This window comes from Gossypium hirsutum, chromosome A11, assembly GCF_007990345.1.
Source record: "Gossypium hirsutum isolate 1008001.06 chromosome A11, Gossypium_hirsutum_v2.1, whole genome shotgun sequence".
In the NCBI taxonomy this organism is placed as follows: domain Eukaryota; kingdom Viridiplantae; phylum Streptophyta; class Magnoliopsida; order Malvales; family Malvaceae; genus Gossypium; species Gossypium hirsutum.
In genome coordinates, this window is record NC_053434.1 from 24,435,727 (window position 1) to 24,507,815 (window position 72,089).

Consider the following 72,089-nt stretch of genomic DNA (forward strand, 5'->3'; position numbering starts at 1 on the left):
TCCGCAAGGTTTCTTTAGCCTCCCCAATTCTACCTTGCTTCATCAAACAAATACCTAGGTTACACATTTTGTTATTATCGGCAGCAATCGAAAGTGCCCGCCGATAAGCATCTTCTGCTTCGATATAGTTGTTTTGCTGCATCAATGCCCACCCCAAGTTTCCCTGAAAATGGAAAGTTTCTTAAATTCATGTATCCGTTTTAAGGTTTACCAGCAAAGATGAAAAAATTGAAGGCTTACCAGCAACCGTGTGGCTTCTTGCTCGACAGAGACCTGAAATTTCTTTCCTTGAGATCGGGCTGTCTTGGTGCGCTTCCCATTGAAAGCCAGCCCTTGTTGAATCAAATACAACTTGTGCTTCAACAAAGCTATTTGGTCATCCAACCTTCCACATCTCTGTAGAATTATAATAACCATCTATTTGTTAAAGACCAAAACAACTTGATATAATATTTAATGTTTACATTGGTGTAACAAGACCTTGTAGAGATCCAATAGAATGTTATCAAGAGACTCCTGCGCTTGATCTGAGCATCTACTACGCAGAGACTTGATAGCTTCAATGGCTTCCTCTGCTCTATTTTGCTGCTTCATTACAATGGCCATGTCTTTCAAAGCACTATCAACTCTATCCCCTGCATTTATGGCTGCCCAAAACATAGGAATCGCCCTCTCCGGATCTTTTTCCACCAACTGAAAACAAAAGTAAAATTAATAAAGAAGAAGATTTCAAGTCTTGTACAATCACTGGAAGACACCCAGAAACTTACTTGAACGTTCTTGGCTCTAACATAAGGAGTGTCACCGACTGGGACTTTGTGGATGGCATGGAAGGACTCGGAGCGAGTTCTCAGAACCCCGAGGGGCTTAGCCGGAGAAGTGGGGGCCGATTTAGAAGGCCTGAATCCAGGAGGAGCGTTCCACAAATCTTGCAACATCTTCGAAAAACCACTTTTCTATTTCTAGTTTCCTTTTTGTATTTTTGAAATTTGATATCGAAGATAAGAAGGATTTGTGGACAGCCAAAAGAATAAAATACTGGAAAAAAGTGCAGAGGGCAGAGGGGGGAGTTTTGGAGAGAAGTGAAGAGAGCGTGATAAAGAATGGATGCGATTTAGAGAGAGAGGTTTTAGGATAAAAAGAGGATTTGAAATTTTCGACCGTTGAGGTTACCGTTTTACGTAACTAGCCGTTGGCTAAGGCGTGGGCCGGACAGGATTTTTTCAATAATTTATTTAGAAATACCCACGTAACATTATATCTGTCCATAGCTCCGGTTAACATTTTAGATATTTGCTAGGTCAGGGCTAGAAAATATTATTTTTTATATAAAAATTTAAAAATATAATATATCAAACATATTGAAAATATTAAATTAAGTGTTTTTTAATAAATTAAAAATAAATTAAAAAATATTTATACTTAAATAACATTAAAATAAGTGTAACTTAACAAGTAAATTCCTCTAAAATAGTAACAAAATTAACATTAAAGTAAAAGTTATACAATACTTAAATAATAATAACAAAATAGTAGTAACATATAGTGAAATGGTAACAAAAAAGTGAGAAAATAACAAGAAAATAGTAGCAAAACAACAAAAAAAATAGAATTTTATTATCTTTTTGCTAATTCGGGTCGGGCTGAGCTAAGCTTGGACAAAAAAACTTACTCGAGGCCCAACTCGTTTTTTAAACAGGTTTTTTTTTTGCCCAAACTCATTTTTCAAATTTATATTTATGCTTAAACTCTCCCACTTTTCTGGTGAGCCTTCGCCATAAGATGAAGAGAAAATATTTCATATTATTATATTTAAAGTTATCACATGTTATTTAAAGGTTAAATTCTACTATTAATTTCTTTATTTTGTAAGAGTTGTAGGTTCAATTTTTGTATTTTAATTTAGTTATTTTTAATATTTATACTTTTTAAATTTTTAAATTTCATTCTTCACCAAATGATGACTATTAAATTTATTAAATTATGTTATTCCTAAAATCTAATAGAGTAAACATATTGCCATATTTGTAATGTCATGTTAGCTTATTATTTTCACATATTCCTCACTAAAATTCTAGTTAATGGATAAACGACTGTCACTTGAACTGGAATTAGAATTTTAAAATTTAAAAAGTATAGAGACTTAAAATGATCCAATATGAAATAAAGAATGTGGATTAAATCTACAATTGTATGTATAGTATAGAACTAGTTATTAAATTCAACCAAACAAATTTAATTGACTATTTTTTGGGTCAAGATTAAAATTTCAAAATTCAAAAAGTATAAGGACTAAAATTGATCAATTTAAAAAATATAAAAACTAAAATTGATGAAATTAAAATAAATTACTAAATCCATTTCTCTCCTGAATACAGGGACTAAATCATTTCTTTCACAAACGCATGCCCTCTTAATATAGTGCCCAAACTAGAGGTGTGCATGGGTCGGGCCGGGGTGGGCCGGGTTCGAGCCTAGCTTAACTAAAAAATTAAGCCCGTTTTTTAGGCCCGGCCCAAAAAATGGGCCTAAAATTTTGCCCAAGCTTGACCCGAATAAAAATATTGAAATCCGGGCCTAGCCCGCCCATATTAATTTTTATATTACTTTTTATATAATTTTAAAATATATAAACTATCAAAAATACTAAAAACATCAAAATAAATATTTCTCAACATATTGAAAATAAATTTTAAAAAATATATATACTTAAATAACACTAAAATAGATGCAACTTAACAAGCAAATGCTTCTAAAATAATAACAAAATTAACAAATGTGTTTAAAATAAAAAAAATTAACAATAAAATAAATTTTATACAATATCCAAACAATAACAACAAAATAGTTGTAACATAATAGTAAAATAGTAGCAAAATAATGAGAAAACAATAAGGAAACAACAATAAGGAAACAATATTAAAAAAATAATTTTTTTTGTCATGTAGTGAATTCGGGCCGGGCCAGGCTCGGGCTAAAAATACCTTACTTGAGGCCTGGCCCGTTTTTTAAACGGGCCTAATTTTTAACGGGCCTAATTTTTTTATCCAAACTCATTTTTCGGGACTATATTTTTGTCCAAACCCTCCTAAATTTCGAGCGGGCCTTCGGGCTAGGCCGGGTGGCCCGGCCCATGCACACCTCTAACCCAAACCCTGGCTGGCTGCTGCTTCTTTTCACCTGAAAATCTCATTTTAAGAAAAATAAAATAGCACAATTTATTTAAAAATATTGTATTTTTTAAAATTATTTAAATATGGTGGTTTTTAAATTATCTACGTCTATAAAGTATAATATATATAAGTATTGGTTTGGAAAATTTTTTTAACTGAGGAAAATATTATTTATTTTTCATCATATTATTAAATTTATATTTAAAAATAATTATAAAATTTAATTTAAAATTATTAATTAAAAATTAAAATGAAATAGAAACTGTGATGATTATAATTTAATATAAATTGTAATAATTTTACAATTAAAAATAATTAGAACTTAAATTATAATTATTAATTAAAAAATTATGCTATATTATTACTGGAATAAAAATCCAACCATGAAATATATAGATTAAAAGTTATGATAATTATAATTATAATTTACCATTGTTAATAATTTTTTTTACCACAATTAAATTTGCATTAAAGAAAAAAAATACATAGTGGCAAAACACACCAATTTCACAAGACATCTCGGGTACCTCAATATCTCTACCCAAACCAAAGAAGAAGAATGAAGACAGAAAACAAATCGTTTCTAACAGAAACCCCAAACAAATCAAATAAAAAAAACAAAAATCAAACAGCCATTAGCCATCTGAATCCCTAAAAATCACAAAGAGGAAAACGATAGAAAAGAACTCGAGTAGTCACTACTCACCCTTGTTCATTTTCAAAATCAATGCCAGGACAATATTCTCCCCCAGTAATACTGAAAATGGCACCCTGTTAAGCTCAGAGAGATAAATGCATTGGAACTCAGTTGGAGAAAAATAAAGATCAGAAATCCAACACTAATGCATACAGATACGCCTAACTCTGTGGAGGCCAATCGACAGTGCTTCCTCTATCCAATACCTTGGATTCGAAAATCGACGACTCTCTCTGGCCAGTGCATGTGCAACAACTTTGGCTTGTCGTCCCACCAAAAGAAAGGTAATGCTCTCAAAACTCCCAATTTTAGTCTTGGTGTCTTGGATTGTCGAACTTAGTATAGATTTATCTAATGTATAGGACTTCAACTTTTTTATAATCGTTAGAGAGTCTCTCTCAATAGGGGTGAAGCCAGAAAAATTTTTTAGGGAGGCCGGATGAAATTTGAATTTTTTATAATTTATATTTTTATAATTTGTAAATGATTAAATTGAATTTTTATAATTTTAGGGGGTCAAAGTATAATTTTACCTTTACAAATTTAAAATTTTTAATAAATTTCAAGGGTCTAAAATATAATTTTACATTTTAGGGGGGGTCGGGGCCCATGCCAACCCCCCTAGCTTCGCCCCTGTCCCTCAACCTGAATCAACCGAACCCTAGCTCCTCTGCAAAAATGATGGCCTGCTCACACACCTTTGTCTCTGCAACGAAGGAATCAATAATCTCATAGTGTAGATAAGTGCATACAACCATAATTAGCCCCATAGAATTTCAAGCTAGTACTCTTTAGACTGATATTTTTGTATTAAAATTGAACAAGACATCAAAATTAATTTTTATATTGTCTGGATTTGGTGGTTTCCATCTCCTCTGTTTAGGAAAAATTCTTCTAGTTTTAGGACATCCAGAGCCTCAAACTCTACTAGATAAGCCTTGGTGAACACTACTATGTCTTTCTAAGTAGTCTCAATTGCTTCAGTAGTCAAGGCTAGTTATCTCCCCAATTGAAATTGTAAACCCTATAATAATCTTTCTAAGTATTTGAATCAAATGCTCACTTTAATTTTTTTTTACAGGATTACAAATTCGATTAGATTATCTACTAAAGTAAGTTGTCTTTTTTGCAATGTAAACATTCTTACAGTGCCACTTATCATTAGTTTTAACTTAGAAAATCAATGAGCTAATATTTGCTCGTCAAAATTTCGTTTTGTATGCAAAACATAAAAAATCAAAACGCAAAAGACATAATAGTAAAATGTGAAATTAACTTTCTTTATTTATTCATTGTTCAAATATATAGAAAACAATTACATGATTACTATAATATAGGCACATTTCTCATACAATCTCCCAATTGCTCTAGTGAAGTAAATATGTCATGTTTTGCATTTTCATATCCTCGACGTATTTGCTAAAACTCCTAGTTACAAGAGTCTTAGCAAACGAATCCGCAAGGTTATATTCAGAAGCTATTTTCACCATATCTACTATTCTTTCGGCTAAATAGATAACTAGACGTGTGCAAATCATAACATACATAAGGCTTACAACTGCCGAACATATGGAACCTTACTCATATGTTCTCTTTCTTCCGTTGTTTTAGGACAGTCATCTAAAGAAAAATGAAATCTAATGCAGTCGGCTGAGTGCTTGACTTCGCATCAGTCATTGCAAACCATTCCAATACCTTATCGATGTATGAAGCTTGTAATAAAGCTATTGTTTTATTTTTTTTATCCCTAATGATTTGAATTCCAAAAATATAACTAGCTTCACCTAGGTTCTTCATACTAAATTATTGAGCTAACCATAGTTTAATCGACGACAATTCTCATACATCATTTTCGATAAGTAGAATATAATTGATATACAAAACGAAAAGGACTACTTTTTTGTCTTTTTTATGCTTATAGATAAAAAGTTCATCAGCGTTTTGCATTTTTCTCAAACCCAAAAGTCTTAATCGTTTGATCAAATCTTTTATTTCATTAGCAGGATGTCTATTTAAGTCCATAAATGGATCTTAGCAGTTTGCAAACTTTCTACTCATTTCCTTTGACAATATAGTCAGAAGGTTGAGCCATGTAAATGGTCTCATCAAGATAGTCATTCAAGAATGTTGTCTTGACATCCATTTTCCAGATCTCGTAATTGAGAGTAGCGGTAATGGATAAAAGTATGCGGATAGACTTAAGCATGGCTACTAGAGAGAAGGTCTCATCATAATCGATGCCCTTCTTCTGTGTGTAGTCATTCCCTACAAGTCTAGCGTTATGTGTTTCCATTTTCCCTTCAGCATTTCTCTTCTTGTAAGTCCGCTTACACCCTATGGGTTTAATCCCAACCGGTAATTCTACAAGTTCTCACACCAATTTTGATTCCATAGAATCCATCTTGGCATCCAGAACTTGTTTCTAGAGTTTGTAATGAACATCCTACATAGTCTCCTTGTAAGTGAGTAGATCATCATCCTCATGATTGACTTCCGTATTAGAAATACTATCATCACAGATAAAGAATTATGGTTTCTTAGAAAATTTCTCACTATGACGGATTCTCCTATATTGTTGATCATTTGCAGGTCTTTTCACAACTTTCTTGAGAATTGAACTTGGTGATTGTTCTACAACTCTCGAAAGTATGCCACTTTATTTTGAGACTTAAAGTTATCCATGTAACTTTCCTCAAGGAAAGTAGTATGAGTAGAAACTTTAATTTTATTATCTTTCAAATTTTAGAAAAATTCACTCTTTTTTCCTTTCGGATATCCTACAAACATCCACAATTTCATCCATGCATCCAACTTTTTTGCATCCTTATCCAAAATGTTGGTCAAACAATTTCATACTATGAAGTCATTTAGAACAAGTTTCTTTCCATGACACAATTAATAATGTGTCTTACAAGTATACTTAGTTGACACATCATTTAGAATATAGCAAGTCGTTTGTATCACATATCCCCAGAAGGAAGTAGGGAGTTGTGAATAGCTTAACATTGAATGAACCGTGTCAATTCCTTCTCTCAGCTACGTCATTCTATTGGGAAGTGCTAGCCCAGTCAACTGGGATAAAATCTCATTTTCTATGAGGTATTTTAAGAACTCGCCAGAAAAATATTCCCCACCTCAGTTAAACCGAAGATTCTTTATAAATAAACCAAATTACTTTTTCACTTTTACACAAAACTCTCGAAATTTATCAAATATTTCACTTTGTGATGCATTAGATACAAATATCCACATCGAGAATAGTAACCAATGAAATTTACATAATAATCGTAACCTTCTCAGGGACTGATGCTCATAGGACCACATACATCAGTGTACACAAGTTTTAAATGTTGGTCGACCCTTATATCTTTCACATTAAAAGACCTCTTAGTCATTTTACCTTCTAAGCAATATTCACATTATGGAAGACTAACTTCCTTAAGCATACTTAAGGAATCATCTTTCACAAGTCTAGTGATTCTTTCTTGGTTAATATGACCAAGTCTTAAGTACCATAGGTACCCCTCATTAGAGTGAGAAATTTTAAGCTTATTCACCATTTCAGTTTGAAACATCGAGTAGTTTTTTGGTTTGATAAAATAGAGATTGTTTCTCATTCATCAATTACAGATTAAAGAATGATTTCTATGAATAGCAATTCCTTTATTAAATGTCACAGAATAACCGTCATTAAATAAATATGCTACGAAAATTAAATTCCTCTTAAAAAGAGGTACATAAAATACGTTCTTTAAAAAAAATTTCTAAAATTATCAAAATGTAAAATAATTTCTCCCACTACTTCGGCTAAAACATTGCTCCTATCTTCGGTTCGCAACAAGAGTCTCTATCACGCAAATTTCTCATTTCTCTGAACCCCTGTAAAGAAATACACACATGGTTAGTGGCTCCAAAATCAATAACCTAGTTGTCAATTGATTTTCCACTAAGCAAGCTTCAATCACAAAGAGTTTTATACCTTTTCCCTTTTCAGCTAGATAATCCAAATACTCCTTGCAGTTTGATCTAAAGTGCCCTTTTTAAAAAAAAATCCAGTTTGAAAATGGTTTTCTTGCATAGCTAAAAATAAAAATTTTAAAAACCTGTCTGGTTTGTGATATTAATGGCAATAAACCTTAGATTGAAATCGTATCTGTGTTTTTGGATAAGCGGATTTTTGATGTTTTCTGACTTTTAACCAAATGATCTTCTCCGTTATTCTCGTACCACAAACTACTTCGAGTGTAGACTCAGACCTATTGAATCAAAATACAGAATTATAAAAATCCTTTTAGGGTGAAAACAAAAATTATCTATTCTATAATAGGAACTGGTAAAATTGTTATTCTAAAAAATATATTTATAAGTTGAAAATAAATTCTCTTTATTTTTCAGTAGAATAATGATCTCTCAAAAGTTGTGTCAATAGCTCTGTCAATGCCATCTATTTATAGGAAGAGAAAGTAGAACCCTTATAGAGTTATAGAAGTTTATTTCTACTAGGAAAACAATATCTTAGATTATTAGGATATAAGGGGTGGCAAACCTAGTTAATGATACTAGGGCTTTGCAGTCCCACCTCCTTACATTAGGGGTTTTAGGCCTCTCTCATATTAAGTCTAATTATGAGTACTTCATGGCCCTTTTTAACCCAATACATTGTAATATGACCCAACCCAATTTAGTTTTTCTATTTCCCAAAATAGATTTTAATATCTACACATTAAATGATTTTCTCACCCCAATTTTACCCCAGTAAAATTTTGAAAATTTTACCTTTGGTAAAATTTCGTGAAAATTCATTCAATATATCACAACTCAATATGTTCACTATTACCGAATGATATATTTTCATTTTTGGGCTTCAAAATAGTCCAAAAATATAATCTCATTCTTCCATCATTTTTTAAGTAAGTAATCCTATATAAAATTATAAGTTTCTATTTTCATTTCCATTTCCATTTCCATTTTTAGAACCTTACATTTATTTCGAAATGATTTTGAGAAAACTATAATTATTCTTGAATGTTTCTCATTTTTCTTTTTCTATTCAAACACGTAATTCATTTCTTATTTTAATGAGCTAGCAGAGGAACTGATTTGACATATGTGGTTGAGGCTCAAATGATTTATAATTAAGTTCTGACTTTTTGCCTGTTAATTATAAACTCATTTAGTCACGAAGTCATTCCACTATAGTATCGTAATTGAACTCTCATCAACAACATACCATTAAAAAAGCAACTACTTAGTGCTCGTCCAGCGACCTTGTCATAAGTGTGTTACCCACATAGGGTATCCTTGATCTCTTTTTGATAATATATGTTCTCATAATATAATCCTACTTTATCTTATGGTAACCATTACATCTTCTTGTAAAACCCCTAACCCGTATCCGTCGCCGAACTAGGGTTACGAGGCATTACAGTACAAAAACATCATCCTAAACTTTCATAAATTTAAACATAGAGTATTATCATGAATCATTTATTCATTAGCAAATATATATATTTACATACACAAATACTTTCTTTATATATATTCAAATCATCATTCGAATTCACAAAAATACACATATATATATATATGTGTGTGTGTACACATAATTATCATTTTAGCAAAAATGCATATAGTTTCCATGGTGAACTATTACATAAAATCACTATTCAAATGGTCATTTATCAATGTTTCATTTACAAGCCTTATTAAACAAAACAATCTTAATAATTAATCATTATTTAACCTCATAACCAAATATAAAACTCATACATTTTCCATGCAAACCGAACTAAAATAACCTATGCATATTCGAATATATGCGTGTCTTATACTATGCATTATCAAATTTACATTAAACATGCTTAACATTATAATCAAAACAAAATCATTACCAAACATATTATTATACAAAACACTATTCATTTGGTAAATTTTCATCTCACTAACTGAATAGGCAAATCCTTATCATCATATTCCTTTCAACTTTATTACTTCACAAACAAATATACATTCTCACATGAAATCATGTATAAACCTCTTATAAGTTACATATTCTAAACTCATCATTCAAATATATTTTATACAAACCAAAAACCTAAACCGAAACAAATAATTATATCATGAAATTTATATATATATGATCTTTACATCAATCCACTTTCAAATCTAACATCAATAAATCATTTTCAAACATACCACATATATCACATATTTCATTCACATATAATATATAACATATTAACTAAAAGTAAGCTTAAACCATATCCAAGTATGAACGAATCAATCATGGAAATTAAGCCACTTTCGCATGGCTAAAGTTATACATATTCAAGGTCGAACAAAATACGAATTAGCCTATACATGCCAAAAGTTCGAAGATAAACTTTTAAAAATACCGAAAGTTGACGATAGTGTGGATGACTTCGATCACGATCCCCGAGCTCGTAACTTACAACCAAAATCTATAAAACGGAATAACAAAACATACAAAGTAAGCTAACTTAGCTTAGTAAGCTTTAAGTAAATTAAATAGCTTAAATGAATGATCAAAACATTTTATACAAGCCGAAATGTACCATCAAAGATATACTTTAACCCAAATAATTTACCTTGGCCGAATATTCAAGATCAAATATAATACCACATAAATACTTACCTATATATATCCAAATTCGAAAGATACGTTATATTATCTCATAAGGCCGAATATATAAGTTCAAGATATATTGTCACAATAACCTAATATTCAAACTCAATAAATCAACACATATGACTGAATTTACGAATTCAATATAACCTCACATGTATCGAATGTATATATATAAGCTCAATATAAACTCACATGTAACCAAATACACATGTTCAATATAAATTCACATGTAACCGAATACTCAAGTTTGATATAAGCTTACTTGTACTTACCTGTTTGGCCGAATATATACAATGTTTTATAGCTTAATTTCATTTGTTCAATATCCAAAATATCTTAAACTCTTGTAGTCATAAACTTGAGAACAATTCACCGGTATAAAACCTGCTAGGCATAAGCCTGATTCAACACTGGCACAAAGCCTGCTAGACCCAAGGTCTGAAATTCAATCACTGGCACTAAGCCTGCTAGGCACGAAGCCCGAACAAAGTCACCAGCATAAGGCTTGCTAGGCTCAAAGCCCAAACATCACAAACATATAATCATTCCACAACATTTCACATATATCGTATTGTATAATATTTCGTACATCATATACACATTTTCTAAAGCTTTGATATCATTCAAATACAACTTAATCACATTAATTCATTGACATATCTCATTCGGCTATCAAACTAATACATTATAAAATTCTAATCATCATATTAAATCATTCTATGTTCAAAATAAACCATGCTTAATTACTTAAAGACTTACCTCGGATATCGACGGACGTTACGAATCGACTATTCAACTATTTTTGTTTTTCCCCGATCCAAGTCCGATTTCCTTTATTCTTGATCTATATAATTTAAAATTAACCTCATTTAAACAAAATTTCATTCAATTTAATCCAAAAACACATAAATGAGAAAATTACCATTTTACCCCTGATATTTCATATTTTTACTATTTAGTCCAAATTGCACAAAACACAAAATACACCAAAACTCACAAAAACATAATTGAGCCGAATTTTCAACATACTCATACTAGTCCATATATTTCATTTATTTCATATTTTAGTCCCTAAATTTATTATTTTTGCAATTTAATCCTAATAACTCAAAATCATCAAAAACTTCAATACAAAATATGTTAATCTAAAATATATTTTTAATATTTCATCATCAAACATCACAAAACACAAATATTCATCAATGTCATAACACAAAATATTCACCAAAATCAAAAATTCAACCATGGGTCGGGTAGTATTCGAAGCAACAATCTCCAAAACGTAAAAATCATTAAAAACCTAACAGAAACTAACCTTGAATTAAGCTTCCAAAGTGCCGAATACCCTAAGCTATATTTTCTTTCTTTCTTTCTCAAGTTTCGACAAGAACAAAGTAATATGCATGGCTTTCTTTTTTTTATTTATTATGTTATAATATATTATATGTTAACATTTAACATATTTTACTTATTTAACCTTAATAAAATAATATCATAAACACATACATTATGGGTATATTCGACCATAACTAAAATAAAGGATTATTTGCAACATAAACACTCCATATTAAAAAGCCACTATCAATTCAACCTTTATAATTTAGACTGTCAAATTTTCAACTTACACAATTAAGTCCTTTTATCAAATTAAGCACACAAACAATCAAATTTTTGTATGAAATTTTTACACATGTAAATTCATATATAATAAACACGGAAAATAATATTTAAATATTTTTCTGACTCGAATTCGTGGTCCCAAAACCACCATTCCGATTAGGGTCTAGATCGGACTGTTACAACTCTCCCCCTTAGAAATTTTACCAGTGAATAGGTTCGGATAACGCTCCTTCATTGTATCCTGTGGCTCCCATGCTGCTTCCTCAACTCCGTGTTTATGCCAGAATACTTTAACCAATGGAATTTTCTTATTTCGCAACTTTTTAATCTCGCGAGCTAGAATACGAATCGGTTCTTCCTCGTACGACATATCGGACTTAATCTCAACTTCAGTCGGACTAATCACATGTGAAGAATCGGATCGATATCTACGAAGCATCAAGACATGAAATATATTGTGGATCTTTTCTAGCTCAGCTGACAATAGCAGTCTATACGCAACCAGCCCAATTCACTTAATAATCTCATACGGCCCAATGAATCTCGGACTCAATTTGCCTTTACGACCAAATTTGAGTATTTTCTTCCACGGTGAGACTTTCAAAAATACTTTATCCCCTATCTGAAACTTTATATCTTTTCATTTCAAATCTGCGTATGATTTCTGACGGTCTAATGCTGCTTTCAAACTTTCACGGATTACTTTCACTTTCTGTTCAGTTTCTCTGATCAAATCAACCCCGTGTATCTTATTTTCACTGAGCTCAGTCCAGTATACAGGTGTACGACATTTACAACCATACAAAGCTTCATAAGGTGCCATTTTGATACTTGATTGAAAGCTATTATTGTACGCAAATTCAATCAGAGGTAAGTATCGTTCCCACGTACCTTCGAACTCGAGAATACAACATCTCAACATATCCTCAAGTATCTGAATAACTCATTCAGACTGACCGTCTGTTTGAGGGTGAAAAGCAGTGCTAAAATGCAATTTAGTACCTAATGCATCTTGTAGTTTCTTCTAAAATCTCGATGTAAATCTCGGATCTCTATCTGAAACAATAGATATAGGCACACCATGTAACCTCATGATTTGAGAAAAATACAATTCAGCCAGTTTATCAAGTGAATAATCTGTACGAACCGGAACAAAGTGAGTAGATTTGGTCAATCTATCAACAATAACCCAGATTGCATCTTTCTTACTCAGTGTCATCGGTAAACCGGATACAAAATCCATCGTAATTCTGTCTCATTTCCATTTAGGTATCATGACCGGCTGTAGCAATCCAGAAGATACCTGATGTTCGGCTTTTACTTGCTAACATACTAAACATTTCGATACAAAGTCAGAAATGTATTGTTTCATACTTGGCCACCAATAATGCTGTTTCAGATCATTATACATCTTTGTACTACCTGGATGAACAGATAACCGACTGTTGTGAGCTTCATTCAAGATTATCTAAATCAACTCTATATTTCTCGGAACACATATTCGGTTTCTGAATCTTATACAATCATTAACATCAACTCGAAACTCTGAGTCAGCACTTGAATCACATTGAACCCTTTTTGCTATCAATTCATTATCAACCTTCTGGGCATCACGAATTTGCTGAATAAATAACGGTCTTGCTTTTAATTCAGCTATCATCGTACCATCATCTGACATTGCTATATGTGCATGCATTGTACGCAAAGCAAACAGTGATTTTCGACTTAAAGCATCAGTAACAATATTGCCTTTCCCGGGTGACAGTCAATCACTAGTTCATAGTCTTTCAGCAATTCTAACCATCGACATTGTCTCAAATTCAGATCTTTCTGAGTCATTAAATATTTCAAACTTTTATGACCGGAATAAACATGACATTTCTCCCTGAACAAATAATTGCGCCATATCTTCAATGCAAACACAATAGCTGCCAATTCTAGATCATGTGTCAGATAATTCTTTTCATGTAGCTTTAACTGTCTCGAGGCATAAGCTATAACTCTGCCTTCTTGCATCAAAACACAGCCCAAACCATGTAAAGTTGCATCACTATAAACTACAAATTATTTACCCGATTCTGGCTGAACTAGTACCAGAGCTTTGGTCAAAAGGGCTTTCAACTGATCAAAACTTTTTTTGCACTTTTCTGACCATTCGAACTTAACATTTTTCTGCAGCAACTTCGTCATCGGGGTTGCAATCATAGAGAAACCTTTCACAAACCGTCTATAGTAACTAGTAAGTCCCAGAAAACTTCTAACTTCAGAAACGTTTCTCGGAGGTTTCCAATCAAGTATTGCTGAAATTTTACTTGGATCAACCCGAATACCTGATGCTGAAACAATATGTCCCAGAAAGCTAACTTCGTGTAACCAAAACTCACATTTACTAAACTTTGCTTACAACTATTTTTCTCGCAAAGTTTGTAACACAAGTCTCAAATGCTCAGTATGTTCGGTTTCATTAAGGGAGTAGACCAGTTATCATCAATAAACACAACCACAAATCGATCTAAATACTGTCTAAAAATATGATTCATCAAATCCATAAAAATAGAAGGTGCATTAGTAAGTCCGAACGGTATAACTAGAAACTCATAATGTCCGTACCTCGTTCGAAAATCATTTTTTGGCACATCGAAATCTCTGACTCGCAACTGATAATAACGCGATCTCAAATCTATCTTCGAAAACACTGAAGCCCCTTTTAACTGATCGAACAAGTCGTCAATCTGTGGCAACGGATATTTATTCTTTATAGTTACTTTATTTAGCTGACGATAATCAATACACATTCTCATAGTTCCGTCTTTCTTTTTCACAAATAGTACTGGCGCACCCCAGGAAGAGAAACTTGGTCTTGCAAAACCTCTGTCTGTTAACTCTTGCAACTGTGCTTTCAACTCTTTTAATTCAGTAGGTGCCATCCGATACGGAGCTATTGAAATCGGAGTCGTTCCCGGTACTAACTCAATACCAAATTCTACCTCTCGAATAGGTGGCAAACCTGGTAATTCTTCAGGAGACACATCCGGATACTCACACACAACTGGTACAGATTCAATCTTCTTTTCAGGTACTTTACTATCAAGCACATAAGCAAGGTAAGCTTCAGAACCTTTTCTCACATATTTTCAAGCTAACATCGAAGATATTACTGCTGGTAAACCATTCAGATCATTAGATTCAATCCGAATAATCTTGTTGTTCTGACATCTCAAATCAATAGTCTTTCTTTTGCAATCAACAACAGTATCGTGCAAAGTCAGCCAATCCATACCCAAGATTATATCGAACTCATCGAAAGGTAACAACATCAAATCAGCCGAGAAGCATGAATCTTGAATCATCAACGGGTAATTCTTACACACTCTGTCAACCAGAACACATCGACCCAAGGGGTTTGATACTCGAATTACAAACTCAGTAGACTCAACAGGCAAAGTCTTATTGGATTCTAATATTTCACACACATACGAATGAGTCGAACCAGGAACAATCAATGCAATAACACTAGTATCATAAAGAGTGAAAGTACCAGTAATAACATCTGGGGAAGAAGCCTCTTCGCGAGCTCGTATAGCATATGCTCTGGCCGGTGCACGGGCCTCAGATCGAACCACTGTATTTTTATCCCTCTCTAACTACCACTCACATTGCCCGAATGTCTGGCTAGTCTGCCTCGTGCTGACATATTACTCGGTCTCGCATTCTGGACAGTGTTTTGCTCGGCTAACATCGGACAATCTCGGATGAAATGATCCATCGATCCACATTTAAAACATGACAGGTCATGCAAACTACAACTTCCAGAATGCCATTTGCCACAATGTTTACGCTCGAGTCTGTTCTGTCGATCATTGCCAACACTAGCAATCGAAGTAGCTCATGAACTCACAGGAGGTCGATCTCGATCTCGTCTAGAAAATTCCGAAGTAGCTTTAAGTTGACTAGAACTATCTCTAAACTTCTTCGATGTTGAATAAGAAGTCTTACTCGATGATCTTTTACAGAAATCTCTGGCTTCAAAATTAGCTTTTCTTTTCTCTTTCCCGAGCTCTTCAACTTTACAAGCTCGACCAACAAGTGTCACGAACTCCTTAATTTCAAGTATACCAACGAGCAATTTAATGACTTTATTTAAACCATCTTCAAATCTTTTACACATGATAGCTTCGATTGAAACAAATTCACGAGCATATCGACTAAGTCTTACAAATTTTCGCTCGTACTCGATTACGGTCATACAACCTTGTTTTAATTACAGGAATTCCTTACATTTCTGATCGATAAATCTCTGGCTAATGTATTTCTTACGAAACTCAGCTTAAAAGAATTCCCAGGTCACTATCTCTTTTGGGACCTCCGATACTAGTGTATTCCACCAGTGATATGCAGTGTCTCGTAATCAAAATATGGCACACTTTAGACATTCATCCGAGTACATGATAACTCGTCGAACACACGGATAGTATTATCGAGCTACAACTCAGCCCACTCAGCATCATCACTATCATTAGCTTTAAAATCTTCGGCCTCGTGTTTTCTAATTTTATCAACAAGAGGCCTATTAAATCTCATTGGATCAATCATCGGAGGTATCACAGGTATCGGAGATGGATTATTCGGGGGTGGAGTTTGTTGTACAGCTGGATTAGTCCGGATATACTGAGTAAACCAATCGTTCATCATTTGATAGAAGACTTGCTTAGCCTCCCCCTCATGGCTACTCGAGATAGGTCGAGATTCAACTGGCGTTGTCCCATGCGTGGAGGTAGGCGCTACGCTCTCGACATTATCAGCTACAGCTCCATTGGGATACATTTACTATATGAAAGCACATTTTCAAGTGTCAGAAGTCATCACACTATCGCAGTATTAATTTTGGCATGTATAGCTAAACTCACACACGCTACGTTAGTCCTAGAATCGACTAAACCGTAGCTCTGATACCAATAAAATGTAAACTCCTAACCCGTATCCTTCGTCGAACTAGGGTTACGAGGCATTATAGTACAAAAACAAAATCTTGAACTTTCACAAATTTAAACATAGAGTATTATCATGAATCATTTATTCATTAGCAAATATATATATTTACATACACAAATACTTTATTTATATATATTCAAATCATTATTCGAATTCACAATCATACATATATATATGTGTACACATAATTATCATTTTAGCAAAAATGCATATAGTTTCCGTGGTGAACTATTACATAAAATCACTATTCAAATGGTCATTTATCAATGTTTCATTTACAAGCCTTATTAAACAAAACAATCTTAATAATTAATCATTATTTAACCTCATAACCAAATATAAAACTCATACATTTTCTATGCAAACCGAACTAAAATAACCTATGCATATTCGAATATATGTGTGTCTTATACTATGCATTATCAAATTTATATTAAATATGCTTAACATTATAATCAAAACAAAATAAACCATTACCAAACATATTATTATACAAAACAGTATTCATTTGGTAAATTTTCATCTCATTAACCGAATAGGCAAATCCTTATCATCATATTCCTTTCAACTTTATTACATCACAAACAAATATACATTCTCACATGAAATCATGTATAAACCTCTTACAAGTTACATATTCTAAACTCATCATTCAAATATATTTTATCCAAACCAAAAACCTAAACTGAAACAAATAATTATATCATGAAATTTATATATATATGATCTTTACTTCAATCCACTTTCAAATCTAACATAAATAAACCATTTTCAAACATACCACATATATCACATATTTCATTCCCATATAATATATAACATATTAACTAAAAGTAAGCTCAAACCATATCCAAGTATGAACGAATCTATCATGGAAATTAAGCCATTTTCGCATGGCTAAAGTTATACATATTCAAGGTCGAACAAAATACGAATTAGCCTATAAATGCCAAAAGTTCGAAGATAAACTTTTAAAAATACCAAAAGTTGACGATAGTGTGGATGACTTCGATCAGGATCCCCGAGCTCGTAACTTACAACCAAAATCTATAAAACAGAATAACAAAACATACAGAGTAAGCTAACTTAGCTTAGTAAGCTTTAAGTAAATTAAATATCTTAAATGAATGATCAAAACATTTTATACAAGTCGAAATGTACCATCAAAGATATACTTTAACTCAAATAATTTACCTTGGCCGAATATTCAAGATCAAATATAATACCACATAAATACTTACCTATATATATATCCAAATTCGAAAGATACATTATATTATCTCATAAGGCCGAATATATAAGTTCAAGATATATTATCATAATAACCTAATATTCAAACTCAATAAATCAACACATATGACCAAATTTACGAATTCAATATAACCTCACATGTATCGAATGTATATATATAAGCTCAATATAAACTCACAGGTAACCAAATACACATGTTCAATATAAATTCACATGTAACCGAATACTCAAGTTTGATATAAGCTTACTTGTACTTACCTGTTTGGCCGAACATATAGAATGCTTTATAGCTTAATTTCACTTGTTCAATATCCACAATATCTTAAACTCCTGTAATCATAAACTTGAGAACAATTCACTGGTTTAAAACCTGCTAGGCATAAGCCTGATTCAACACTGGCACAAGGCCTGCTAGACCCAAGGTCTGAAATTCATTCACCGGCACTAAGCCTGCTAGGCACAAAGCCCGAACAAAGTCACCAGCACAAGGCTTGCTAGGCTCAAAGCTCGAACATTACAAACATATAATCATTCCACAACATTTCACATATATCGTATTGTATAATATTTCAGCATCACATATACATTTTCTAAAGCTTAGATATCATTCAAATATAACTTAATCACATTAATTCATTGGCATATCTCATTCGGCTATCAAAATAATATATTATAAAATTCTAATCATCATGGTAAATCATTCTATGTTCAAAATAAACCATGCTTCATTACTTAAAGACTTACCTCGGATATCAATGGATGTTACGAATCGACTATTCAACTATTTTTGTTTTTCCCGGATCCAACTCCGATTTCCTTTGTTCTTGATCTATATAATTTCAAATTATCCTCATTTAAACAAAATTTCATTCAATTTAATCCAACAACACATAAATGAGAAAATTATCATTTTACCCCTGATATTTCATATTTTTACTATTTAGTCCAAATTGCACAAAACACAAAATACACAAAAACATAATTGATCTGAATTTTCAAAATACTCATACTATTCCATATATTTCATTTATTTCACATTTTAGTCCCTAAATTTATTGTTTTTTCAATTTAATCCTAATAACTCAAAATCATCAAAAACTCCAATGCAAAATATGTTAATCTAAAACATATTTTTAATATTTCATCATCAAACATCACAAAACACAAATATTCATCAATTTCATAACACAAAATATTCACCAAAATCAAAAATTCAAACATGGGTCGGGTAGTATTCGAAGCAATGATCTCCAAAACGTAAAAATCATTAAAACCCTAACAAAAACTAACCTTGAATTAAGCTTCCAAAGTGTCGAATACCCTAAGCTATATTTTCTTTCTTTCTCAAGTTTCAGCAAGAACAAAGTAATATGCATGGCTTTCCTTTTTTTTATGTTATAATATATTATATGTTAACATTTAACATTTAACATATTTTACTTATTTAACCTTAATAAAATAATATCATAAACACATACATTATGGGTATATTCGGCCATAACTAAAATAAAAGATTATTTGCAACATAAACACTCTATATTAAAAAGCCACTATCAATTCAACCTTTATAATTTAGACTATCGAATTTTCAACTTACACAATTAAGTCCTTTTATCAAATTAAGCACACAAACAATCAAATTTTTGTACGAAATTTTCACACATGCAAATTCATATATAATAAACACGGAAAATAATATTTAAATATTTTTCTGACTCAGATTCATGGTCCCGAAACCACCGATCCGATTAGGGTCTAGATCGGACTATTACACTTCTTGTCATGGAAAGTCAATCACTATCAAATAGTGATCAAGTCATCCATTATAAAGACGGACGACCCATGGCAATATTTACTTTTCATAAACCATATAATGTCAATGAGAGGATATCATTTACCCATATTTTGGCCTATGAATTTCATTGTTGTGAATAACACTACATACTACATAAGTCATATATCCAATGCGCTAGTTTTTGGTTCCTTATTTATTTGAACTTAGACTTTTACTTACATCAACGTGTACGAGTCAAGCATACATAGTTCATCATCCACTCACGATTTAGGTATGTCACACTATGAACATCATAAGTGAATAAATCCATAAATAGATTCAAGATCTATTTTGCTTGGATCCTGTTTGATATACTGTCAGTCCAATCAATCACATTTATGTTTCTATTTTTTTAGAGTCATTTGCTCTGATGTCTCAAATAAGGCATTTAACACCTTAACCAGTCTCTATCACCGGATTAGGGTTACGGAGTATTACAATACAAATAGAAACATTTAACTTCAAATAGAAACAATTATTCAAAAATAATAGTAACAAATAAAAATACATTTTATATAAATTAAAAGTATACTTACGGGCCTTAAATCGAGCCTACGAGACCCTAAAAATAGTTTGGAAACTTTCAGGGATTATTTTGAAACAAAACAGTAAATTTTGGAAAAAGTGTAAATTTTAAGAATAGGAGTCACACGGCCGTGTGGCCAGGGCGAGTGACATAGCCTAGGTCGTGTGGCTTGAAAACATGGTCTTAGGGTTTAGGGCTTTTAATTTAAAGTATGAGACACATGACCGTGTCCTAGCCCGTGTGTCTGCCTGTGTTGTGACATACATTCGGGCCGATGACGTCGATAATTTTTTTGTTTTAAACTTTTCTCATGTAAATCATCATTTAGTTTGTTAACTTTTAATTTATATTGTATTAAATTTTCCATCCATAAGGTACTTATTCCAATTTTATCAAAAAAGTTTCTCTATTTTATTTTACATCAATAATACTTATTTACAATCAACGAAAAAAATTTAAAAATTGTTTATATTGTATTATATTTATTTTATTTCAATAACATATACTTATTTACAATCTAAAAAAAAGTTAAAAAAAAGGCTTGTATTGTATTCTATCGTATGTCTTTTTAATAATATACTTATTTACAATCTACGAAAAAAATGAAATTTTTTTTATATAATATTCTACCTTATTTTACATCAATAATATATACTTATTGACAATTTACCAAAAAAATGAGAAGCAATGAAAAAATGAACAAATTGTTTGTTTGTTTGTTTTTTGTATGTTTTCCTCCCCACTTATTTTCAATCCTAACCTTAACAAGAAATCCCGTGATAAAATTTTAGAACATGATATTCCCGAGATAATTTTTAAATATTTCATCTTGAGAATCCCGGATGGACATGGGCTCCCACATAATTTTTAAAATTTTTCCCCGGATTGCTTATATAAAAAGGGGTTTTGTTCCTCTTACTCTATCAATTCCTCATCCACCGTCCATTAGAAAAAAATATATTTTTGTTTTAATTATTTTAAGGAGAAATTGTGATAGTTTAATGTATGTTTGAGTTCATGGTGACATAGAAGAGCTCGAAGACCCATAAATTTCATTTCCCATGTAGGGAGTGCACCATGACCTTAGAAGATGTCGCATTGCAACTTGAGTTCCCAGTTCACGGTGGTTATACGGTCACGAGTTGAAGTATAACTAGGACTCCCAGTTGATGGTGGTTATGTGATTATGGGTTCAAGTTTCATTCCAACAGAAGAGTATGCTTTATAAACCCTATAAATAAGTTTAAGATCATAATCATAGAGAGAAAAAAAGAGAGCTCACCAATATAATCAACTTAATCTTTTCCTCCATCAAAGTAGTGTAATCAACCTCATTGCCCAAAACATATGTTAGAGGTGACCGCATAACCACCGTCAACTAGGAGTCGTAGTTATACTTGAACATGTGACTATATAACCACCGTGAATTGGGAGCCTAAGTTGTAATACGACATCTTCTAAGGTGATGGTACACTCCCCACACGGGAAATGAAATGTATAGATCTCCGAGCACTTCCGCATCACCGTGAACTCAAACATACATTAAAACTATCACAATTTCTCCTTAAAACACAAACATACCTTTCTCCCCAAATTTTCAACACCCAACAAAAAAAAAATTGGAAGGACAAAAATACGTCCTATTGAAAGAGTTTTCAGCCCTTTGGCTGCCATATCAGCTAAAAATGCCTTCTACAGGATGCGTTTTTTGTTTCTTTCTCCAAAATTGACTTATTTCCCTAAATTTGGGAAAAACGGCCTAATTCCCGTATTATCTTTTAAAATTGACATTTTTCTTTAATTTAACCTATTATTTGAGTAGAATTCTAAGCATATTAATTATCACTTAATTAATATTACACCATGTTTGGTTGGGGGGAATGGAACAACATTCCCCCCTTATTCATTGAATGGTAAACCATTCCTTTGTTTGGTTAAACGTAATACTCATTCAATGGAATGACCATTACTTCCCTATTACTTGTCTTCTCATAATAGCTATTCTTTAGTATCACCAAAAAATGGTTATTCCATACAACATTAAATAACAAAACAAAATAATTTCCAAATTAGTCCTTTAAAGCTTGGACTTAGAAAATATAAAATAAAATATTTGAAATATTTTAATAAAACTTAATATAAAATATTTTAATATAATTTGATATAAAACTAAAAAATATTTTAATATAATTTAATATAAAAATAATTATATTAAAAATGTTATTAAATTATATATTATTTTTATTAAATTATATTTAATAATAATTATATTGAAATATGATTAAAGTATTTATTTTTATTTTATTAAATTATTTTTAATAATAATCCTATTAAAATTTAATAACAATAACAATAATCATCTACCTAAAAAAATTTTTGCTAAGGTACTCTGGTCATTTCATTTTTTTTCCTTATGCTATTACAACATCTATTCTATTCAATCAAATACGATAATACTATTACAGTTCTATTTCATTCCATTCAATCAAACAATTGAATTACTAATTACAGCTCTTTTTCATTACAGCCCTATTCAATTCCAGTAAACCAAATGTGCCGTTAGAATTAATTACTTTACTTAGTTTTTTTTGAATAATGTTACTTTACATTAATTACCTAAAGTAAAACTATATTGTATGTTTAACATGTAAAAAATGCTTTAATTATTATTTGAAAATATTCTATTATAATATTTGAATGGATGAATTAATATATTTTAACTATATTCAATAATTCAAATAAGAAATATTATTTTATGCTAAATGCAACAATTAGAGGTATAATTTTTAAAAATTTTAATTAAATATTAAATACGTAAAATTACATTAAAAATTAATATATATATATAAACACAAATTTAAGAAAAAACGAGAATATTTTTTAATCATATTACTAAGTTAACATCTAAAAATAATTAGAATTTTTAATTATCATTTAAATGTTATGATAATTACAAATTATATTGACATCTAAATATTAGCATAAGGTTAATGTAAAGTAGTATGTGTGATAAGTAGATGTAATAATTACAAATTTTATTGATATTTAAATATAAATATAATTCAATTTAAAATTTTTGATTGATATTTAAATGTAAAGTAGTATTGACACTTACAAATTGTATTCGGATCTAAATATTATTATAATTTAATTTAGATATATTAATTCGCATTTAAATCTAATTATAACGTAGTTTAGGTACTAGACATAAAGTAGTATGGTAGCTCAATTAAAGATTGATTCACGTAAATTTAAGTTTTAATTTGAATAAAATTTTAAGTGAAAAATATTTTATTTATTAATTATTTCTTGATGAATATCAGAGTTATACTTCAATTAAAATTTAAATTTGGCTCTATAGATAGCTTCCCGTAGTTAAGTATATTGAATTAAATAGTACTTAAGAAAAATTGTTGGTAAAAAAATGGAGATAGTTAGCAATGATAAGTTAGAAGTGTCAAAAAAAGAATGAAACATTAAATCAATGGTTCTTTGAGGATGTAATATCGAATTGTATTCTAACAATAATGACATAAGATAGAGATGAGAGGTTATTTTAATTGATTACGAGGTAATATAATAGTATGACTATTTTTTATTATTTCAATTTAATATTATAGTTTTAATTTTAGTTCCAAGTTTCTATATTAATTTTAATAGTATTATGTATCAATATTATTTTATCTAATTACTTAACGCTCTTAACGTTTTATTATCGATTGTTTATCATTTTTTTTCATAACTTTTAAAATATTTTATTCTCTCAATCATTTATTAAAATTAATAGACTTTTATTATAAATTATACCAATCATCATTTAATTAGTAAAATATTTTTAAAATTATAAAACCATATTATTTAATGAATTAAAAAAATAAACACATGAAATCACATGCAACTTAAGTGATATTGAAACTAGCTTAGAAAAATATGTTAATTTTTCTCTTTCCAAAAAGTGATCCCATTACATCAAATGAAGGTTTTACTTTGTGTGTGACATGTGTCACACTTTACAACTTTAAAAAAAAAATGAGTTGGATTGCCACATGCCAACTTCTTGAGGCGATTTCTTTAAGTAGTTGACATGTGATAATCTAACTCATTTAAAAAAAAATTATAAAGTGTAGCACGTGTCACACGCATAATAAATCTACCATCTGACATGGCAAGATCACTCTTGGATAATAAAAAAATATTATTTAAAAATAAAATTTCAAATGAGGAGAAAATAATCATTTACTTATCCCTATTTATCGGTTTGGCACGCATGACCAAAGCTGAGTTGAGGCTATGGGGGTATTATTTTGGTGCAATTACTAGTTCAAGGTCCAGTTCCTTCCCGGCGGTCATTGATGATCACAAATTGGTTAGTTTAAAAGAAGCAAATCTCATAGCAGCTACATAACTCAAAATCCCCCCTAAATACTTCAAACCTTATTTTCTACATCAGTCATTATTTTTTAACCAAACTCGGTCTAGGTATGGACCAAAATTTCGGTAGAATTAACAGCGATGGCGTCTAAAGATCGTCCCCCCATGTACTTGTAGTGTACATGTTATTAGATGGCGCCTCATGTGGAATGAATGGACCAAGTTTCGACTTCGCTCATAGAAACTATCATTTTCACCAACTCAAAATACATTAAGCAACAGTGCAGTTAATGACTTGGACCAGCTCGTACTATAAATCCTGTTCACATTTAACTTAGGGGTTTAACTAGACTGCACTGTTTTTGTTTTGCCAAAGCCCCCACCAAGTTATATATACATATATATATATCAAAGTAATCCTTGGCCACAATAAGTTCAAAGCGTAGTATAGGAGTAAATGGGGAGATCTCCTTGTTGTGAGAAAGGTCACACATACAAAGGATCATGGACTAGAGAAGAAGATGAGCGTTTGATAGCTTACATCCAAGCTCATGGAGAGGGTTGTTGGAGATCCCTTCCGAAAGCTGCTGGCCTTCTCCGTTGCGGTAAGAGTTGCCGGCTTCGATGGATTAACTATCTCCGCCCTGATGTTAAGCGGGGTAATTTTACCGACGAAGAAGATGAACTCATCATCAAGTTCCATAGCCTTCTTGGTAACAAGTATGTCTCTCAAAAAAAAATTATTTTCTTCTGTCATGCCTTAGCTAGCTAGTGTACCATCTCTGATAAAGTTCTATCTTTTTGTTTCTGCTGTAAAGGTGGTCAATCATAGCAGGGAGACTACCTGGGAGAACAGATAATGAGATCAAGAATCATTGGAATACCCACATAAAGAGGAAGCTACTGAGCAGAGGTATTGACCCTTTGACACATCGACCGGTCAATGAACAAGCTGCAATTCACACCATAGATACAGTCTCATCAACAGCAGTTCTAAGAGAAGATGAGAGACAAACGAACCAAGAATTGAATCTTGAGCTGCAGATAAGTCCACCATCGTTACATTCACACCCACCGCAGGTATTGCGGAAAAGAAACAGAAAAGTCATTTGCTTCTACTGTAGCTTGGGGCTTCGAAACAGCAAGGAGTGCACTTGTGAGGGTAGTAGTCATAGTAGAAGTATACAACATGTGAGCTTTTGCACTTGGCGAAAGGCGTTTCAAAGTGAGAATTGAAGTAGATGAATTTGGTTATGATAACACAGCCAAAAATGGGTTTATTGTATACTTACAATCTGGTTGTTCTATGGTGAAACACCACAGATTTTATGATAGTTCAATGAAAAGTTATTATATACATATTCTTAAGGATTATAGACTGTTTCTTGGTATAGATTAATGAACCTACCATTATGGAAGTAGTTAACAATGAGGCAAAGGTGTTGGTAACCTATCTCAGTCATGCATTAAAAAAAGAGAGAGAGAGAGCCAGAGAAGCCAGCTTCAATATTCATTGCTAGTTAGTTTTGCTATCAACATACACAGTTCTACCTACCAAACAGCAATTATTGTACCAGCTGCTGATTGCATGCCAAAAGAAAAAACAAAACCGGCTTTTGTAAAAGCTTGTCTATGCTACTTTCTTTGTCTATCTTATCCAACACTTTCCGTAAAATGTTGACAAAGTAGCCAAACTAGGGTGTTTACCTTTATTAGCTGTTATATGTCCTTGAAAAGACGGGAAATTCAAAGGGAAACAAATAGATGCTGCTACCTGTCCATATGTAACGCTAACTAAGGGCTTGGGGGAAAAGTTGGCTTCACTGGTTAATAGTCCATGAACCACGATCATCTGTTTTCTTTTAACCAGAACGGGTCAAGAAAACTACCTAATCTTCACGACATATTGATCAGACGAGGAGATCAATAATGAAATAAGACACAAATGAACTTCATTGCATTTTGCCCCACAAGATGATTGATTTATGATGACGGTGGTGATGGTGTCATGACTCCATTTGTATCGTAGAGACCACAATTTTCAAGCATGGAAAGTGTTATGATGGAGCATAAAGAGAAGAAACAATAAAATTGACCTTTTGGAAGAAAATTTGTGAACTCAGAGTTAAGAAATAATAAGTCAGAGTACACAGACACACTTCGTGTATCAAACAAACGAAATAATTTCCTATAATTAACATCTTTGGAACGCCCTAAGTTGCATTAAGCATCTAGTAGAATACGAAGTCTATTTACATAGAAACTGAAACTTTCATAAAATAAAATGATGCTTCAAGTAAATATCAGAATCGCTCCCAATTCACCTCATTTATCAGCTTTATCAGCCTTCTTATCAAGTCTTGCGGTACCTGAGCTTGATGACTCGCCCATTGAATCAGGAGAAGCAGCAGCTTGGGATGAAACTCTCTTAAGAGAAGTTGGGAGCCCTGATATTTCCTAAACATGGGGAAAAAACTATTGTCAATTATCTTGGCCGAAATTTAGCCCTTGATATTGAACCCTTAATTCATCATAAGCACGACAAGCGAGTTCACATCATAATATGCATGGTATGACAGGCAGACATTCTATAATACCGTTGCAAATGAACATAATAGAATCGAAAAGTGATATCACTTTAACCCTTTTTTCCAACCTACCTTCATCAAATGCAACCTCATGTCACAAGGACGAACTTGGTTTCCTATGCATGCCATTGCAAATTTAGAATATTGAAAAAGAACATCAGCAGCAGCTTGTTTCTTTTCTTCAGTCTGGCATACATAAGAAATTGAATTAAGTAGGTCAAAACAGCTCTCTTAAGAAGATTTTAAACAAACAAAAATAAAAAAAAACCCCTCAAATCCGACCATTTAGCATAAGTTACCACATAAAAGAGATCAGACGCAACTGAAGTTATTCCAACATGTAACAAGAAAACATGAAGGAAACCAACAAAATTGCATACTGATTTGTGTTTTCAAATGAATCATGAGGACTAGAAAGAGGTATAATCCAGGTTTTATATATCTATAGATGTATTCCTATCTGTTTCACAACTCTGGTCTAGTTGATAGATCATAACACTAGGGGTGAGAATTCGATCCAGTCGAGTCAAATTGAGTCAAAAAAATTTCTAGTTAGTCGAATTGATGAATTCTATTTTAGCAACCAAACTCAACTTAAAATTTTTCGAATAAAATCAAATCGAATAAAAAAATTTCGAGTCAAGCCGAGTAGAGTTAACGAATAAATGTTGCGTTTACATTGACCAATTATTTAACTATTAGACGACGTATAAGATTATTTAATTACATAAACAATATAATGATTTTCCTTTTTAACTTAATGGGTAAACATTTATCAAATCGACATAGTTTTGCCTTTTAACTTAATGGTTTTAACTTTTAAAATTAAATAAGATAAATATCGACAAAATTTTGCCTTTTCTTATTCAAATTTTTGGATAACTCGAAGTACAAATTTGAGTTAAATGGAAAAAATTGATTTTTTATTCGAGTTGATCCGAATAACTTGATTAACTCGAATAAAAGTATTTAATTCAAAATTTGAATCTTTTTATTGAGATTTTCAAATCGAATCGGATTTTGCTCACCCACGTAAATCGCTGTATTTCGAACACCGTATCCTAGTGAACCACTAAGAGTCTAAGACATAAGTAGATGCAGCTATGCTTCTCAAATTAAAGTTATGGAAAGATGGAAACAAACCCACCAAAAGCAACTTCATAAATCAAACATACTACAGTTCCACCAGGGAAAAGAAAATGATATGAATTTGAAATGCTAAAAATTCCATGATCCACAAAAATATTGAAAAATATGTTACTCCGCAAACTCCTAATTTACTCTGGGCCCCAATCAGAAAAACATCACAGCATAAAGAATTGCTAATGAATTTTCACCTTCAAAACCAGGAAAACAAATGTCCAGAAGAAGCGATCAAATTAAATACATGGTAACTAATTTCCCATAGATTCAAACGTTGTATAGAGATATATTTACAGGAAAAATTTCAAATTAAACGCAGTTATAAGAAGGAAGAATTGTTACCTAGTTCGACAGACAACAAAACGGGATTCAGAAATTAAAACAGGTAGAAGTTAATACAAAGCAGGGAGAAGAAAGGGGATCAGAATCTCGTCATATTAAATGGATACTGAAGTAAAATTTTCTTCAAACCTGGAAGATTTATTAAGGATTAAGGTTTGGTGATGTGAAAGGAAGAGACTGAACCAAGTAATGACTTTTATTATAATTTATTAAATTAAACGGCAAAAAGAAAAGGATTTAAACATGTAAAGTACCTCGTAATCTTCTTTCATGCTTCGACCTTGCTTTGCATTTGACTTCTCCGTAGTTTCGATTTGTCGTCGAGCTTGGATCTCGCTTTGCAGGTTTTATTTTAAACTAACTTTCAGCTCAGTGGAATAGTGTATTTATAAGTAAAATAATTAAATTCTATCGAAATGGGCCTATTAGCTCAGTTGGTTAGAGCGTCGTGCTAATAACGCGAAGGTCGCAGGTTCGAGACCTGCATGGGCCAAACTATTGCTGGTTTTCCCGTTGTTTGAACCTTTTGATAATTGTGGACCATGAAACCCTATGAACCCCAAGATTATTTTGGCCCAAACCGGAGCTGAAGCTCATAGGTTTTTTTACATTGTATTTAAATAAAAAATAAAATTTTACCTTTTATTAATTAATTATGTTTTATTTTTAAAATTATTTTAATTATAGTTAATTTAATAATAATAATTAAATAGAGATGTAAAATAACTTAATATTATATTTAAAATGTTAACCGGAGCTGAAGCCCAAATGAAGCTTTTGGGTTTTTTACATTTTATTTAAATAAAAAGAAAAAGATTACCTTTTATTAATTAATTATGTTTTTAATTTTTAAAATTATTTTAATTTAGTAATAATTAAATAGAGATGTAAAATGACTTATTTATTATATTTATAATTTTAAAAAATTTGTTGCTAAAGTTTTCTTACAAATTGAGTTCATAATAATTGGCTTATAAAGCTGTATGATTGGATGAGTATATCAAAAAAAAAAAAAAGACACAAAATACTGAGTGTATCAATAATTGAAGCAACGTTTTTAAATAAAAAAATAAGATTTAATTTTCTATTTTTTAAATATATTGATTAAATCTCAAACTTTTAAATACAGAGACTATCGAAATATTATGACCTCTTATTTTGTTAACGACTTTTGCTTTTGTTAATCAATTTTCTTAATATTCAATATTTTAAATAATGATAACTAATTGATTTTAATTGCATGTATAACTAAATTAAATATGTGTTTTAAATATTTAATTTGTACTTGAATTTAAATGTATTTTATTTTTATAGCAATTGATTTTTCATCATTATAATTGAAAATTCAAAAATCCGAATATAAATGCATAAAATACATTATTAATAATTAAATAACAGTAAAGTTGTTTTTAATTACTAGGTAAATAGATCTTAGGGAGGCTGTATGTTTCTTAATCAAAACTCAAGAAGTACGTGGCCGTTCTTCAACTTATAACAGTAAAAAAACTTAGATAATTTTTTTTGGATAAATAATTTTTTTAAAAATATTAAAAATTTCACAAGGTAAAAGAAAATAATTATAAAAAAAGAATGATGAGATTAAAAATAAATACTATAAAATGTGGATATTGTTAAATTTGCAAATAATATAAAACATAAAAACAATATAAATATAAAAATATGGACATTAAATAAAATAATATTTTAAAGTTGAAGTTCATTTTACTTTACAATGAAATAATACTATATTACATGAAATAAGATTATGAAAAGAAAACCTCCTCTTTTAATTTTAAGTAAATTTTGAGTTGCTCAAATCCCCTTTTCTAATCATTTATAAATTTGAAATTCTCCATTATTTTTGCTAAATTCTTTTTAAAATTAAAGTTTTCGGATAAAAAATTTAAAATTTTGTAAGATTTTTAAAATTTTAAGTTCAACATTTCAAAATACTAGTGATAATAATTACATTTTTATAATTTTTTTTAAAAGAAAGGTTCAATTTTAATATTTGATAAAAGAATTACAATAGAAAAATAATAATATTAAAAATAAAAAATTGTAAGGTGGAAGTAATAGATTTGAAAAAATGAACAAATATCTAACATCAAATCAATTATATATCTTGAAATTAACAAACGAAAATGAGACAGTAACAACGGTAAATAATGAAGCTCCAACGGGTGAATGAAAGTTTGAGGCCGAGTACATCAACTGTCAACTAAAAGAACCCAGACAACATCCTTTAAAAGAACAAAGGAGAGAAAAGTTAAAAGAAGCTCAAACAGTTGATGTTTTATTTTTCCTTTGGAGGGGCTTTCTTTGCAGCCTCAGCCGCTTCCTTCTCTGCTTCAATCTCAGCTGCAATGGCATCAATTTCAGCTTCTTCAAGCTGCCGCAGACCATGCTCCTTCGTCATCACAGCAACTTCGATATTCTTTCCCCCACTCTCAACAACCTCCATGCAAGAGACACGCATAAATACAAGCAAATCATTATTTGACATAAAACATGCACTTTCAACATGTTAGTAAGCCTTACAATCAACAGCATGTGTCATGTTGAAAGGAGAGTTAGCAAAAAGTATACTTTAACCAACTTGGACAACTACATCTCTGAAGCTGTTGTTCTATAATGTGGCAACATGTGTATATAAATACACCATATAAATCTCTACTGCCATCAAGCATGCTTCCAAGTAGCAATGCAGGCACAAATAATACTTAAAACTTGTTTTTTTTCTTAAATGCTAAATAAAACACTAAGTAAATGATTTAGGCATTAACAACCAAGTAGCGAGTCTTTTGCTCCAGTTTTAATTTTGATTTAGGCATTTTCCATTTTTTAGTCGCACAGCTTGATAAGCCATGTTATTTCTATAAGGCTTAAAATCCATGCATGATCTTAGAAGACATGATGCATAAGGTACGAAGGGGAATCGCTTCAAGCTAAAGATAGATTCAATTCAAATTTCCGTGGCTTAAACAACTGACAAGCAAGAAGCAGCACAATTCATGCCATCATTCAATAAAAGTAGCCAATGAAACTTACCTCAAGCAAAGCACGAATTGCAAGCTTAATGGTTTCTTGTCCAGAGGTTTCCTTATAGTTCTTCTCTAGGAACTCTCTGATTGAGTTAGAGTTTCTACCAGTGGCATTAGCTTTCCAGGCTGAAAATGTCCCTGATGGATCCGTCTGATATAGTGACGGTACACCAGAGTATGGATCAAAGCCCACAATCAGAGTTGAGAGACCAAACGGCCTAACACCTCCGCTTTGAGTGTACTTCTGCTGAAGACCTGCAACGTATCGAGTAATATACTCAACAGTAACTGGATCTTCAACAGTCAGCCTGTGGCTTTGACATTCAATCCGAGCCCTATTTATGAGGACTCGAGCATCGGCTTTGAGGCCAGCACATGCCAGTGCAATGTGATTATCCAAGTTCACAATCTTCTTAACCGATCTACACAAATAGAAGCAGTAAAAGGGTAAAAAAAAACAGCCCATTTTGAGGAAATTGAAAAAGTGAAGGTTTTCCCTAATATACAAGTTTTTACCATAAAATTCCTAAAGTTTTTATTTTCGATATCATCAAGATTAACCTTTCGGTTTCCCTACTTGAGCCATAAGATCAAGTATTTTGACATGATAGCGATAAGCTTAAGCTAAATTATGATGTATCCCTTTATTCCTAAATCCAAATCAATAAAACCCTAAACCCTAAATTTATTTTGAATTAGACGTAATTAAAGAGTCGATATTTAAGAGGGAAAAAATGGAAATATGTAGGTGGAGGAAAGTATAGCAAAGGCAAACCTGGAGTCCTGGAGCTTGGCGGTAGATTTTTTCTCGACGCCGAGGACGACGATGTCAGTGCCGCGGACACCAACGGCGGCGTTACCTTTACGGACTGCTTCGAGGGCGTATTCAACTTGGAACAAATGGCCGTCCGGCGAGAACACTGTGATTGCTCTATCGTACCTCGCCATTTTCTTCTATTCCTTGGATTTGCTTTTGTTATTCAAGACTTGGTTGGATAGCCTGGTACTTTTTACTTAAGCGACAAGAAGCTCTAAAAAGAAAAAGGGACACTTACGTAAATTTTCATGGAAAAAAATTTATAATAGCATTTCTTTTAATATTTATTTTCTTTTCCTACAAGAAACGAATTTGTAGAAATTAAAAGGATTTAAGCTTTGAGTCACAATTTGACTCAAGAATTGTTATATATATATATAATTTAAACATAATGATAAATTTAGTCTTCAACACTTATATTTTTTTTTGTTAATTTAGCCCTATTTTTTACCTAAATTTGGTGTTTAATCTTTCAATAAAAGGTCAAATAGTTTTTTTTAATGAAAATTATGATTAAAACCAGAATTTTCAACGATGTTGGCTTGGCAACTTGCATGGCAATTTATGTGCACATCATGTTAACATAACATCATTTGTCTTATATTTCATGCCAACAAAAAATTCACAAATTATAAAAATAAAAAAACTAAAATAAAGCAAAATCAAAATTAATAATATAAAAAAGGTCTCAAAAATTCAAAAAAAATTAGCATGGAGTACATATGAACTGTCATACAGGTTGTGGTGTTTAAAAATTTAACACTTTAATTAGTATTTTCGTTAAAAAAAATCATTTTGACTCTTTTTAAAAATGTTGATGGTCAAATTTGATTCTTTTTAAAAAGTTGAGAGTCAAATTTAGCTAAAAAAAGAATAAATGCCAAATTGACAAAAATATAAACGTTAAAAACTATCTTTTTTTGTACAAAAAGAAGGAAACAAGGAAACTAAATTCGAATTACCCCCTCTCCACAAGCATTGCTATGGAGTAAGGGTTTAAGGCTTGTCAACTACGTCTCAAGATGAACCAAACCTCTCTCAATGTTCTGAGCTAAATTCACCAAGCGGTCCTTGTAACTATTTCTTTCACAATGAATGTGTCGAACCTCGGTCACTCATCCTTCATTTATCAAGTTACGGCAATATTTAATCAAAGTACCTGAAGGATGACTGTTCTCAAAAGGTCGTCGAGGAATTGTACCACCAGTAGAGCATCTAAGTCCACCACAAGCCGATGAATCCCCAAGGATTTTATAAGACAAAGACCAACTCGAACCCCCATAATTCTGCCTATAGGCTATCCGTTATCTCGATATTCATCATAAATCCTCCAATCCTGTGAGCCCCGCTATTTAGTATAAGACCCCCGGCTGAAGCTGTAACACTCTTAACCAGTATCCGCTGCCAGAACAGGGTTTCAGAGCATTACTACCATTTGCAGATCACTTAAAAAAATTAAAATACTTACCGATTCAATGCATCATTTAAAATAAATATATTACCATTAAATCAACAGTTTGGCACTTGTATAAGCATCAAACAACAACATTGTTAGTATACTTGCACATATCTCATATAAATTCAACATTGATATATCTATTTTCTCGACATGTCGCACTTGAGTTTAATAATAGTCTCAATTACATAATTTCCTTGTATCAACATATCAAAGATAATCATATATGTATATGTCATGAAACATATCATGCTCTTACCGTTTTTTCACAAGCATATATCATTCATTTCATTATATCAATATTTTATGCTTCATCATTTCCATATATTTTATGTATATTTATTCTGGTAATAGCTTATATCAAACTTAACATAAATTATATTCCATGTACTTATACTTATTTCGTTTATCCATTTTCGTAATTATTTCATACAACGCTTTTGTACATATATTTCCATATGACCAGTTCTTGTAAACATTTCACACAACCATTTCATATAACCATTCGTCATCTGATATATTTTACCTGAATATCAATTGTTCAACAGATGTTATAGCGTCTCCCATCCACGGTCTTATTTATCTTTAACGTGATGCCATAGTGTCTTTCAACTATGGTTGTACTCATTTTCTGTCATGTTGCCATGGTATCTTTCAACCATGGTCTTATTCTTTTCATGTCACGTTGCCATGGTATCTTTCAACCATGGTCTTACACATCTCATATCAGGTTGCCATGGTATCTTTCAACCATGGTCTTACACACAGGTTGCCATGGTATCTTTCAACCATGGTCTTACACATTTCATATCAGAGAGCACACTCCCGTGAACCTCATCCTTACAATGGGATTACCAGTCCAGGCTAAATCCCCTGCAACGACAATTACTCTAATGAGCTTGGATCTGAATTACCAGTCCAAGCTAAATTCAGACCCTAATTCGGATTACCCGTCCGGGCTAAATCCATTTTACACATATTCTTCGGGAGGGCTATATCAGGATAGGATCACCCGTCCGGGCTAGATCCTTTTTACCGTCAATTCCTTTTCAGAGATCCATCGAATTTTCCTTTCATTCAATCGGGATTTCTTCTCCTTTTATCAAATTTATCAATGTTTCATAAATTTTCATACAATGAACATTCAAATCATATTCACATAAATAACATACAATCTCAAGCATTTAAGAATATAATTCAAGTTACACGAACTTACCTCATTGCTTGTTTGTGTTTATAATTTCATTAATCTGATATCTTTTCTTTTCCACGATCAAGTCTCATATTTGAGTCGCCCGGATCTTTATAAATAAATTTGATCATCATTTTTATTCATTTCATATTCTAATGCATTTAATTAATGCTCTAGGCAAAATTACCATTTTGCCCCTAAACGTTTAATTAATGACGATTTCATCCTTAGGGTTAGGAAAATAAAATTCTTGCAATTTAATCCTTATTTCCAGCTATTATTCTCATATATATTGATAACAATCCATGAATTCTATAAAATATCAGAATTTTTCATAATTTCAACACTTTTTAATTTAATCCCTAAAACAGGTTTTCCCCCGATCTTGAACTAAATTAATAATTTCATTCAATTTTGTAATTTAAATAATAAAATAATCCATTTCATGCAATTTGGTCATTTCTGACATGTTTACAAAATTTCCCATAAAGTTTTACTTTTATTCAATTTAGTCCCTGAGCCTAAAATATGCAAATTAGCCATGCTAGATGAATATTCATACATATTTTTCCTCCTCCTGCTCTTCATTCCACATCCTTAATGTAGATAACACACTTGTAAGTAACATTATCCATAATTTTTATTATTTACTTTTATGAATATTCAAGCTGTCTATCTGCATCATAGTCACTAAATTATTTATATCTGGATCTATAGAACTCAAAATTAATATCCAATAATTTTCCCTGAATCTAGACTCATATATATTCATACCATAAAAATTTCAGAATTTTTTGTTTAGCCAATAAGTACAGTTTATTCTTTAAAGTTACCCCTGTTCTGCTGTCTGACAGTTCTGACCCCTCTTCACCAAAAATTAATTATCTCCTCATACAGGATTCAAATGATGTTCTTGTTTGTTTATATTAAAAATAGACTCATTAAGGATTTTATAAATATAAATTTAAGCCCCTAATTATTTTTATTCAATTTTTTATGATTTTTCAAATTCATAACAGGGGAACCCAAATTCATTCTGACCTTGTCTCACAAAATTAATTATATCTCAAATTTTAAAAATCCATTGCTTACACTATTTATTCTATGAGAAACTATACTCAATAATCTTTGATTCCATATTTTTTCATCTTCTAATTCGATTTATACATTTTATGGTGATTTTTCAAAGTTAGTCTACTGCTGTTGTCCAAACTGTTTTTGTGCAAGCTATTAATTACCATGTTATAACACCCTTATTTTCTTTTTCTACACCATTTCTCATCATTTTCTCTTATTTTCTCTTCACTAACATATCAAAAACATAGGACCTTATGTAAGAAAACTCTACTATAACATTATTTCCATGCTTTGTCAATAATAACGAACTTAAAAACATATTGAAATCTTGATATACTTACCTTGTTCTATTGATACTAATCTTTAACTTGATTTTCTCTCTCCTTCAGCTTCTATTTCTTGAATCCAACTTGATATTCTAACTCCCCATGCTCTCCTTAACATTTTTGTCTCTTGGTAGCTATGGAAATTCATTTGATTTTTGGGTGAAAATGGTGAATTTTTGGTAAAAAGACCAAATTGTAAAGAAAGCAAAACTTTCTTTCTTCCTCTCTTTCTCTCACGTTAGTGCATGGGAAAATATGGATGAGAATTTCTCATCTTTCTTTCTTTATATACTAATAAATAATTATAAAATATCTTATTAAAGTATTAATAAAATAATATTTATCTAATTAAATAATTATAAAATATCAAAATATCTCTAGCATCATTATTACTTTCTAGATTTCTCTCTCTTCCAATTGACCATTTTGCCCTTCATTATCTTTTAAAATTCCATCCTTGAGTCATCATTTAATTTGGTAAAATTACAATTTAGTCCCTCATAGTTCTTCATCTATTCAATTTGGTCCTAATTCATCCATTTTCCTTAGTTTCTAGATCATTCCACTCCTAAATTATTTACACTATTGGTCCTTCAACTTTTTCATATTTACACTTTAACCCTTCAAATTATGAATATTTACTCTTGTGCAACAAAACTTTTCTCACTTTTACAATTTAGTCCTTTCTTGAATTAATATATCATAATATACTTCTCAATATTGACATAACTCAAAATTTTCCTTTTTGTCACTTTATTTCCTTTTTTACTATATCAAGGATAATATCTTACTGTAAAAAATTTCAAGGTATTACAGAAGCTAAGCATGAGCGAAATTTTACAGCCCCATCTGTACTGAGTATGTAACTTCCTTGAGGTGGTTTGTTCATTTCATCCAGTGTGGTCCTCGAGCTAACCTTGGCGTAACAACACTCATGGCAGCAAAGATGTCTATAACAAGCTTCTGATCATATTGCAACACACACAAACCTGTTGGATTTTTCCCTTTAAAGACAAAATTATTCTACTTTTCCAAAATCCCCACATAATGGGAATAAATAAAACACCTAAGGCAAATTAAACTTTACTTGGCACTTAGATATGTTGTTTCATTGTAGCCAAACATGAAATGAAACAAAGAAGAAATCAGGTTGCCAAGTAGTGACCTAAAGATCCATCCAAAGTTCCTTTGTTGGTAAACATTCACAAACAATATAATCAAAAGATTCAGTATCATGCCCACAAAGCGAGCAAGTTGCTCAACAACCATATTTTTAAACACACGAATTTGATTTTAAGGCAATTCAAATTAACCAACCAAATAAAGAAACAAAGTCATTTTGGACATTGTAACCTCCAAATCCATGCAAAATTAACATTACAACAAGAGTAGAAGATGTTGAGACTAGCATTTTATAGGCATAACCTACCGAGAATTGACCATCACTTTCAAGAGCCCAACAACAAACGTTAGGTTGAATTTCAATAGTAGAAATCAGTAAAGGAACAACAGCAATCTTTAATAAAGATGCCAAATCAAGGTCATTTTCAACCACGGACAAATCCCATTGTCTATTACTAACAATATACTCCAAGAACTTGTTCGTTCGATGTTCCCACTCATTATTTTGATATTGTCGCGACAAAGGAGCATTGCCTACCCACCAATCGCTCCAAAAATAAACCTGTTGACCAGCTCTTATTCTCCATTTGCAGCCAGATTTAATAATGGGTCGAATCTTAAAAATCCATGCCAAGTAGAAAAAGCATTCGACATTTGTTCCACCTTCATAAAGGATGCATCATGCACATATTTCTTCCTAAAAACATCACACCAAAAGGAATTCTTCTTGTTAAAGAGACTCCAACCAACCTTTAATAACATGGCTAAATTATTTTGTCGAGCTTGTCGCAACCCTAAACCACCTTTCTCCTTTAAGCAACAAACTTGCAACCAACTCGCTAAGTGATTCCGTAAGGTTTCGCAGAACCTCATCTTAAAAAATATTGTTAGTACGATCTAATTGATTACACACAAAGATAGGCAGGAGAGCCGATTGCATTGTATATAAGGGAATAACACTCGTTGTAGATTGTATAAGTATTCTCTTTCCAATAGGTGAAAATTTTTTGCCTTTCCAATCCTCAGCTTTTTCATTACCAATCAATAATGTAAGAGTATATCTCCTTAGAGGCTCTTTTATAAATAAGAGGCACCCCTAGATATTTTCCCAAGTCATCGGTTAGACGAATGCCACATATTTGACTTAAATGAGAAATGATTGTTGCATGGATATTTTTGAAGATAAAAAGCTTAGACTTCTCCAAATTAACAATAAGACCTGACACTAAGCTAAACTTTTGAAGACAATCTTTTACCACTCACACCTGTGTCTATTTCGCCTTTGCAAAAAGTAGCAAGTTGTCGGCAAAGAATACATGGGACAAAGTCAATCCTTGCCTAAAAATTTTGAAAGGTTGTCCAAGAATAATTGACTTCCCATTTCAATATCATATGGGACAGCTTTTCTATTGCAAGGATAAATAAATATGGCGAAAAGAGGTCTCATTGATGCAAACCCTTCATAGGTTGAAATTCATCCAATCGTTAACCATTACAAATGGATGATATTTTACTCGAGCGTACACAAAACATTATGAGTTCTACAATACCCCTGAGCACTCGGAAATCCACCAAAGTCTCCTGTAAAAAACAACCCAACTCACACTGTCATATACTTTGTGTAAATCAATTTTGAATATCATAGCCCCCTATTGTCCTTGCAAACACATCATCAAATGAACCGCTTCTTGAGTAATCAAGATATTATCCAGAGTACTTCGTCCTGCCAAAAAACTTTTCTGAAAGGGTTCAATAACACGTTTCAAAATAGGACGTATTCTGTTAACCAACACTTTAGAAAGCACTTATAAGAACTATTAAACAGACTGATAGGGCAGAACAGAGTCATGTTATCAGCATCAATAACCTTAAGGATAAGGATAAGAAATACCTTCAAAATGTTTTCATCGAACTTACTTATAGAATAGGCCTCCCGCACAAATTGAAAGAAACTATCTTTAATTGTATCCCATGATCACTGCAAAAGAAAAATGGTTGGATGCCATTCGGTCCCGCGGCTTTAAGAGCTTTCATAAAAAAACAACGTCGATTTAACTTCCTCCATGCTAACTTTTACAGTCAAATTCTTACACTATTCGACAGTATATTAGGAACAATACAAGGAATAATTATCATGCACAAGACTCACCCTCATGTCCCTAAAGAGGTACTTAAAGAAATCCACAATGTGCTCATGGATGGTCTTGGTATTAGACACCCACCGCCCCTCAATCAAAAGGCCTCTTGTTCTACTTCGACTTCGACAGATAATGGTAAACAAATGGAAGAACTCAATATTCCTTTCACCATGAACTATCCAATCAAGCCTAGATTTTTGGAACCATAATAATTTTTCTTGAACTAACACTTGTTGATATCCCTTATTTAGTTCCATTTCTAACTCTTGAAGAGCCAGAAAATACAAAAAAATCGAAGAGTTTTGAATACCATTCAACCGTTTAATTAAGGTATTCTTCCTTCGAAAAATATTCCCCAAACTAGTCTCTTTCCACTTTTTAATCATCCTCGTAGCATTCTTAATATCTTCTATCATCGAACCAGCATTTTCTCGCCACCATTGATTAAAAATGATCGGGAATTCATCATGAGTTAACCATGCAACTTAAAATCTAGAAGGATGTTTTTCTTTTGGTGGGATGCCCCCTGCATCAGTATTGAAAAGTATTGGATGATGGTTAGAAAATAACTGTAGAAGATTAAAAACATATAACTCAGGAAAGCATTAAGCCGCAACAATATTAATAAGAACCCTATCAAGGCGTTCTTGCAAAATAATTCTCCCATGCAACTTACGAGCCCACGTAAACTTTGAATCGGAAAAGCCAGCATCTAAAAGGTTACATTCACTCCACTGATCCCTAAACTGCAGCATGCGCTCAAAACAATCACCTAACCCTCCACAGCGTTCATCCAAAAAAGCAAAATAGTTAAAATGTTCCCAAAAGAAATTTTTTGCCTCAGAAGAAGGTTGAAGATAAGAAAATGATGAAACCACACATTATCACCCTCCTTAACCTCACAAGGAATAACCTATTCCATAGAGTTCTTGACCACTAAATCCAATCTATTTTTATGGTAAAAAAGAATTAATCCACCACGAAAACCCAATCTCGGTACCTCGAAGAAGCCATCGAAACTCAACTTCCTTGCTAAACACAATCCCGATCTTGAACTATCTTTTGTCTCAAGTAAAGAAAGAACATTCGATCTTTCACGGAACACCAAATCTTTACAATTCTGTAAAAGGGGACTGTTACCCACCCCTCTACAATTCCAGGTTATAGATATCATTAAACAATAAAATTTGAAGAATCATTCACCCATAGAATGAGCCCCCCTTTCTGCGCTAACAAAGCTAATTGACCATCTTGTATTTCTACTTGTTTAACTTTTCCATTGTCGAGTCTGACGGATCACCTATATGTTCAACCACTATCTCCGTTGACACTCCTAATGTAGTCGACTGTAAAACCAAAGCCTGACCAACATCTGCTTCCATTGGGTCTCTTCTGACCTCGGTTCCGCCTTTGAAGATTGACCAATCATTTTTAAATTGATTTTTTTTATTTTTTTTTATTTTTATAAAAAGCATATATTTTTTTAATCTTTAAAGTTATATAAATTGAATTTTTTATTTAAATTTTCCTAAAGTTTAACTTTTTTTTTTCAAATTTTTTTTATAATTTTTATATGTTTTTGAAGTTTTAGAATTTGTTAGAAGTTAATATATTTTAAATTTGGTTTAATATATCAAAAAGCTCCTACAAAATAATTTAATAATTAATTGAGTTCTCAATAGAAAACAACATTCAATTGAGTCCTTAATCGAATATAAGCAATCAATTAAGCTCTCGAATAACAAATTTTCATGTAAGTATTTTATATTCATTAACTTCGTCACGTGGCACACCAAAGTTTTTTCACATGGAAAAAATAGATAATTTCCTTTAAAAGTGCCTAAAAAACATAAAAGATATATAAAAAAATTTCTTTAAAATTTTCTACAATTATAAAAATTTAGATTTTTCAAACAAAAAATAGAATTTATAAAAGTTATAAAAAAATTTACAAAAAATATAAAAAATTATAATAATTATAATAATTAAAAATATAAAAAATTAAGCTTAATATATCAAAAAGCCCCTATAAAAAATTTTAATAATCAATTGAGCTTTCAATTAAAAACAACACTTAATTGAACTCTTAATTGAATATAAACAATCAATTAGCCCTCGAAAAACCAATTTTCAGGTAAGCCTCTAACATCCGTTAACTTCACCATGTGGCGCACTAGGGTTGTGCCATGTGACAAAATTTGGTAATTTCCTTTAAAATTTTTAAAAACATAAAATTTTAAATATATAAATAATTATTAAAATAAATTAGAATTTTGGAAAATTAAAATAAAGAGATTTTTCAAAAATTATAAAAATTTGCAAAAAAATTATTAAAAAATTATATGAAAATATAAAAAATTATATTTTTTATGGATTTATCTTTGAGATTAATCAACTTTTCAATATCATCAATATCAATACAAGCATCAACGTCACCTTACACAGTGTCGTCACTGGGGAACCTAAACCTCTCCACTTCAATCAATTATTTATATGGCACATTAGTGAACTATGCAAACTCTTTTACATAATTTTTAATAATTTTATAATTTTTATAATTTTTATATTTTTTGTAATTTTTAATATATTTTTTTCAATTTGTATATTGAAAAAGTCTTTGATTTGTACGCGTTCAAAATAATTTCTTTCAATCTTCTGTTAGAACAGAAGTTAGGACAAAACAAATTTTTAACAAGGTAAAACAAATAGCAAGGAAAGGGGAGAATCAACATCGATATTTGTTAAGGTAGTTTAGATCAACAATCCTACTTCTATGGAGTCTCACTCAAATAATGATCTTATAATTTTATTCAACAATCCAACTGAATACCTATTGGCTAAAGCTTAAAGCTTAAAGCCCAACTTATTCTTACAACAATGGATTTTTGTAACTCCAATAATGGCTAGATTGTTACAAATAACTTTCCTAAATAAATTACTTTACAATCAAATATAAACTCTCTAAACAATACTTAAAAGAATGTAGCAACAAGAAAACTCAACAAAGCAGTAAAAAAGACACTTAAAAATTAAAAGAACTTTGCTTTACTAGCACGATTTTCTCTGCTTTACTAGCATGACTAGGGTTTTGTTTTGAGATTTATTTTTGTGTTTCTTGATAGCAACGGTAGTTTTCGACAGGCTCATCGTTGGTTTTTTTTGGGGGTTTTTGGCTGATTTAGAACATGAGTAGGCGGATTTATCGTTGGATGATAGGGAGGAAGAGGGTTTGGTGGTACCCACAGAAGTTGATTCACAATCGATGGTGTCTGAATTTAGTATTTTCGGCTATTTTCTGACAGCAAGTATAGTTCACTTTTCTACTATGAAGAGCACTATGGTGAATGTTTGGCATCCTGTTAAAGGTGATTAGATTTCAGATCTTGGAGACAAACATTTTTTGTTTAAGTTCTTTCATAGGATAGATTTTTAACTTATTGGACTTTTAATAACCATTTGTTGGTGTTTCATAGGCTAGAGAGGGGGAAGGATTCAGTGAATGTTCCTTTGTTATATGTGAGTTTTTTGGTTCAAGTGTAGGATCTACCTAGGGGATTATTCTTAGAAGTTATGGTGTGATAGTTTGGAAATTTTATGAGTAATTTCTTGGATTATGATTCGAAGAGTTTTGCCGAAACCATTTTGAAAGTCGACTTTTTATTTTGAAAAAAACGAAAATTGAGAGTCGCCACCAAACACATTTTTATATGAGGCGTGATCGGTCACCTCGTAATTTGATCATTTTAATAAGAGATTTGATTTATTAAAACAATGGTTTTGATCTACGAAAATCTAAGAAATGAGTTTGGGAATCGGTTACGTACGAGGAAGGATTAGCACCCTTGTAACGCCTAAAATTGGTACCTAATTGATTAATTCGTATCATAGTGTCGAAAGTTGAAGACTTGAAAATAATTTTAAAAATATGGCCTCTCTTTGTATTAATGCTAATTTTACTTACGATTTGCTTGAATAAATCAAGATAAACATTAAAGACCCTATCGTCTCGAGGTAACACAATGTCACATCCCGTAAGTTAGGACATAACACTTTGAACCTTTGAGAATAAGCTTGCCTTTATTTTTTATTTGAAATCTTATGGATTTTAAATTTAAAAAGGATTACTCGGTTATTTGGGTCCAACGAGGAAAATCGAAACCCCGTAAGTTAGGGCACGACTTTCTCGAGTTTCCAAATCAGAGCATTGCCTTACTTGAAAATCTTCTTTTTTATGAATTTGGGTGAAAATTAATGTAATATTTAAAATGATAAACAATATACGATAAAATATTATAATAACAATGATGTAATTACAAAGATGAATACAATATTAGTAGATTAGTATCGATAAAAAAGTAAAGCAATAAAACGGAAATGCATGATATAAAAACAAGCAATCATAACATAGAAATGTTTGAAAATGAATGGAATAAAAAAGGAGGAAACAAATGATAAACAAATGGATAAATAAGTAAATATTAGTAGTAAGAAAATACACGAACCAACAAATATTTATAAAGAAAATATTCACTCTACAAACTTTAATATGTGTATAAAGCATATGGAATAATAAATAAATAAGTAAGTAAAATAGATATACATAATGTCAAGTTTACATTTTTTTTAATGTGAAAAATAATAAAATAGCAAAGATGAGATAATAATAATAATAATAATAATAATAATAATAATAATAATAAAGTGTGTGAGTAAAGGGATAAATAAATAGATACAATAAATAAATATTAAGGAAAATAATTAAGGAATATCAAAAATAAAAGGACCAAATGAAGATATAAATAAAATTAGAAGTACAATTTGTAATAAAGTACAAAAAAGAAAGATAACAATGAATAATAATAGTAATAATAATAATAATAACAACAATAGATGTAGTAAAAAACATAAATAATCTAAATTTTTAAAAAATATATATAAAGGATAATAAATAGATTGATGAATAAATAATAATAATAATAATAATAATATAGGCACAAATAAAATAAATAATTAATGAAAGAAAATTAAAGATTAAAAGAAATGAAAGAACAATAAATAAATGAATACAAGAATTAAAATAAAAATGCAAACGAATAATATATATAAAATAAGTAAATGAACAAGCAAATGGGTAAAATAAAACAATAATGAATGTATAAGCAAGTAAATGAAATAAATGAATAAATAAATGACTTGAAATAAAAAAAGGGCTTAATTGAAACTTAAATGAAATCAAAAGGAAAGATTGAACAAAATAAATAAAAAGGGGGTTAAAGTGAAATAAAAATAAAATTATAGGGTGAAATTTAAAGAAAAAAACCAAAAAATGGACTAAATTGCAACGAGCTACCAAAATAGAAGGGCCTAATGTGCAAATAACCCATGCACTAAGAACACGCGGGTCTTGAAATGGGTCGAGTCGGACCATGGGTCAGCCCAAAACGGCACCTTTTCTGGTGCTTAACCCATTAAAACTGTTTAAGGACCAAATTGAAACAAAACTAAATTTTGTGGTAAAATTTAAGAAAAAAGAAAAATAAGGTAGGACTAAATTGGAACACGCTATAAAAGCGGAAGGACCCATGAGGCAAATAGACCATCTGGTCAAAAACACGCGTAACCTAACTGGAGCGGGTCGGGTCTCGGGTCCCCTTTTCTAAACAATGTTGTTTGGAGTTTTAAAGGGGTTGAGCAAAACGGTGCGTTTTGCCAGCCCATATAAGTCACATTTTTTTTTAAAATTCATTTCCTCCATTTCTCAAAAAAAAAACCCAAAAAGCTCTCGTCCCTTCTCTCAAATTCCCCCCACGCCCGGCCTAGGGTTCCAGTCACCAGACCACCGTGGCGGCCATCGATCGCCGTCGACGGCGCCGCCATCCACGGTGGCCGGAGAAAGTGAAAAGAGGCATTTTTTACCCCCTTTTTTAAGCCTAAACCTAGATCTAAAGGCGAAAGCCTAAAAAGAAAGAAAGAAAGAAAAATAAAAAATGAAGTAAAAAAGTTCAGCTGACGCCCTTCTACCCCTCGTATACCCCTTTTTCGAGCCCAATCGAAATCCTAAAGGATTTCTAAGGCTTTCATGAATAAAGGGAGACTCCGATGGTGGTATAATGCGAGGAGAATAGGTAGATTTCCACTCTTATTTTTCTTTTATGTTTTATTAAAAATAAATTTGCAAAAAAACTCAAAATAAAAATACCTTTTCTTCAACTTTAAATCCTGTTTTTTTATTAATATTGTGTAATACAATCAGTTTTTCTTTCATGGCTTTATAGCCCATTACAAAAAGTGTTTGTTACTATTTTCTTTCTACTGTTTCTGTCTCGTGCTCTGTTTTCCCTTTCTTTGCTTGTTTGCAGGAGTTGACGGAGGCAGAGAAGGGTATTTTTTTCGTTCTCGTACAAGGCAGCAGAGGAGGGGTCAGGCCTTGGGATGAGGTGCTGACGTGGCATGGGCAGCAATGCACCTAAGGCTAGGATTTCTTACTCTGCCGAAAATTAGTTTAGGTATTTTGGGCCACTAGGCCTTGTAATTTTGGGCTTAGGATTTTCATTGTATTTTAGGTTGTTTGGTTTTATTTTTGATTTGGGCTTCTGTTTCTTGTTGTTTTTGGGCTTGTAATAGACTGTTTTGTTTTATTTAAAGCTTGGGTAAGATTGGGCTATTACAGTTGCCCCTCTTTGCTCGTTGTTGTGTAACGAGAATGGAGCAAAGACTTTAAAAAAGATCAATTTTGCCCGGTCTTGTCGAATCTCGACTTCTTTAGTGTTTCTCTTTTTTAAGTAGCCTCATTCTAACCCGCTGCATCTTCAGGGGTTTAGGAACTGTTGCTTCGATCCACTCTATTGCAATTTTAGAGAGATAAGACTTGTAATTTGCAGCTTTAATCTGTTCCACTACAACTTTAGAGAAATAAGATTCCTATGGTAGATTTGATCCGATTTTCTGCAACTTTAGAGGTATAAGATTTGTGACTTGTAGCTTTAATCTATTCCACTGCAACTTCAGGGAAATAAGATTCTCTATCTTCAATCTGCTCCACTGTAACTTCAGGGAGATAAGATTAATGGCTTCCATCTGATCCACTGCAACTTCAGGGAGATAAAATTTGCCATGATAGATTTGATCTGACCTACTGTAACTTCAGAGGTCTAGGACTTGTAACTTGTAGCTTTAATCTATTTCACTACAACTTCAGGGAAATAAAATTCACTATCTTCAATCTGCTCCATCGTAACTTTAGGGAGATAAGATTAGTGGCTTCAATCTGCTCCACTGCAATTTTAAGGAGATAAGATTTGCCATGATGACTATAATCCGTCCCACTGCAACTTCAGGGGTATAGGATTTATGGTTTCACTGATTTGCCACACCATTTTTTGGGGAACATGACCTGTAGAATCCATTTCATGGGCCTATTTATGCTAAGCAATTAGGATGTCATGATCAGAATGAATCAAATGCTCCTAATTAGATGTGTATGGATTATATTTGCATGAATGCAGAATGTCATTTTTCGAGAATGATCCCCCTTTTAATGCTTAGGTTGTCATTACTTGCTGTTTATCAAGGTTCTATCACTGATGTGTTACCATGCCTTCTTGTTAGACTGATATCTTTGACAGAAAATCTAAAGAAATAGTCACAACTTAGACTATTCTTTCACAAATGCTTTCAACTCTTAAGTTTGGTTAGTTCTGACCAGTGGTCCTGTTTCAGGTCTATATACTATTTAGACAACTTTTCAGAGCAATATGCAGAACTCCCTTTACTTGAATATTATTAGTCCATTAATAGTTATTTTAATATAAAAATGCTTGAAAAAAGATTATCACAATGGACAAAAAGGAGTTTTATTAGGAGCAAGGCTCGAAATAAATAAATTAATCAAAGATAGCGAATATTGTTAAAATACAAAATGAATAAGATAAAAATAGGTGCCCCAGATATCATAGCATGAGCCTCTTCGCACTATCTTCTCGAGGATCTTTTTGAACTTGATACGTGTTTTGGATATTCAAAATACTTTGTTGATGCCCTAAGATGTAGCATCTATCTTTCTTGTTAATTCTGATAAGATAGGATTTCCATATGGTCTACCTTTAATCAAAATTTGAATTGTCCTTTTCTGGGTTTTCAACTTAAAACCCCTTTGGTCTCAAGGCGCCTTTTGCGGGTTTTCGCCCTGGCCTCTCCCTTTTTTTTTCAAGTTAGGTATTTCTTGACTGAATCTGAATTCACAAGATTGGGCAAGCTTTTTCCATCCATCTCAGTCAAAATCAATGTTCCTCGAGAAAAGGCATTCTTTACCACATAAGGTCCTTCCCAATTTGGCATCCATTTCCCTCTGAAATCCTTTTGTATGGGCAGGATCTTCTTCAATACTAGGTCTCCCCCATGGAATTCTCTAGGGCAAACCTTTTTGTTGTAAGCTCGCATCATTCGCTTTTGGTACATCTGACCATGACGGATGGCTTTCAACCTTTTCTCTTCAATCAAGTTTAGTTGATCATATCGGGATTGGATCCATTCTACTTTATCCAATTTCACTTCTGCCAAAACTCGGAGAGAAGGAATCTCGACTTCAATGGGTAGAACTGCCTCCATTCCATAAATTAGAGAGAAAAGCGTTGCCCCGGTTGAAGTCTTGATAGATTGTTTGATAAGCATAGAGGGCAAATGATAACTTCTCATGCCAGTCTTTATAAGTTTCAATCATTTTCCCTACGATCTTCTTAATGTTCTTATTGGCAGCCTCCACTGCACCATTCATTTTTGGGCGATATGATGGCGAGTTGTGGTGTTTGATCTTGAATTGACTATAGACCTTTGCTATTGTATTGTTATTCAAGTTTAATGTATTTTCAAAGATGATCCTTTCTGGTATTCCATACCGGTATATGATTTCTTTCTTCAAGAATTTGCTAACTGCTGACTTTTTGACATTGGCATAAGAAGTGGCCTCTATCTACTTGGTGAAGTAATCGATGACCACAAAGATGAATCAATGCCCATCAGAAGATTTAGGCGAGATTGGCTCGATGACATCCATGCCCGACATAGAGAAGGGCCACAGAGAAGTCATAACATGAAGAGGCGAGGGAGGTACATGAATTTTATCTCCATAAATTTGACATTTATGACATTTCTTGGCATTACTGATACAATCTCTTTCCATGGTGGACCAGTAATACTCGAATCTCATGATTTGTCTGGCCATTGTAAAACCATCAACATGTGTTCCGTAGACGCTTTCGTGGATTTCTTCCAAGATTTTCTTAGCCTCGACAGCGTTTACACACCTTAGTAGCACCTGATCCTCGACAGCGTTTACACACCTTAGTAGCACCTGATCCTTTCTCCTTTTATATAGGATCTCCCCATCTAAGACATAGTCACTAGCCAGTCTTCTTAGCGTCCTTTGTCATTCTCAGTTGCTTGGTCAGGGTATTCACGATTCTTCATGTATCGCAGTATATCGTGATACCAAAGGTGATCATCCTTTTCTTCTTCTTCTTTGATGTTGTAACAATGAGTAGGAGTCTCATAAATACTCATTTGGATAGGTTTTACATCCTCTTGTTTGTTCACTTTGATCATAGAAGCCAAGGTAGCCAAAGCGTCAGCCATCTAATTTTCGTCTCATGGAAGATAATAGAAGGTGATGTCATTAAACTCTTCAAGCAACTCAAGAACCAGCCTTCGATAATTGATCAACTTGGGACCTCTTGTCTCCCATTCTCCTTTGAGTTGTTAGATCACTAGTGTAGAATCCCTATATACCTCTAGTACTTTGATCTTATGTTCTATGGCTACACGGATACCCATGATGCATGCTTCATATTCTGCCATATTGTTCGTGCAATCAAAATCCAATTTGCTAGTGAAGGGATAATGATCTCCATTTGGGGAGACCAGGATTGCCCCAATTCCGTAACCCATAGCGTTTGAGGCTCCGTCAAAATTTAGCTTCCAATGATGACCTTCTTAAGAGTCTTCTTTAGTGATTACCACATACATTAGATCTTTATTCAGGAAATCAAAATTCAAAGACTTGTAATCTTCTAAGGCTCTACTAGCCAAAAAATCTGCTATTGCACTCCTTTTTATAACTTTTGATTCACATAGACTATATCAAATTTGAAAAGTACAATTTGCCACCGGGCCATTCTTTCATTCAAAGCAGTCGACTCCATCATGTACTTTAGAGGATCCCGTTTTAAGATGAGCCAAGTTGTGTGGTACAGCATGTATTGCCTCCATCTTCGAGTTGTCCAGATCAAGGCACAACATAACTTTTCGATTGGCGAATACATTGTCTCACATTCAGTGAATTTCTTACTGAGATAGTATATTGCTCTTTCTTTTCTTCCTGACTCATCATGTTGACCAAGCACACATCCTATGGAATTCCTGAATATTGCCAAGTACAGTATCAGCAGCCTATCTAGGCTAGGTGGCATCAGTACTGGGGCATTAGACAAGTAATGTTTGACCTTGTCGAAAGTCTTCTGGCACTCCTCATCCCAAACGCCTGGGTTGTGTTTCTTAAGGAGACGAAATATAGGGTCGCATTTCTCAGTTAGTTGTAAAATGAATCGGGTGATGTAATTTAATATTCCTAGGAAACCCCAAACTTTTTTTTGAGTGTGTGGTGGAGGTAATTCCTGTATAGCTTTTACTTTATCTAGGTCGATCTTGATCCCCTTTCGCTGACTACAAATCCTAGCAATTTTCCCGACCTAGCCCCAAAAGTACATCTTGCTAAATTGAGCTTCAGCTGAAATTTTCTCAATCTTAAAAACAACTTCCTTAAGACTTGCACATGCTTCTTTTCCGTTCTGGACTTTGCAATCATGTCGTCAACATAAACTTCAATTTCTTTGTGCATCATGTCATGAAACAAGGTTACTATGGCTCTTTGATATGTTGCCCCCGCATTTTTCAGTCCAAATGGCATCACCTTATAGCAAAATATTCCCCACATGGTTATGAATGTGGTTTTTTCCATGTCTTCAAGATACATCTTTATCTGGTTATATCTCGAGAAACTATCCATGAAGGAGAACAGTGAGTAACCCGCCGTATTATCCACTAAGGTGTCGATATGAGGCAATGGGAAATTGTCTTCCTGGCTAGCTTTGTTTAGTCCCTATAGTCTACACACATTCGTACTTTCCCATCTTTTTTAGGGACGGGGACGATATTGGCTACCCATTCTGAGTATTTAACCACTTGTAAGAAGCCAACATCGAATTGCTTCTTGACTTCCTCCTTTATTTTCAGTAAAACATCGGGCCTCATCCTTCGGAGCTTCTGTTGAATTGGCTTGTATTCTTCCTTTATGGGGAGTTGGTGTACCACAATATCAGTACTTAACCTGGGCATGTCTTGATATGACCATGCAAAGATGTCATTGAATTCTTGGAGTAACTCAATAAAGTCTCATTTCGTCTCTGCGGTAATACAAGCTCCAATCTTCACCTCTTTTTCGTTTCCTAAGCTTACAACTTCCACTGACTCTTTGTAAGGCAGGATTTGTTTCTCTTCTTATTCTACCATCCTTAACAAATTAGGAGATAGGTTACAGTCTCGATCATCTTCAAAATCTTGAGAATCCTCTATACACATATCTTGCTCAAAAGGAGACTCTAAGTATGTAACAGCGTCGCTCATACCATTGATAACTGGAGACCTGTTATAGGGATAAAGAAAGATACAAAGAACAAAAGAATTTAAGAATGATTATTTGTATGGTGTGATTATGAATGAAATGGAAAGAATAAAAAAATATTTACTCAAAATGATACGCAAAGATGCATTTTATTGAAATAAAGATGTTGGACATAAGCCTATTTCACAAAAGGATTCTTATTGCTCCTAGGCTTAGAGTAATAAGCATGTGTTCTGAACATTACTCTGAATTAGCTCTAAAAACTACAGGAATCTCTTTTGTAGTCCAGTTGTTCAGAACACTTCCGGGTACATAAAGGCAAATGCCTGATAAATTTTCTCCTACAATTCTTTCTTCTGATTTGGCGTTAATGTTCAAATTTCCCTACATTTCTTTAATGGTCACTTTTCTTGACATCTTCTATTCAGGGTGAATAGTTCTTCCTAACACGAAAGTCTTGTATATATGGGGAAAGGTCATTGATTTCCATTTAACCTCTTCTCCACTTAATCGTGCTACTTTTCTTTCCCGCTTCTTTTCCAGCTATTTTTTCCTTTGTTTCGCATTTAGCTTATATCCTAAGCCAAAGTGGTCTCATTTGTCCATTAGCATGAGGGCCTCGAACCTCCCTTGGAGATATTTCCCAAGTCCTCTCCCAGGCAAGACTCATTTCCCAACCTTTAGTTGCAGGCCCATCCTTGTAGTTTTGGAGATTTTGGGCATTGGAATCTTGTTTCCTTTGACAATAAAAGTCGCGTTCACGAATTCTAGCGATCAAAAGGAACATTCTATTGCTTCATCGTCTACCCCTATGTATGGCGTGTCACTGGTTACGGATGCAATGATATCTTCTTCCGCATTTATCGTTACCAGCCGACCTTCTGTTACCAGCTTCAACTTTTGGTGCAGGGATGAAGGCACTGCTCTCGCTAAGTGAATCCAATGCCTTCTCAATAAGCAGTTATAAGAAAGCTTAATGTCCCTGACTAGGAAGTCTACCTCATACGTGTTTGGGCCAATCAAGAGGGGTATCTCAATCCTTCCCATCACCCTCCTTTCGGTTCTATCGAATGCTCACACTCTGTTTTGACATGTTTTCATATGAGAGCTATCCACAGGTAACTTATTCAGCGTGGATAGGGGTAAGACATTTAGGGTCGATCCATTATCAATTAACACCCCTGACAGTGTATATCCTTTACAACAGGTTGTGATGTGCAAAGCCTTAGTCGATCCCATGCCCCCTAGCTGTATTTCATCATTATTAAATAAAATAAAATTTTCGGCGCTTATATTGTTAACTAGACGATCCAGTTTGTTTACAAAGATATCGTTAGCGACATAAGTTTCATTCAGCACCTTCATCAATACGCTACGATGGGTTTCTGAGCTTAAGAGTAAAGCTAGCACTGATATGCGAGCTGGTTGTTTATACACCTGCTCTACAATGCTATACTCATTGTACTTTAAGAATTTCAAGAATTCCTTAGCCTCTTTTTCAGTTATCGGCTCGTTAACAAGCGATTCAAGTCTGGCCGCCTTTTCATTCTTTTGTTCATCAGCCAAGGCTTTTCCTTTTGCGGGCTCAGCTTTTGCATTTGATGGATCATAACACCTTCCACAACGTGTGTAGAAACCCACATCCTGGTCCCCACTTGAAGCACCAACCGGCTTCTCCTCTTCTGGGATCGTCACGTTGCAATTATAATTCCACAGAACCATCTTACTGTCCTTATAGGGAAAGGCTGCAAGTTTATGGATTATGACCTTTGGTGCCATCCGTACTCCGAATTTATTGCTTCTTGGTCGTGAAATAATGACCATCGAGTAGTTGACCTTCTGGACCCTCGCCATCGATCCTTCCTCTGATGCGTATATATTTCCTTCTTCTAGGCCGTTGACATCTTTATAAAATTCAATTTCTTTATTATCCATTAGGTTTTGAACTAGATCCCTAAAGTCGATGCACTCTAGGATTTCGTGACCTTTTTCCCCATGAAACTCACAATAATTCTTCATCCCTTTTGGTCTTTCCTCTAAATCCTATTTAATTAATCCTCCTTCTACCATCATTTTCCAAACCCATTTCAGTGGGGTTTTTATTTTTACCACATTTATCTTGGTTCTCTTCCCTTCGTTCTCGATTATCGCGTTTACCCCTTTATCAGAATGACTGGGTAATAGATTTCCTGCCATATTAGGTCCTAAGTCATCGAACTTCACAATTCCTATCTTAATGAACCTTTCGATCAATTTTTTAAATGCAGTGCAGTTCTCAATTGAATGTCCTATTATTCTCGCATGGTATTTGCATTGAGCATTTGAGTCGTACCATTTGGGGAATGGAGGTTGTATAGGCTTCAAGTAGAAAGGGGACACCACATGTGCATCAAACAAACTCTGATACAACTCCCTATATAACATTGGGATAGGTGTAAACTGAAGCCTTTCTGTATTTGGCCTTGGGTTCGATTCTTGCTTTGGAGGGCTCTGATGGTTAGTGGTTACTATCCTTGACGGGCCAACGGTAATTGGTTTCGAATAACCCTTGTTATATGTGCTTACATTATTCACCTCGTTTTTTTCTTCCCCGGGGCCGATCTGTTAGAGTTTTCCCCCGCGTCTATCTTACCACTTCTCACCGCGTTTTCGATCATTTCACCAAGCATCACTATATGAAAGAAGCTCTTTGTAGCACTTCTCAACATATGATTGATGAATGGAGCTTTTAAAGTATTGATGAAAAGCATTGTGGTTTCTTTATCCAGAAGAGGTGGCTGGACTTGTGTTGCCACCTCTCTCCACTTTTGGGTATATTGCTTGAAGCTCTCTTTTTCCTTCTTCTCCATATTCTGCAATATGATTCTGTCGAGTGTCATGTCCCTCACATAACTATATTGCTTCATAAAATCTTATGCTAGGTCTTTCCACGAATTAATTTTGGTACGACCCAGTTGGTTGTACCATTTAGCTGTTGACTCCATCAGACTGTCTTGAAAGCAGTAGATTAACAGTTGATCATTATGAACGTATCCTGTCATCTTTCGACAGAACATGGTAATGTGAGCTTCTAGACAACTAGTCCTATTATATATTTCAAACTCTGGAGTTTTGAACTTCGGGGAGAGCGCTAAATCTGGGACCAAACTCAGGTCTTTGGCATCAATTCCGCAACGATAATCAACGTTTTCTATTACTCTGAATTTTTCTTCTAGCAATTTGTATCGATCTTCAAGTTTCTTTGACAGTTCCACTCTTGTTTTTTCGATTTTTGCCATATCATCTAGATCAGGAACAACCGGATTGGTTGGGTTGTTTGCTGGGTTAGAGCCTGAACCTGTCGGGAAGCTTGTTGGTGCTGAGGTACATGTCTGATATTAGGGCTTGATGTTAACGGACACCCTTTGTGGGTATGTGTTTAGTTGTACTTGGGTGTTTGTTGGGGTAAAGCCAAGAGGATAAGCAAGGTCCTCGTTATTGTCCCCAGAATTGACTATAGGGCTTTTTCCTTTTTCTAGCCCTCCAATCAGCAACTGGGTTAATTGGCTCATTATATTTCTTTGGGATTCTAGCATCTGATCCCTCACGTTTTGTTGAATTCTGGCCAATTGTTCTTGCATCTGTATTTGCAGCTAATCTTGCATTTCTTTTTGCATTTGCTCTAATCTTTCCAATCTTTAGTCCATTTCTTTGGTTTTGACGCGAGTACTATAACAATGTCCGGTTGGTTGACTCTTGTTGTTTCCAGATTAACTGAAATAATTTTTTTTAATTAGAATTATTTCGTGAAATTTAATACATATGATGCAATGTAATAGAAATATATGGAATGAATGCAAAAAGAGGCATTTATTCTGATTCAATTCTGTTAGAACAATTTTACTAGAAAATAAATTTCTTTACATAAAACAGATTAGACATATGGCTTTGCCTTAATGCTTAAAGCTTTAACTTTCCTAAGAAGACAAGCTAACTCTCGGGCTCGATTTGACTCTGACTCATATTTCAAACTCAGTACATCAGTTTGGACTGCTAAGGTTTGTAAATGATCAGCCACCTCTCGTACTTGAGTCAAAGCTGCACCCATAACGTAATCCCTATTCCTGACCCGATCTTGAGATCAGTGAAGGATCTTGAGATCAGTGAAGCTGTTCTTGTCACTGCTCAGTACTTGCTTCCAGGAGTTCAACTCGAAGTTCACAATTTTGTAGCGTGATTTCAAGTTCTTCTATCTTTCCTTTTAGCTCTTCAATTTTGTTTAAGCTTGCTTTCAGCTCAATTGTGGAGTTACGATTACGATATTGATGAAGTGACTTTTCTAGTTCTGCTACCTTGGCTTTTAATCTGACTTTTTCGTTTTGGCATTCCAATAGGTCTCTTTCTAGGGCATTTTCTCGAACCTGGGCATCTTGGCACTTCCTTTCCTATTGATCGGCTCTATTCTTCTCTTCTTTGTTCTCTTGCTGCCATTGTTCTGATGTCTTTCCTAGCCCGGCAGTCCTCATTGATAAATACAACTTCTTATAATCCGTTTTCAGACTATCTAGATCCTCTTCAGCCTTATTCTTTCCCTTTCTTAATTTCTCGGCCTTTAGCTTCTAAACATCAACATTTAGTCTTAACTGTATTTTTTCCTCATCCAATTGTTCTATCTTCTTTCCTCGCTCTGAATTCCACTTCTCAAAATCCTACTTTATGATCTTTAGCTCAAACAGGACTACTTGCAGGTGTTCTTCCATCGTTCGAATGCTTTCTGAACTTGACACGGGGATGTTTTCATTGACTCTTTTCTCCCACTGCCAATTATATTCGGAGGTTGTCAAGGGACCTGTAACAAAAATTTTAATTCTACGGGTTTGGTTTCAAACATTAGATATCTTTTGAACTTTTTTATTGTAATTATCACCCCTATACGCAAACTAGCACTGGGCCAACCCTTACGTATCTGGTACGAATTGCCTTGATCTATATTTCCTCAACACCAATAGAGGAGCATATGCAACAGCCCCCATATCTCAAGTAGATGGACCCAGTCGAAGTCTCTATATCGATATAAAATCTTGTCAGGGATCATCCAAGGAGCTCTCCATTTGATATCTCCATCCTCTAGACCTTGGAGAATTGCCATCCATTTCTCCTCTGAAATGTCGTCTCATCTTGGAGTGGTTACAAATTCTTTTAGCAGAGAGTAATTCTAGGAGAATACCCGGTAAGAGACCTTTTCCACTTTCCAAAAGTAGTTGTGAAACCAAACTAGCAGGAGTTGCTCACACCCAATGAATTTTCCTTCTCCCGCTCTTCGGCATACACTCAAAGATTTAAAGGTTTTGGCCAAGATTGGCGGGACAGGTGTGACCCTTTTATCTAGTCGATCAAACAAGTTTGAAACAGCCTCATCTACGTGCCCTAGTGCTTTAAGGAATATTACTAACCCTTAGATGTTCAGAGCGAAGACATCAACCCTATTTTTTGTGTCCAGATGTGCCAAGATCAAATCCCGTAAACTTCTCCAAGGGATACACTTACTATATCCTTTTTGCTTGATCTGGGCAGCGACCCATTGGTCACTCATCCTCGTGATACTCATTAACTTCTTTATGAAAGTCAGGATATTGACGGCTCTAGAATAGGCCTTGTCGGCTTAAATCTTCGGACAATGAAGCAATGTTGTATACTCCTCCATAATAGGCACCAAATCTGCCTTCCCAAAGGTAAAACAGCTGTAAGCGAGGTTCCAAAATTGAGCTAGAGCTCTGAACAAGTGTTTATCCACTTTAACGTCGAGCAGATAAGGCAAGTCACTATAATTACAGTAAAACAACTGTTTTGTTTCAAATTCCCATTGGTTCCACACTTCTTTCAACTCTTGGAGGTTATTTTAGGTTACACTGACATAAGTGAAATCCCACAATTCTGATATGTACCCTTCCGCTAGACTATGACCTCTTTCTAATTGTGTTTTCTCAAACCATATTCGGACAGCCGCATTATCTTCCACTTTATCAAAAAATTCGTTCCCCATGGCAAGCTCTCTATTTAGTAATCGAATGTGAATCAGCATATTTTTTTTATGATGGAAATGTCATGTAATCACAATAAAAAAAACAAAACAAAACAAGTCAGTATACAAAGCTAGAATTCAAAGTAAGCAAGAAATAGTAAATAAAGCTCTTATTCGGATAACCACTAGGGGTTCGGTACGTTTCTACCTAGGGTAGGCTCTTAGGGCTCACTATATGTGGCTTGGTTCTAAAGTAAAGGTAACTAAACCGGCAGATTCCTCAATCCTCACCCATTATAGGCTCATACGGATCGAGTTTAGTTCAGGGGAATACATTTCTCTATGGCTATACGGAGATGAAAATCTCACGACGACATAGGTACGAATGTATCCCGATTATGCGATACAATATGTGAAAATATATCCAAAGACTCGAACCAATAAAGCAAACATATCAAAATGATGAAAACCACAAAAAAAATTCAACAAAAGTTTCGTAGATTTAAACCAAATTATCAATTTTCGAAAAAAAGACAAAAAGTAATCAACTTGTGGCTTGACTCTCTTTTTGATCCCTAGAGGAGTCGCCAAGCTGTCGAAACCATTTTGAAAGTCAACTTTTTATTTTGAAAAAAAACTAAAATTGAGAGTCACCATCGATCACTTTTTTATATGAGACGTGATTGGGTCACCTCATAATTTGATCATTTTAATAAGAGATTTGATTTATTAAAACGACGGTTTTGGTCTACGAAAATCCAGAAAATGGGTTTGGGAGTCGGTTACGTACGAGGAAGGATTAGCACCCTCATAACGCCCAAAATTGGTACCTAATTGATTAATTCGTGTCTTAGTGTCGAAAGTTGAAGATTTGAAAATAATTTTAAAAATACGATCCCTCTTTGTATTAATGCTAATTTTAGTTACGATTTGCTTAAATAAATCGAGATAAACATTAAAGACCCTCTCGTCTCGAGGTAACACAATGTCACATCCCGTAAGTTAGGACATAACACTTTGAACTTTTGAGAATAAGCTTGCCTTTATTTTTTATTTGAAATCTTATGGATTTTAAATTTAAAAAGGATTACTCGGTTATTTGGTTCTAACGAGGAAAATCAAAACCCCGTAAGTTAGGGCACGACTTTCTCGAGTTTCCAAATACAGAGCATTGCTTTACTTTGAAAATTTTAATTTTTATCAAATTGGGTGAAAATTAATGTAATATTTAAAATGATATACAATATACAATACAATATTAGTAGACTAGTCTCAATAAATAAGTAAAGCAATAAAACGGAAATGCATGATATAAAAACAAGCAATCATAACATAGAAATGTTTAAAAATGAATAGAACAATGAAACCATATATATAAAAAAGGAGGAAACAAATGATAAACAAATATGGATAAATAAGTAAATATTAGTAGTAAGAAAATACACGAACCAACAAATATTTATAAAGAAAATATTAAATTTACAAACTTTAATATGTATATATAAAGCGTATGAAATAATAAATAAATAAGTAAGTAAAATAGATATACATAATGTCAAGTTTACATTTTTTTAATGTGAAAAATAATAAAATAGCAAAGACGAGATAAAATATAACAATAATAATAAAGTGTGTGAGTAAAGGGGTAAATAAATAGATACAATAAATAAATATTAAGGAAAATAATTAAGGAATATCAAAAATAAAAGGACCAAATTAAGATATAAGTACATAAAGAATGATAACAATGAATAATAATAGTAATAAGAAGAAGAAGAAGAACAATATATGTAGTAAAAAACATAAATAATCGAAATTTTTAAAATATATATATAAAGGATAATAAATAGATTAATGAATAAATAATAATAATAATAATAATAATAATAATAATAATAATAATAATAATAATATAGGCACAAATAAAATGAATAATTAATGAAAGAAAATTAAATATTAAAAGAAATGAAAGAACAATAAATAAATGAATACAAGAATTAAAATAAAAATGAAAATGAAAAATATATATAAATAAGTAAATGAACAAGCAAATGGGTAAAATAAAACAATGATGAATGTATAAGCAAGTAAATAAAATAAATGAATAAATAAATGATTGAAATAAAAAAGGGCTTAATTGAAACTTAAATGACATCAAAAGGAAAGATTGAACAAAATAAATAAAAAGGGGGTTAAAGTGAAATAAAAATTAAATTATAAGGTGAAGTTTAAAGAAAAATCCAAAAAAGGGACTAATTGCAACGAGCTACCAAAACGGTAGGGCCTAATGTGCAAATAACCCATGCGCTAAGAACACGCAAGTCTTGAAATGGGTCAGGTCAGGTCAGACCATAGGTCGACCCAAAATGGCACCGTTTCAGGTGCTTAACCCATTAAAATTGTTTAGGGACCAAATTGAAACAAAACTAAATTTTGTGGTGAAATTTAATAAAATAGAAAAAGGAGGTAGGACTAAATTGGAACACACTGTAAAAGCGGAAGGACCCATGAGGCAAATAGACCATCTAGTCAAAAACACGCGTAGCCTAACTAGAGCGGGTCGGGTCTCAGGTCTCCTTTACTAAACGATGCCATTTGGCGTTTTAAAGGGGCTGAGCAAAATGGTGCGTTTTGCCAGCCCATATAAGTCACATTTTTTTTTAAAAATTCATTTCCTCCATTTCTAAAAAAAAAACCAAAAAGCTCTCCTCCCTTCTCTCAAATTCCCCCCACGCCCCGCCTAGGGTTCCAGTCACCGGACCACCGTGGCGGCCATCGATTGCTGTCAACGGTGCCAACATCTACGGTGGCCAGAGAAAGCGAAAAGAGGCATTTTTTCCCTTTTTTTAAAACCTAAACCTAGATCTAAAGGCGAAAGCCTGAAAAGAAAAAAAGAAAAATCAAAAAGGAAGTAAAAAAGTTCAGCCGACGCCCTTTTACCCTTCGTATACCCATTTTTTGAGCCCAATCGAAATCTTAAAGGATTTCTAAGGCTTTCATGAATAAAGGGAGACTCCGATGGTGGTATAACGCGAGGAGAATAGGTAGATTTCCACTATTATTTTTCTTTTATGTTTTATTTAAAATAAATTTTCAAAAAACTTAAAATAAAAAATACCTTCTTCAATTTTAAATTCTGTTTTTTTTATTAATATTGTGTAATACAATCTATTTTTCTTTCATAGCTTTATAGCCAATTACATAAAGTGTTTGTTGCTGTTTTCTTTCTACTGTTTCTGTCTCGTGCTCTGTTTTCCCTTTCTTTGCTTGTTTGCAGGTGTTGACGGAGGCGGAGAAGGACATTTTTTCGTTCTCGTACAAGGCAGCAGAGGAGGGGTCAAGCCTCGGGACAAGGTGCTGACGTGGCATGGGCAGCAGTGCACCTAGGGCTAGGGTTTCTTGCTCTACCGAAATTAGTTTAGGTATTTTGGGCCATTAGGCCTTGTAATTTTGGGCTTAAGATTTTTATTGTATTTTGGGTTGTTTGGTTTTATTTTTGATTTGGGCTTCTGTTTCTTGTTGTTTTTGGGCTTTTAATGGACTGTTTTGTTTTATTTAAAGCTCGGGTAAAATTGGGCTATTACAAGTTTAAGTCGAGGGATGCGTAATTATCTTAGACTTAGGGTCCAATTGGATGTCAGGAGACTAATGAAAAAAAAGAAGAAAATTATATTCGAGTCAAGTAGCCACGCTTATGTTTACTTCATGTATGAAAAATTGACTTTTTTTTCTGTTTTTTTGTGCTCATTTGAGGCATAGTGATTCTTTCTGTCAACTCTGTATGTCAAAAGAGAATGACTTTGTTGAGCTGGGTAGGATCTATCGGTTCGAGCGCAATCGAGAAGAGTTGCAGTAGTGAATAGTGTATGGTTAGTGGAAAATAATGATGAAAGGGGGCTGGTCCTAATGGGGGGAAAAGAGATTTTGTTTACGAGTGTGGGATAAATGGTCGATGGGATACTAGAATTAAGAGGGATCTTATGTTGGGGATTAATTTGAAAGGGTCATGAGGAAATATTCTAAAGGTTGATGGGTGTGGGGATCAGTTGCGGAAGCATTCGGACATGGAGCATGATGGGGGAGGAGATACTTGTCGAGAATATTGATGGCAAGAAGAGATTTTAGAATGAGATAAGGGATTATGCCACTAGGGGATGGAGAATTTAATAATAGTTCACAAGGAACGACCAGTAGGGAGAGCCTATTTTATATTAGCGATTGCCAAGAGGCAAGACGACCGGGTGCAATGAAAATACTAAATTGGAATGTCTTTGGTTTGGGGCAACTGCGAACTGTTAGACGTCTTAAGAACAAATTGAAGGAAGTTTAGCCTTAAATTTTGTTTCTAATTGAAACAAAATTCAGTGCGAGAAGGATGAAACAGATACGGTGAAATTGTAGGTTCATAAATTGTATTGAAATGGATGTGATAGGAACGAATGAGGGTTTATCTTTAGGTTGGGTGGAAGCTTTGATTATTATGTTACATATTTTTTTTGGTTCTTATATTTATGTGAAGGTAGAGGAGGAAGCGAGAGAGGCAAAATAGAGGTTTACGAGATTCTATGGTTCCCTAGTGGAACAAAACTGAAAGGAGTCGTGGAGGTTGTTGGGACAGTTGAAACAAGAATCAAGTTTGTTGTGGTTGACGTTAGGGGATTTTAACAAGGTCTGTTATTCTATTGAAGAACAAGGTGGACGACTTAGGGAGGAGTGACAAATGATTGTTTTTAGGGAGGTTCTGAATGATTGTGTTTTAAGCGATCTTGGTTTCTCAGGTCAGTGATTCACATGGGAGAGAGGGCGCCTATAGGATAATAACATAATAGAGTGATTGGATAGAGGGGTAGCTGATCTTGTTTAGTGGGAGCGTTTTTCAAAGTTTTCTGTTAGCCACCTACATCATAGTTTTTCAAATCACTGCTCAGTGCTTGTGGATACAGGAAATGATAGAAGGGTTGAGTCTGGGTTGAGGAATGAGGTTTTCCGATTCAATACTGATTAAGTTTTGGAGGAGGGTTTTGAAGATAATCTTAAAAGACGATGGAGTTTGGCTGATAGAAAGACTCTAGAAAAGCTTGAGGAGTTTAGAATGGAATTGAATAATTGGGCTAAAAAGGTGAAAGTTGACAGACATAGGCGAAGGAAGGATTTTTGCAATTGACTCAATGAATTGTATACTGAAGATCATTGTGATGTAGTATTAGCTGAGATTACTGATGTGAAGTTAGCCTTAAACTTGGAAGCCAATATGAAGGAGTTATTTTGGAGTAAAAAGCTAGGGTGAACTGGATTCAGTCAAGGGATCGCAATACTTCTTTTTTTCATAGTTTTACTTCGAGTCAAAAGAGGAGAATTAATATTAAAGGTTTAGAGAATGGGAATGGGGGATGGTAAGTAGCCATGATAAGATAATAAGGTTTGCTACAGATTATTTTAAGGACTTATTTTCCACTAGGCCTGTAGATAATTGTGAGCGTTTGCTTTCGGGTATTCATGTGTGTACTTCGGGGGTTTAAAATGAGGAGTTGATGGCTGAGTTTAAAAAAGATGAAGTGGTTGAGGCGGTTAGAACTATAGCTCTTTTGAAGGCATCAAGAAATAATGGTTTCCCTACATTTTTATTAGAAATTCTGGCACGAGGTAAGGGCCAATGTTGAAGATTTTTACATGGCAGTATTGAATGGTCAACTTGATGTCGAATAAATTAATGGTACGAGCATTGTTTTATTTCGAAGACAACATCGCCAAAGAATATAGAAAAATTTAGGCCCATTAACCTATGTAACGTTATTTATAAAATGGTTTCAAAAGTAATTGTGAACATATTTAGAAGGGTTATGAATGATTGTATTGATGAAACACAATGGGCTTTTGTGTCTGGAAGGCAAATCAGAGATAATATTTTCATAGCTTATGAGATTCTACACTTTATTAAGAAGAGGAAGGGGGGATCGACAAGATCTGTTACTTTGAAACTGGGCATGAGTAAAGCCTATGACAAGATTGAATGGAGCTTTTTTGGAAAAAGTAATGACTGCAAGGGGTTTTTATAATCCGTGGATCTTTTTGGTTATGACATGCGTTTCTAAGTGTGTCGTATTCGGTGGTCACTAATAGGGTTCAAGGAAAGCATTTTTTACCTTCTAGAGGATAAAGACAAGGGGACCCTCTTAGCCCTTACCTGTTAGTCACCTCTTTTTTTACTGATGATAGCATTTTGTTAAGGGAAACCTCAATCGAAGCGGTAGATTTCATGAAGTCTTAGTGGCTGAATATGAGGGGATCTTAGGTCAATTAGTCAATTTTGATAAGTCTTTTATTTATTTATTTTGCAGAAATGCTGACAATACGGTGAGGGAGCAAATAAGTTGAATTTTGGGTGTGTGAGTTTCATGTAATCCAGAAAGATGTCTGAGATTGCCAACAATGGTAAGAAGGAAAAAAACAAACTTTTGTGGAGCTTAAGGAGAAATTCATACGAAAAATCAAGAGTTGGAGCGCATGTATGACAACCCGTTTTAGACCCTAATCGGAATGGTGGTTTCGGAACCACGAAACTGAGTCAGAAAAATAATTAATTATTATTATCTGTGTTCATTATATGTGAATTAGCATATGTGAAGATTTCGTACGAAAATATGATCGTTTGGATGTTTAATTAATAAGAAAGGATTAAATTAATTTCTATGTTTTATTATGTGAATTTCCATGTGTGAAAAAAAATATAATGATAATAAATTAAAATAAAAAAAACTGATGCTTTAATTTTGTTATTTGGATGTCAAATTATAAAAAGGGACTCAATTAATAAACCATAAAAATGTGATAGGTAAAAGTTGAAGTGGCCAAATTGTATATGGATAGCATCATAGAGGACTTGCATGTCAAATGGACCACTATAATTATAGTGGACGGTAATTATGATGAAAAATTTGGCATTTTGTGTATTGTATATTAGTGAAATAATATTAAATAGTTTTATATTAGAAAACCATGAATTAATAATAGAAAAAGGGTGATAAAACCAAAGTTTCTCATTTTTTTCTCCCCTTTTGCCGAAACTAAACAAGAAATGGAAGAAAGAACACCTAAGGCATTCGGCCATCTTGTGTTGGGAATTAAGGTATGATTTCATATGTTTTCTTTGGATTTTGAGAAATTTAAATTGGTTTTGAAGCTCCTAACATGACCCATGTGTATGATTTTGTGTTTGTGATGCATGAAGCATTCGGTCATGAGCTCAATGGGTTACATTGTGTATGTTTTGATAATTTGTAAGGAGAAATGTTTCTAATTGAGTATGAACAAACTAAATTACTATATGTGGCTCAAATGAGCTTGAGTAGTCGGCTAATGAAGTTAGTTGAGTTATAATACTTGCTTAATAATGAAAAGAACATGAGCTTAATGCTCAAATAGCATTCGGCTTTGGACTAAGTTAAATTAGTTAGAAAATGAGATCCAAGATAGTTAATTATGTGTTAAAAGAGGGATTTAGGTTGTATATACGTGTTTAGATTGAATACAAGAGGCTATGTTAGCTAATTGAGGGATTCGGCCATAGTATTATAGTGAATAATAATTTGAACAAGGGTTTTAATTGTATGATAGGTTTTCGGCTATGGTTGATTGGATAATAAATTGGTGTGGATGTTTTGAATGAGATATGTACAATTATAAGTTAAATTTAAGGTTTGTTAAATTTGTCCTTATCATTGCCAAATGAGTTTAATGGCTAAAGAAAATTGTTAAGTGCTTAGTTAATGTGCATTCGGTCATTTAGGATGAGTATACATTTGATAATGTTTTGATGCTTTGAAATGGAATTTAATTATTAAATGAGTTCTAAGCTTGTTGAATTTTGAGATGTGATTGGGAGTAAATTTGACATAAGCATATTTTGCTAATGACATATTGATAAATGTTGAGTTATGATACCATGATATTAACTTAATTATCAAGTTGCCGAATGTGCATATAAGTAAGTGAAGTTATGTTATAATTGAACTAAGTGTGGCTAGTAAAGCCTATTTAGTTTTCTTGCTATGTTTGACCATAAATATGTCTGAGTGATTCTGATTATAGCTTAACGTTTAGTTAAGCATAATTGATGCTTTAAATTATATAGTTGTATAATCGAATTTGTTTTGGTTGAGTGTTACTTTATTAAAGGATTTTTATTATTAAGCTTAAAGGCATTCGATCATGAGATGGATTAAGGTGAATAAATGTTTATTTGTTTGTTTGAATTAAGCTCAAGAGAAAAAAGAGCTAAATTCGGAAAGGGGGAAAGCAAAATTAGTTGATTAATCAATCCGTAATTGTGCAATGACATTCAAGGTAAGTCCTTAAGTAATTAAATTTGATTTGCTGCGCGCTTAAGATTTTATATAATATGGTAAGTAATTATTTGACATTTACAAGGTCGATTTGCAATAAGTATATTGAATTTAGGCTATAATGCCGAATATGAAATGGATGATTTATGTATATAATGTGGCCGAATGACTATTAAGTAATGATGTGAAAGTGTGTAATATGTGTATACAATTTTATTGTACTTGTTTGTATAAAGTCGAATGTGAATCAAATGGTATATATGTGATGACCGAATAGCTATTATGAAACAAAGTCAAGGAATGGGATATTTGTATAATAGATGAATTGTGACTATTGTTCCTACTTGATCGAGGTTGTGTGTGAAATAATTTGTGAATATGGCATATAGCCGAATGGTTATTAAAAGTGAAACTGGGATAGTGAAAAGATTATGTGTTCTTTGTGTATGATTATTGAACCGAAAGTTAAAGGGTAGGTATACATTTTGTGCTTATATTCGAATGAAGCAATTGAATTACTAATGTGACATGTTATGTGAAATGTGTTAACATGTGAATAAATATTCAAGACACTGGAAATGTATCCGGGCTAAAGTCCTGCAGGCTTCGTGCTGGAAATGTATCCGGGCTAAAGTTCCGCAGGCTTTGTGCTGGTAATATAATTTTGGGTTTTATACCTAGCAGGCCAAGTGCCGATGAATTTGATAAAAGTATACAATTACAAGATCCTACACTAAGATGACAAATTGAAAGTGTATTACATATTAAGTTGGCCAGGTATGTATCATGTACTCGTATGCGATTTTGATTTGAATTAAATTATAAATGTATAAAGTGATGCATCTGTGAATAAGTGTTATGATTATAAATGTGATCGTGATACATTCGGTAAATGTGTGAAGTTATGTGAAGTGATTCTATGTTTATATTCAAATATAAACACTTGGTCCTTGTGGAAAGGTTTGTGGAAGTATATGATTTTATTTTTAGGTGATTACGATCATGGAAAATTAAATGTGAATATGATATTGTATTTTATTCGTTTCAATTGAACTAAAGTTGATAGTGAAGCATTTTTAATGCCTATGTTATATGAGTTCGATCTTGAATGACATGATATACATGTTTAAATAATTTGAATGCAAGGAATGTGTGAAAGAGCAAATTTGTAATAAATCTGCTTAGGACAGTAACAGTAGCGTGATTTTGGAAAATAACCGTAAATTGTGGAAATTGAATTAGAAGATGAATAAATTATGTAATTAAAGCTTAATGAGTCTAGTTTCTTATAAAAGAAATCGTGTAAGCAAAACAATTATAGATAATGAGATATTTGAAGTGGCGTGAGATAGAGTCAAAATGACTTCGAAATCCCCTGTTCTGTTTTTAGAAAATCATTTTAAATTGTACAATGATGATTATAAGATAAAATTAATATTCTTAGACTCCTTAATGAGTCTAGTTTCAAATGAAATAAACGAGAACATATTTTGAATTCTGTAAAATGAGAAATCTGATTTATAGTGAAGAATGGTCAGATTAGTCAAATAGTGAAACATGGGAAAATTTAAGAAAAATCTGGTATTGATTGGTCAAACCAAAAATTCTGAAAATTTTAGGGATATTCAGGGAAAATTAACGGCACATGATTTGGAGTTTTGTAGCTCCAGTTATAAATAATTTAGTGGCTGCTGCTCAGAAAGACAGCTTGTAGTGATTATGTGATTATGTTGTGAACATTGAATAAACTTGGTCAAATGTATGTAGTCCATGTGAAAATGAGACGTAATAAATAACAGATAAATATATGCTATATGTGCAAGTTTTGTTCATACGAATGAATTGACAGTTATCACACGAATTTAAAATCATAGTCATAAGTTATTTGTAAATATGAATAAGTGAAGCTACTTAATAAGGTTATATGAACTTAAGAGTACTATGAATGTATATGTAATTGAGATTATTTTTTTTCAATTCGGATTAGTGATATGGAATTTCCATAATCATTGAAATGATTTATTTGCTTAAGGCTTACTAAGTTTTCAAAGCTTACTCTGTGTGTTTTTCCTATGTCTATAGAGCTTCAGAGAAATTGCTTGGGTTGGAAGTCGAGGAGATTTCATCACACTATCGAGTTATCATGTGAGTAGATAAAGTTTGTATATCATTAAGGTTTAAGGCATGTATAGAATAGACTAATAGTGGAAGGATATTTTGGTTAACGTATTTAAGCCATGCGAATATGGCATCTTTTGGATGTTTAACTTTATAAGTTTGAAATTCGATCTCTGGTTGTGTCTAGCATTTATTTAAATAAATAATCTTTATTTCAAGAGAATGTTCAAAATTTTACTATTAAGATCTGTTTTCTAATTTCCGGTAACGCCTTGTCCTATTCCGGCGACGGTTACGGAATAGGGGTGTTACAGCATGTTACTTATCGATGAGAGGAAATGAAGTGTTTATTAAGACCATTTTGCAAGCCATTCCAGTGTATGCTATGCAATGTTTCTTGTTCCCTGTTACTCTTTTCCGAGAGTTAGAAAATTTAATGTGCAAATTTTGGTGGCGAAATGCCAAAACTGGTAAGGGTATACATTGGTGCAAGTGGAGTATGTTATGCAGTCCAAAAGCACAGGTGGGTTGGGTTTTAGAGAGCTTAATCTGTTTAATAAAGCCCTGCTAGCGAAGTAGGGGTAGAAGCTAACTATTCAGCCTAATTGTTTATTTTCATGTGTTTTAAAAGCCAAGTATTTCCCTCGGGGGGACTTTATAAGTGCACATTTGGGAATTTACCCATCATATACCTGGCGGAATATTTGGGGAGCACGCAATCTTATTGAGGAAGGGACAAGCTGGAGGATCGATAATAGGTTGATTGTAAACATCTAGAATGATGTATGGGTACTAGGTCCTAGCGATGGCAGACTTAAATTTCAGAACATTGATATCTGGTACACTAGTGTTTCAGATTTAATTGATATAGATACATTTACTTGGAAAAATGATGTTATTAAGGAACTGTTTGGTGCTGACCAGTTGAATAGAATTCTATCAATCCCTTTAGTGAGTAATGCACATATGGATGAGATAGTATGGAGGAGGGATAGAACAGGGGAGTACATGGCCCATAGTGGTTACAAATGGCTAGTTACAAGGGGCTATGAAATAATGGGAACAAATATTACACCACAAAATGAGAATCTAACTAATTTTTACATGAGACTATGGAATTTAAGTATTCCTAGTAAAATTTGCATACATTTTTAAAGAGTTATCAATGATTTTGTCACAATGAGAGGGGTGCTGAAGTCTCGCAAGCTCGCAGTAAATTCACTGTGTCTGGTTTGTGAATTGGAGGAAGAGTTGGTGGTTCATCTTTTCCACAATTGTGGTTTTTCTAAGCAAGTTCTGGAAGGAGTCGGTGTGGCTCGCTCGACAGATAATATGCAAAACAGTTGGAAACAGTGGTTAGTCGAAGAGTTCATGAAAGCCAGCATATTGGAGTGTAGGAAGTTAGCCATCTCATTCTGGGCACTGTGGTACAACCGCAATAAAATTTACTATGAAGGCGTTAGGGATAGAGTGCAGGATGTTGTGAGGTTTATAAATGCATATTTAATGGAAATTGATCAGTTGAACAACTTATTACACTCTATTTCTACTCCTGAACAAACAGCTTGGGAGCCATTGGAGGGGGATGCTATTAAATTTAATTTTGACGCATCCTATAGTTAGCAGTCTAAGGCTGCGTTCGGCATTGATTTTGTAATAGACTTTTAGGGGAAAAAGTGCTTTTACATCAAAAGCAATAAAGAACAGAGGTAAAAAGCAGAAGCTTTTGTAACTTAGGAAAAGTCCTTTTGCTTAGATGAAAAAGCAGAAAAATGGTGCTTTTTTCAGCTAAAAGTGCTTTTAAGGCTATTATTACTTTTTTAACCTTATTTTTCCTCTTCCTTTTTTTCCCATTTTTTCAGACGTTGGAACCCATTTTTTCCCCTTTTTTCTTTTGTCTGAAGTTTATTTTTCCTCTGGTTCTTCTTCTTCTCCACAAGTGAGTCTCTCTTTTCTTCTTCTTCTCTTTCTATGTTCATTATGCAGTAAAAAACATTAATGGCCTTTGTCTCTATATTTATAGGAGACCGTCACAAGCTTCATAATCCATTCCCCTCCCATCTCCTGTTTCTATTTTGCTCCAATTTCTTTCTTCAATTATCTTTTCTCTTCAAAGATTTCAACTATTTTCTCAGGTAAATATCTCTGCTGGCTTTTCCTTGCTTTCTCCCCTCTAAAATACTCTGTTTTTGCTTTGTTTATGAGTTTAATATTATTTGGTTTCTCAATGCTTCTTTTCATTATTTATGGGTGAACTTTTTCTGGGTAAGTTTTAAATTTCATGTTTGTTTACCCTTTGCTTCTCATTTTTGGATTTCTCTACCCCTATGCTTAGAGGTTGAGGATTTTGTTTTTATGGTACTTTAGTTACTACTATTAGTGAACAAAATTTTGGGTTCATAAAGATTTGCTTGTCAAGATTTTCTTTTTTTAAATTTTTTATATTTAACTTATCTGTTTCTTTGATTTTTGTTCTGAACTAGGATATTTTTTTGGTGAATTATATGGATGATAATGTAAATTTTTTCAGCTAATTTAGATTTACTAGATAAAGTAATCTATGTTAAACAACACCTAAAAGAATGAAGAAGATAGAACTAATGCTTGGTTTGTGATATAAAAGAATCAGTTCCCATCATATTAAATGGTTTGTTTGAGTTTGAAGTTTGTGAAGGAGCTTTGTGTTTGTAAACAGAATAGAATGTTGTTTTCAAGTTTATATCATCATGTTTGTGATTGGATTGATGCTATTAGGATGGTTTATTTAATGTAATAAATATTTCACCATGAAATCCTAGTTATTTTTACTTAAAACCAACCTGAAATCTCATCCTTTCTCTGAGGTCAGTGGACAGTTAAATGCTAAATTTCTTAATGTTAACCCAATTTACATATTAAAACATTGGTTTTGGTGGCTATTTGAATTTACCTAAAAATTAAGTTCTGCTACTCCTTGGATCATGGTTCATATCACACCCACCATTACGGCCAGATTAAAATTAAAAATTATTAAAGATATTTACTTAGAGTTAAAAATGGAAATAGAAAAAAGCAAAAAGAAAATTGAAGATTGGTATTGTTAAATGAAGGGTCCAGTGCATCCACTAGAATCTCTTATCTTGCGCTGAAAATTGTATAAGGCTATGTTCTATATAATCTGTATGCATGTATATCTAAATGAGTTAAGTTTTCAATGCTACTGTAATCATCTTGAATCAATGCAGTAGTTCTATCTTCTTCATTCTTTTAGGTGTTGTTTAACATAGATTACTTTATCTAGTAAATCCAAATTAGCTGAAAAAATTTACATTATCAGCTATATAATTCACCAAAAAAATATCCTAGTTCAGAACAAAAATCAAAGAAACAAATAAGTTAAATATAAAAATTTTTAAAAAAGAAAGTATTATATCACAAACCCCAGTGGATCCATAACCATGTATTTATACTTTACTTGATAATTGTTGTTTACCTTGCTTGGGAGAAATTTCATGGACCTCCATTGGCAATTTTGACCATAGCACTGACTCCACCTTTTCATTCCTCCTACGTATTATTGTGGATAAGCTCAGCAATAAACACACGAGCAATCAAAG

At 32.8% G+C, this 72,089-nt stretch overlaps 5 protein-coding genes and 1 non-coding gene across 6 annotated transcripts in view; 3 read left to right on the forward strand and 3 right to left on the reverse strand.

The window, feature by feature from the left end:
* LOC107895818 (protein POLLENLESS 3-LIKE 2) overlaps positions 1–1,228 on the reverse strand; it is a 2,180-nt gene extending 952 nt beyond the window's left edge. The window contains exons 1-4 of the mRNA XM_016821041.2: positions 771–1,228; positions 481–693; positions 241–396; positions 1–163 (exon numbers count right to left, since the gene is read on the reverse strand). The exon at positions 1–163 is cut by the window's left edge and continues 952 nt beyond it. Coding sequence (XP_016676530.2) covers positions 1–163; positions 241–396; positions 481–693; positions 771–938 — 700 coding nt within the window. The 5' untranslated portion in view covers positions 939–1,228. The remainder of the gene's footprint in view (positions 164–240; positions 397–480; positions 694–770) is intronic.
* Positions 1,229–24,842: 23,614 nt separating this feature from the next.
* LOC107895995 (myb-related protein 308) lies at positions 24,843–26,472 on the forward strand. Its single transcript, XM_016821168.2, has 2 exons — positions 24,843–25,833; positions 25,932–26,472. Exons 1-2 carry the CDS (start codon positions 25,571–25,573, stop codon positions 26,347–26,349), a joined length of 681 nt encoding a protein of 226 aa, XP_016676657.1. The 5' UTR covers positions 24,843–25,570; the 3' UTR covers positions 26,350–26,472.
* Positions 26,473–27,210: 738 nt separating this feature from the next.
* LOC107896005 (uncharacterized) lies at positions 27,211–29,557 on the reverse strand. Its single transcript, XM_016821173.2, has 3 exons — positions 29,441–29,557; positions 27,774–27,887; positions 27,211–27,570 (listed from the first exon to the last, which is right to left on the reverse strand). Exons 1-3 carry the CDS (start codon positions 29,456–29,458, stop codon positions 27,439–27,441), a joined length of 264 nt encoding a protein of 87 aa, XP_016676662.1. The 5' UTR covers positions 29,459–29,557; the 3' UTR covers positions 27,211–27,438.
* Positions 29,558–29,605: 48 nt separating this feature from the next.
* Positions 29,606–29,679, forward strand: TRNAI-AAU (transfer RNA isoleucine (anticodon AAU)). Its single transcript has one exon. It is a non-coding gene; the product is annotated as a tRNA-Ile (tRNA).
* Positions 29,680–31,288: 1,609 nt separating this feature from the next.
* Positions 31,289–33,292, reverse strand: LOC107895982 (proteasome subunit alpha type-7). Its single transcript, XM_016821162.2, has 3 exons — positions 33,006–33,292; positions 32,238–32,652; positions 31,289–31,644 (listed from the first exon to the last, which is right to left on the reverse strand). The coding sequence occupies exons 1-3, from the start codon at positions 33,176–33,178 to the stop codon at positions 31,483–31,485; spliced, it is 750 nt and encodes a 249-aa protein (XP_016676651.1). The 5' UTR covers positions 33,179–33,292; the 3' UTR covers positions 31,289–31,482.
* Positions 33,293–70,036: 36,744 nt separating this feature from the next.
* Positions 70,037–72,089, forward strand: part of LOC107895960 (L10-interacting MYB domain-containing protein) — a 3,923-nt gene continuing 1,870 nt past the window's right edge. The window contains exon 1 of the mRNA XM_041081424.1: positions 70,037–70,628. The gene's annotated coding sequence lies outside the window, so the exon portion shown is untranslated. The remainder of the gene's footprint in view (positions 70,629–72,089) is intronic.

Coding starts and splice junctions, on each gene's coding strand:
- LOC107896005 (XM_016821173.2), bottom strand. Junction 27,571..27,773: donor TGAGGTTGCATTTGATGAAG/GTAGGTTGGAAA, acceptor CCCCATGTTTAG/GAAATATCAGGGCTCCCAAC.
- LOC107895995 (XM_016821168.2), top strand. CDS start 25,571: ATGGGGAGATCTCCTTGTTGTGAGAAAGGTCACACATACAAAGGATCA. Junction 25,834..25,931: donor CATAGCCTTCTTGGTAACAA/GTATGTCTCTCA, acceptor TCTGCTGTAAAG/GTGGTCAATCATAGCAGGGA.
- LOC107895982 (XM_016821162.2), bottom strand. CDS start 33,178: ATGGCGAGGTACGATAGAGCAATCACAGTGTTCTCGCCGGACGGCCAT. Junction 32,653..33,005: donor GCCAAGCTCCAGGACTCCAG/GTTTGCCTTTGC, acceptor CTATTTGTGTAG/ATCGGTTAAGAAGATTGTGA. Junction 31,645..32,237: donor CAATTCGTGCTTTGCTTGAG/GTAAGTTTCATT, acceptor TCTTGCATGGAG/GTTGTTGAGAGTGGGGGAAA.